At 47.0% G+C, this 69,270-nt stretch overlaps 5 protein-coding genes across 5 annotated transcripts in view; 1 reads left to right on the top strand and 4 right to left on the bottom strand.

Moving 5' to 3' along the window:
• The window catches only part of LOC117051734 (C-X-C chemokine receptor type 3-2-like), a 2,653-nt gene extending 2,436 nt beyond the window's left edge, over positions 1 to 217 (top strand). The window contains exon 2 of the mRNA XM_033158370.1: positions 1 to 217. This exon is cut by the window's left edge and continues 901 nt beyond it. Coding sequence (XP_033014261.1) covers positions 1 to 137 — 137 coding nt within the window. The 3' untranslated portion in view covers positions 138 to 217.
• Positions 218 to 4,584: 4,367 nt separating this feature from the next.
• Positions 4,585 to 12,494, bottom strand: LOC117051735 (trypsin-like). The gene is made up of 5 exons (XM_033158371.1): positions 12,440 to 12,494; positions 11,408 to 11,582; positions 7,842 to 8,101; positions 7,540 to 7,676; positions 4,585 to 4,852 (listed from the first exon to the last, which is right to left on the bottom strand). The coding sequence occupies exons 1-5, from the start codon at positions 12,477 to 12,479 to the stop codon at positions 4,703 to 4,705; spliced, it is 762 nt and encodes a 253-aa protein (XP_033014262.1). The 5' UTR covers positions 12,480 to 12,494; the 3' UTR covers positions 4,585 to 4,702.
• A 5,470-nt stretch (positions 12,495 to 17,964) lies between these two features.
• LOC117051736 (apolipoprotein C-II-like) lies at positions 17,965 to 27,338 on the bottom strand. The gene is made up of 4 exons (XM_033158372.1): positions 27,285 to 27,338; positions 25,206 to 25,272; positions 18,966 to 19,122; positions 17,965 to 18,188 (listed from the first exon to the last, which is right to left on the bottom strand). The coding sequence occupies exons 2-4, from the start codon at positions 25,255 to 25,257 to the stop codon at positions 18,098 to 18,100; spliced, it is 300 nt and encodes a 99-aa protein (XP_033014263.1). The 5' UTR covers positions 25,258 to 25,272; positions 27,285 to 27,338; the 3' UTR covers positions 17,965 to 18,097.
• Positions 27,339 to 32,996: 5,658 nt separating this feature from the next.
• LOC117051737 (apolipoprotein C-I-like) lies at positions 32,997 to 39,191 on the bottom strand. Its single transcript, XM_033158374.1, has 4 exons — positions 39,031 to 39,191; positions 37,195 to 37,272; positions 34,778 to 34,928; positions 32,997 to 33,320 (listed from the first exon to the last, which is right to left on the bottom strand). Exons 2-4 carry the CDS (start codon positions 37,247 to 37,249, stop codon positions 33,245 to 33,247), a joined length of 282 nt encoding a protein of 93 aa, XP_033014265.1. The 5' UTR covers positions 37,250 to 37,272; positions 39,031 to 39,191; the 3' UTR covers positions 32,997 to 33,244.
• A 12,125-nt stretch (positions 39,192 to 51,316) lies between these two features.
• APOE (apolipoprotein E) lies at positions 51,317 to 58,530 on the bottom strand. The gene is made up of 4 exons (XM_033158368.1): positions 58,403 to 58,530; positions 57,954 to 58,019; positions 55,682 to 55,832; positions 51,317 to 52,365 (listed from the first exon to the last, which is right to left on the bottom strand). Exons 2-4 carry the CDS (start codon positions 57,994 to 57,996, stop codon positions 51,738 to 51,740), a joined length of 822 nt encoding a protein of 273 aa, XP_033014259.1. The 5' UTR covers positions 57,997 to 58,019; positions 58,403 to 58,530; the 3' UTR covers positions 51,317 to 51,737.
• Positions 58,531 to 69,270: the final 10,740 nt, after the last annotated feature.

Here is a 69,270-nt window from a genome sequence, read left to right as displayed (position 1 = left end):
TCCGGAGAGAGCTCTCCAGGTTGTTCCATTGTCGGGACAGGGATGTGGAACGTCAGCGCAACAACTCCGACTGGGAATTCAGCCAAGCCACAGAGCACACCATCACCCGACCCATAGACTATTCCATCATGATGTGAGCATTAGGGGCGAGAGGAAGCCTTATTCAGAGCACCAGATCTCTTTCCCAAAGAACTGGAACCCTAGGAGAGAGAGAGAAACATCCCAGTTTGTTAAGTTGTTGTTTTGTCATTTAGTCGTGTCCGACTCTTCGTGACCCCATGGACCAGAGCACACCAGGCACTCCTGTCTACCACTGCCTCCCGCAGTTTGGTCAGACTCATGTTGGTAGCTTTGAGAACATTGTCCAACCATCTCGTCCTCTGTTGTCCCCATTCTCCCTGTGCCTTCCATCTTTCCCAACATCAGGGTCTTTTCCAGGGAGTCTTCTCTTCTCATGAGGTGGCCAAAATTATTGGAGCCTCAGCTTCAGGATCTGTCCTTCCAGTGAGCACTCAGGGCTGATTTCCTTGAGAATGGATAGGTTTGATCTTCTTGCAGTCCATGGGACTCTCAAGAGTCTCCTCCAGCACCATAATTCAAAAGCATCAGTTCTTCAGCGATCAGCGTTCTTTGTGGTCCAGCTCTCACTTCCATACATCACTATTGGGAAAACCATAGCTTTAACTATATGGACCTTTATCGGCAAGGTTTGTTAAGTATAGCAATTTAATTCACTGGAATTGTAAATGCTTGTTGTATACATTTACTTCGCGTCTAAATTGGATTGGTTCATAACGGAATTCTGGTGGTTCTCGTGTGATTGGCTAACGTTGGTCACATGGGAGGTATCCAATGAAGGGGAGACTCTTTTATGCGAAGCACGAGGACTGTGTGTTAGAATCCACTGTGAACACTGCTAAGTGGAATAGAGTGCCGGGGTGCTTCTATTTGAAAGAAAGAGAGCAACGCTGCGGGAGAAAGTAAAAGGGGGAAACTCTCATAGGAGCTGCAAAGCATGGCCCAACTGAGATACTGAAGGCTGGAAGTGTTGGGAAGGGAGGAAAACGCAGTTGTTTGGAAGTTAGAAGAAGACTGTAAGCCCATGCTTGGAGAAGCACGTGGCTGTAAATATTATGTTTTGATTCATCTATAAATTTAAGTTTCTGCAAGTAAAGTTTTTGAATGTTGAAGTCTGGGCATTGGTTTGATTTCCAAATAAGGGTGTCCGTTAGATATACGGTTTGAGCTTCTTAGCTGTGATTTCACTACTCTTGCTTCAACATGGTTATGGTGGAAATCAATATTTTGCATCATTCGTTGGTTTATATATTTATATAATATAGATAGATAGATGATAGATAGATAGATGATAGATAGATGATAGATAGATAGATAGATAGATAGATAGATAGATAGATAGATAGATAGATAGATGATAGAGATAGATAGATAGATAGATAGATAGATAGATAGATAGATAGATAGGTAAATAGATAGATAGATAGATAGATAGATAGATAGATAGATAGATGATAGAGATAGATGATAGATAGATAGATAGATAGATAGATAGATAGATAGATGATAGATAGATAGATAGATAGATAGATAGATAGATAGATAGATAGATTTAGATAGATGATAGATAGATGATATAGATCAGTGTTTTTCAACCTTTTTTGGGCAAAGGCACACTTGTTTCATGAAAAAAATCACGAGGCACACCACCATTAGAAAATGTTAAAAAATTTAACTCTGTGCCTATATTGACTATATATAAAGTAATTTTTCAATTTTTCCCACGGCACACCAGGCAACATCTCGGAACAGTGGTTGAAAAACACTGATATAGATAGATAGATGATAGATAGATAGATAGATAGATAGATGATAGATAGATCCCAGAGACAAAATCTAATTTCTTCAGACTGTCTCTTCCCCTCCTGCTGTGTCTTATCAGAGGTTGGGTGAAGAAAGGGAAAACCTCCCCCAATGTGGAAGGTTCCAGGCTTGCAACAGCTTCGAAGGTGGTTACAAAACACCAAGCATGCAACTGACATCACCCTCACAGGAATTACTGTAAAGATCATCTCCTGTCTTGGTCAGAGGAAGTCAGTTTTGCACACCCTCCTCATCCTGAGAAGCAGGTTTCGTCATCACCCTTCAAGGTGTTTGGTTTGCGGAGATATCTCTGAACCCTTAACTGCTGGTTGCCACTTCCCCCTCTCTCGTTGGCCTGCTCCTGTGCCTTTAAACACCACCCCAGAAACGTAGGGATGCAGCGGGTGAAGAAGCCTCTCCCCACCAGGCTTGTCTTGTAGGAGAAGCTTCAGCTACCAAATGCCATGTGTCTACCGTGACAGCTTGAGCAACAAGGATTGCACACCTGCTACTGTTGGTCTTGCCTTGGTAATGGACTGGATGAGAGCCAACAAACGGAAGCTCAATCCAGATAAGACTCAGGCACTGTTAGTGGGTGGTTCCCTAGACCAGAAAACGGGGAGGTCGTCTGCTCAGTGGCCCAGAGTGCCTTCCATCAGCTTCAGCTGGTGGGCAAGCTGTACCCCTATCTGGACAGGGACAGCCTAACTACTGTTGTCTATGCTTTGGTAACCTTAGGGTTAGATTGCTGCAATGCGTTATACCTAGGGCTGCCTCTGAAGATGGTTTGGAAACTTCAGCTAGTGCAGAATTCAGCGGCCAGGTTGCTCAACGGGGCAAGATGGTTTCAGCATACGACACCGATCCTGGTCCGACTGCACTGTCTGCCAATTAGTTTCCGGGCCCAATTCAAAGTGCTGGTTTTGACCTATAAAGCCTTAAACAGCTCAGGACCACAATACCTCAAGGATTGCCTCTTCCCATATGAACCTACCCAGACCCTGAGATCATCTTCAGAGACCCTCCTTTGTGTGCCTCCTCCTCCTCAAGAGGTCCAGAGGGTGGCAACACGAGAACAGGGCCTTCTCTGCAGTGGCTCCCTGTTTGTTGAATGCTCTCCCCAGGGAAGTTTGCCTGGCACCTTCATTATATACACCTTTAGGCGCCAGGCAAAAACATTCCTTTTTAACCAGGCCTTGGGTTGATATGTTTGATGTCCCACACCCTTTTAAAATGTGGCTCTTTTCAGGTGTGTGTGTGTGTGTGTGTGTGTGTTATTGGGTGATTGTTTTTATTCTGATTGTATATGTTGCGATTTTTTCTGTGAACCGCCCTGAGACCTGCGGGTATAGGGGAGTATATAAACTCAATTAAAAAATAACCTGTCCAGAACCAAACCCAACAGATGGGGTGGCCAATTGCACACCACCCAAAGAGGACACTGATGTGTGTGCAAGTTGCATTTCAGTTATTTATATATATGGATGCAAATTTAGAAATTATAATTGAGGCAGAAATGCATTACAGAACCATAGAATCGTAGAGGGACCCCAATAGTCATCTAGTCTAACCCCCTGCAATGCAGGAACCTCAACTAAAGCATCCATGACTTTAAAACCTCCAGGGAAGGAGAGCCTACCACCTTCCGAGGGAGTCCCCTGACTTTCTCTCCTTTTTGGGGTTCTTTGCCTTTAAACCAGTGTGGTGTGGTGGTTAAGAGGGGTAGACTCGTAATCTGGTGAACCGGGTTCGCGTCTCCACTCCTCCACATGCAGCTGCTGGGTGACCTTGGGCTAGTCACACTTCTCTGAAGTCTCTCAGCCCCACTCACCTCACAGAGTGTTTGTTGTGGGGAAGGAAGGGAAAAGGAGATTGTTAGTCGCTTTGAGACTCCTTCGGGTAGTGATAAAGCGGGATATCAAATCCAAACTCTTCTTCTTCTCTTCTAAACCAGCCATGGGCCATGCAGTCCTTCAAACAGAGGACACCCTCAGATAGAGGATCATGCTCTGTTAAGTGACTACCCTGCCACAAGAAAGTATTGCCTCCTCCCCATTCCCTCCACACCATAGCTGTTTGAATTCTAAAATATGGGACTTTATAATCTTGTTAGGAAAAGCATTATTTCCCACCCACCTGTACTTTTGGTGCGGGGTCAAAAAAGCAAGCCCCAGTGTACAGCCCCCGACAAAATGTCAGTATATATTTTTGCAACGTGGTTTTGTTCTGCCTGTTCCCGATGCATCTGGAACCTCTTAAATTCCTGAGACCAAGGAGCAGGTTTTCATCTACGTGTGGAGAAAACCAGGTGCCCTTTTGAAAGAAGATGGCAGCCCGGAAATCTCAAAACTGCATCGTTCGTTGTGTGTTGTTGTCTCTTAGAATTGACGTGCTGCGCTGGGTTCAAGACTGAGTACCGTAATAAGTAAACCTGACAATGAGGTGGGGTGCCCGTACTATGTTTTATTTTTAAACACAGCGATGTAGTGCCAACTCCTCCTAGTCTTTCCTGCTTTCTGATCTTCTCACCAAGTCCATTTCAGTTTTCTACCTGCTGAAGACTTCTCCCAGCTTTAAATCTTGGGAACTTTAGTTCTGTGATTTGCCTAAGAACTACAGCTCCAAAGAAAGCACACTTTAAGAGATTCTTAGTGCACTCACAAAACTACAATTCCCAATGACTGGGCGCCACAGTTTTGGGGGGGCACCAGCTTTCACACTTTTACGCAGGTGGTTTGTTTTGCTGCGGGGAAGATAATCAGATGTGGCCTTTTTCATAGATGAGGAACCCCCTTTTCCTTGAAGAAAACCCTCAAGTATCTCATTCGTTGGCAAGCACCTCTTGGATCCAGGAGTGGTAGTTGCACACTGTAGTGTACACGCCAGGTTTGTTTTTCTGGGCACATCCGGCACCCCAGGACACAACGCCGGTCAGTTTTCCATTACACACCAGAGGTCCACCAGAGTCCCCCTGCAGCCAACAGCAGACAAACAAAACATGACTGTCTGAACTAGAATAAGGGGAGAAACTGAGCCACACAAGAACATACACCCCCTCTCTCCTTAATCCTTCCCTCCATAGGAATCAATCACATTTCCCCACAAAATATTAGTTATTTGTGTAACCGAAGCTGTTACAAAAAATAAAATACATAAAACGGAATAAAATAATGTTACACGCTTAAGATAATTATTGAAGCTGGACACTATGTCAGATAAGAGTTTGCTCCCCTAAAGGATTTAACTTGTCATCCGTACAAACTTTTGTTCTTAAAATTACTGCTCTGAAGGCAAGGCAGGCCACAAGAATGAGAGATGAATCTGTCGATTTTGGTTTCTCTCACTTTCTCACTTCTCCAATCCTAAATTGAGCTTTCAACGTTTCAGAAGCAATTTGTAATAATAATAATAATAATAATAATAATAATAATAATAATAATAAATCCTCATGAAAATTGGTGAGCATTTTAGCGCAAATTTCTCCTAATGTACGTTTGTTTGCAGCTCTGACAAATATGCACACTTTTTGCAAGCAATTTCCCCATATATAATGCTATTTTCAATGCTGTTTTCACCAAAGCATGCCTATTAATAGATACTTCGTGTGCATTTTTGTTTGGACAAGTGCAGCACAAAATTCAGAGAAGTGCGAACTTCGAAGGATAATTGCATTACGGTTCACGTATTGCTTTGAAAGGCACGGATTAAGTAGTTTCTCATGAAAACGCAATGAAAATCAAATTTCTCCCCCATCCCTAGTAGGAACTGAGGACCTGTCTGAGCTGTTTTACACATTATGCAGCCTGAAAGGGCTAGGCTTGTGGGCCGTACCACTTCAGATTGCAGTGGGGATCGTCATATTTTTGGAACGATCCTCTCCTTGCATATAGAAAGCTGACATGGGTGGGAGAGCAACACTAACCCTTTCTCCCTGATGAGCTAATTTACTACTTTCAAGGAATGGATCAAGAAGTGATTCCCCCCCCCCCAAAAAAAACCATACTCTTTCCACCTTAATTGTGAAGTAATATGAACCCAAATTCTGCCACCCCAGTTTGCATCTCCAGCCTGGTCTACACATACATTTTTGATGCAGCAGACTGAACTGTGCCACTTGTGGCTACAGGAGCACGGTCAGAATTTTTAACCCACAGAGAGGTATCAAATCCTAGCAACAAGAAGATTGGCACTGCAGTGAGCAAATTAAGTCGGGGCATTCCACCCTGACCTGCTTTCCTTTCAAATTGCAAGGAGGAGCACCGTTCCTCATATTTCCAGTCAGGGGCGTTCCTAGCCCCATGGCTGCCCGGGGCGGGAAGCCAAGAGGCACCTCTGGGGGCGGGGCATCGCGTCGCGCGCATGCGTCATGACGTCATGACGCACGCACACGCGGTGACTCCCTACCCCCGGGGGATGCCGGGCGGGGGCTTCGGGAGCCTTTGCGGGCTGCAGATAGTCCCGAAGCCGCTGCTGTAGCACAAAGGGGTGCCAGGCAGCGGCTTCGGGACTATCTGCAGCCTGTAGAGACTCCTGAAGCCGCTGCCCGGACCCCTCGGGGGAGCACAAGTGGGGCAGGGAGAGGGGCAGGTCAGCGAAGATGGGTGTCACCCCTCCTTGCTGGCCCGCCCCTCTCCTTGCCCCGGCTCCGCAAGCCAGCCAGCGGCGCAAAAAGCCGCTGGAGGGCGGGAGCTATATTCGGCGCTGCCGGGGCAGAGCCGCAGGGGCGGCCAGAGAGGGGGGTGACACCCTGCCTCGCTGGCGGCCCCTGCAGCTCCACCCCGGCAGCACCAAAAATAGCCTTTAAAAAAATCCGGGGGGGCAGGGCCACCGCCCAAAGTGTCATCCCTAGCAGGCCGGTGCCCGGGGCGGGCCGTCCCCCGCCCCCCCTTGCTACACCCCTGTTTCCAGTGTTCCGGCATGAGGGCTGTTGTTCAGGAAGTCAAAATGAAATCTGAGATTTGTGGAAATAGGGGGACAGCCCACTAAAAGCCCAGCGAGGACAGAACATGCTCAGCGTCCACAGAGTGCTGACTGGCTATTGACGGGAAAGTGGAAAAACCAGCCAGGAAGGGGATGGAAGGGAGTATCATGATTCAGGGCAAGGCTAGGTGGCTGGCTGGGTTTACCGCAGCACTCTGAGTGGCCCCATTTTTCTGCGGGTCCTGCCTATTTAACAGAAAACAGTACGATTACCTCCACCTTACCCGGCATTCGTATTTGCGGCATTTCTGACAGGCAGTGCCGGATTTACGTATAAGCGAAACAAGCTATAGCTTAGGGCCCCACTCTCTTGGGGCCCTCCCAAAAAAATTAAAGGGGAAAAAAGAGACCTGGATGTACATTTCCAAAATATAAGATAAAAAACAAATAAAATAAAACCTACATCCAGCAACAGTGTTTTGTGTTGTATAGGCTCCTATTTGTGATGGGCAAATGGCTTTAGATACCTGTTAGGTCCATAAATTACCATATAGGATATATTCAACAACAACAAAAAAACAGTGACAATTTGTTGTTGACAGCTGGACATATAAAGGGCCCCATTACCTGATCCAGTAGCTTAGGGCCTCATCAAACCTAAATCCAGCCCTGCTGACAGGGCTTCTCCTTTTCCCTCTTCCAACCCGCCCAGTTCAAGAAATTCAGTTTCGCTCTTACCTGGCAAGAGTCTTTGCCGCCCTCTATGTAGCCAGCACAAAACATGTTGTTAGTGATGCGGCCAGGATAGGAAGTACGGCAGGCAGAGGAGGACAGAATCGGCAACTTCAGGCATTGCAGTTTGTCTGGGTATTTGACTGCGGGAAGAACAAAGGTGCGCCTCAGTTAGGGATGGTGTGAATCTGACCTGTTCGGCTCCCTGGCAGTAAGTTCAGCTCTCCACAATTCCACGCCGGTTTGCCACAGTTATTATTTTGTAAAGAAGGGTTTCGGGGCAACATTGTGAGGGATAAACGCCGTACCTCCGGAAGTCCGAGTGTTCCCCCAGCCTGAGACGAGGCAGTCCTCTCCTGCGCTGGGGCAGCTTGGGGAAATGTCAATGGGCTGGACAAAGGCGTTGAAAGTGACGGGCTGCGAGAGTTTGATCAACATGAAATCGTTGTCCGTGGTGCGCGCATCGTACCCAGGGTAGCGGATAGCTTTCTCCACCTGGATGTGCTGTTCAGTACCTTCCTCCTGGCTGGTGTCATGCTCCCCAAGGTGGGCCATGAGGGTTCGGGGGCTGGAGAGAGAGAGAAAGAGAGAGAGAGAGAGAGAAACCTCAGTGTGAACTCAGAGTGACTCACAGTAAACCTTCTCGAGAGCAAAGAAGGACAAAGCCAGAAGCAGGCAGGCAGGTTGTGATTTTAACCCGGCCTCAACCTGTGCTCCATCCAGAACCTGTCTTTTTAAAATCACGGCTCAAAATCACGCCATCAAAAATATGCAAGAGAGCAAAAACAACAAAGCCTGTGCAGAATGCCTTTCCTGCGCCACTACTTCATACCTGCAAAGTGCTCCAGGGAAAATGGGCACCCTAGTTTTTTTCGTGCAAAATCGCGGCAGCCATTTTGGGGCACATGATCTGGTGCTGTCTTGCCTCCTCAAAAGTGTGGGTCGTGCGACTCACCCAAGAAGACGGGCATCCTGGTTTTGAGTCTCCAAATATTGGATGGTATGCTACTGAACTATGGTCTAAAGATGACAAGAGGCTATTTTGTATGGTTTGTTTATATGCTCCAAATCTTCCACTAACCTTTTTTTGTGACCCCTCAAAGTCTTTACACCAGGGATGTGGAACTTCAAGCCCAGGGGCTGGCTATGGCCTCCAGTCTCTCTATCTGGCCCTCAGAACTCTCCCTCCATCGCCCTGCTTCTCACACTGTGTTTTTGCCTGACCAGGTGTCTTTGAACTCACTTAATGCCTCTTTTATGGATGGAGAACATAGAAGGGTGTTTCAGTGGGTGTGGAAATTAGCCTACTATACAAAGGAAAAAATGTATATCCATGGCTGTGTCCACATTTGCCTCTGGCTCCGCCCACCACTGTCATGTGGCCCTCTGAAGGTTGCGCAGAAAGCAATGTGGCCCTCAGGCTGTAAAAGTTCCTCAGCTTACATATTAGCTGAATCATGATCAGGACAGGCCTACATAGGCCCAATGCTTTTTTCCAGCTGCCATTGTTAATATTTCTGCTCCATCCAGTGCTGTCTCCTCTCACCCTTCCCTCCTGCCTCAGTTTCCTGTGGCAAGAGGGAAGATGTAGTTTCATTTCATTTATTTTTATTTTTCAAAAAGGAGAGCGACAGCTGGAGCAGACCCACAGGTGGCTGCTAGAAATAGGTATTGACTTAATCTGCAACCGTAAACACAAGTCAGATTTGCCCAAGTTCTTTATAACTTGTGAGGGGACCTGTTAAGGGAGAGATTTAAGAGGCCAATGGAACGTATAGATGGATTGATTTTAAAGATCTGCAGCTAAAACTTTCTGCAAGTCCAAATAACCAACCCCCGCCGTTGCAATGAAGACAAGGAGGGTTTGTATAATAATAATAATAATAATAATAATAATAATAATAATAATAATAATAATAATTTGTATTATAAAATTTATAAAATTATAAACGGTGTGCAAAAAGTGGATAGAGAAAGGTTTTCCTCTCTGAACGCAACAGGACTTGTGGATATCCATGAACCTGAATATTGTTAGATTCAGTCAGCAGAGTTAAAATGAAGCGCTTCTTTGCTACGGTGGAACTCTCTGCCACAGGAGGCAGTGAGGCCACCAGCTTGGATGGCAAAGGAGACTGGACCAATTGATGGAGGAGAAGGCTTTCAGGGGCTACTAGCCAGGATGACTCTGCTCCACGTCCACAGACAGAGGCAGTCATGGTTCTGCAACACCAGCTGCTGGAAACTGCAGGAGGGGAAAGTGCTCTTGTGGTTAGGTCCTGCTCGAGGGTTTCTCATGGGCATTTGCACGACCAATGTGAGAACAAGATGCTGGACTAGATGGGCCATTGGCCTGATCCAGCGGGCTCTTCCTGCGTTCTCTTTTTGTGCCAGCTCTGCTCTCAAAACCTTCTCAACTGCAGCCTCGACCTGCAGGCAAAGCTTTTGCCTAGCTAAGCTGAGAGGCAAAGCAGAGTGAGGAACGTGGCCTGCTTAGTTTAAGACACAGGCGCGGAGCTGGTAAGAAAACGTGGCCGCCCAGGTTTCGACGACTGGGTAAACGAGGGAATTTGGACAGTTAAAACGCCGGGAAATAAAATCAAGTCTTTAAAAGACAACCGGGCAACTGATGGCTGTGGCTTTACATAAGGCGTTCCATAGTAAAGGAACAACAGCATAAAATATCTGTTTCGGGGTTACTACCCTATAGGGTGTGGTGCCACAAGTAGAATTTCAGGAGACATAGTCCCAAATTGTTCCAGGCTTGATACATTAGCAACTAAACTGTGAACATGCCCCAATACCTGACCAACAGTCAGTGCTGTTCCTTCAGCACAGGTGGAAGACATGCATGTGTTCAGGTAATACCTGGCCGCAGCAATTTCTCACCACCTGCAGCTTCCAGACTAATCCCAAGGGAAGCCCCAGCCTGAGTGAATTGCAGTAGCTCAGTTTTGAGGTTACCAACACATGAGTAAAGCCATTTCCCGTCCCCGGGGAGATGACGTTGCAGGCTGGGAGCAAGCCCTCCCCACGTGCATGGGGCGGGATAGCCCCTGCGCCATCGGTTGGTCCTCGGCCGCGTCAACCCAAGGCTGTCCAATCAGGACGGTCTGGGGGCATGGCGTGGGTGATTTAAACTGCCCACGGCCGAGGACATGTTCCTTTCCCCCCTGCTCAGACAGTTCTCCCACCCCCCACTCCCTTAGGTTAGGCTCTTTATTTCCTGACCTTGCTATGGATTTCGTTTGGTCGCCTGTTTTTTAACAGGGGCCTTGTAGGAATTTTTTTTTCCACTTGGCAAATTGGTACCGGCCGTTTGGTTTTTTTGCCTACCTCGTAGCAATTCGCCACAACTTTGTAAGGTTTGGCGGTTAGGCATTGGAGTATTTGGTTGAAGGTGAGGGGGGGGGTAGTGGCCATCACCTACCCCTCCTATTTCAAGGATATTCCGTTAAAGGAATCCGAGGGGCATGGTCTTGTCCGAAGCCCCAGACGGGGGGCTAGGGCCATGGCACAACCCCTAGCGGTGACCCTGGGGGAGTCCTAGTTGATGTGCATCAGCAGGGCTCCCCCTTCTGGTGGTTAACCCTTCCAAGACTCCTGCAGACGGGCAGGAGTCAGATATAGTTGTGTGGTTTCCAATGCCTAAGCCAATACCACTCACATTCTGTAACCAATAAAGTTGTGGCCTTTTTACCCATTAACCTAAAACACTTGTTTCATGTGTCTTTATTCCACTTCCTGGGAGGGTTTGGGACCTTGCCACGCGAACAGCAGCTCATCTCCTCCTGCCAAACCCTTCCTGCACCGAGGAGTCTGCAATACAGCCATGCTTGCTCCGTATAAACCCATCGATCCTACACATTGAACTCACGTTTTGTAGCAGTGCGCAGCTGAGATGACCCAGCGGTCATTGATGAGGGAGCCGCCACACCACCGGTAACCAGCACCGTAGGTTAAGAAGACTTGCCAAGGCTGGGAGTGAGCCGGACACTCGTACCCTGCGATGATCTTATCGTCGTCATCGTAGCCGTTCAGCGGTGTAGCTGCTGCAGGAAGACAAACAAGCGTACACCGTCAGTGGAGATTGGGGTTTGCCTGTTCCTCCCCCTGGCAGGGGTTCCTGCGCCTTAACACAAATGGCAGGCCTTTGTGGAGCCCAGCAGGGTCTTGAGAAGCCTTCGGATTTTAGTAGTTGTCTGGGACTGGGAAGGCAGATGGGTTTCTCAAGCAACGGGCAGGTGATAGCACATGGCGAGTGTGCAATGTTTCGCATGCCCCCTGGAAAATCCCGGACGTCCCGTTTGTTATCGCGAGTGAACGGCGGTCATTTTGGTTGCCGTGATCTCGCATGATTTATTGTCGCAATTCCCTCCCTCGCCACATGCACGCTTTTTCGGGGCTGTCTTCTTGCATGGTACCCCAACACACACGTTTGTGAGCACGGTGCCTGAGAAAAACACCACATTTGGGGGTGGGGGTCCATGATGTGAAATTGTGTGAGATTGCAGCGACCAAAATGACCGCCATGCTCTAGCAGTGAAAAAACGGGAAGATGTTGTCTCGGAAGATGAAACAAAATAAAAATAGAAAAAAAATTCCTTCCAGTAGCACCTTAGAGACCAACTAAGCTTGTTCTTGGTATGAGCTTTCGTGTGCATGCACACTTCTTCAGATACACTGAAACAGAAGTCACCAGACCCTTATATATAGTGAGAGGGTGGGGAGGGGTATTACTCAGAAGGGTGGTGGGAATGGATGATTGGCAACATCGCCTCAGATGTTAGGAAGTGGCTTGGACTAGATGACACTTGGGATCCCTTCCAACTCTATGATGCTAAGCTTCAGGAGAGAGAGAGAGAGAGAGAGAGAGAGAGAGAGAGAGAGAGAGAGAGAGAGATCTTACCTGCCGCACCCAGGAGAACCGCCAACAGGAAAATCGCCATTGTGTCACAACGAGACAGAACGGTGGTCACCCTGGATCCTTTATATTTTAGCCCTTGCCTCCCCTTATCTCACAGCTGCTCAGCTGACAGGCCAAAAATAGAAAGAACAGCCCCCACTATCTACGTTTTGAGGGAAATAGTTGTCGGTTCCACCTGACACATTCCCTGGATGGGAATTTGAAAATAACCCAGAACGGCGCACCCTGTTCTAAAAGTGCTCAAGGTAACGTAGCCCTTAAAGCGAAGGGAAGTTTCTTCCTCCTCCTTCCTGACAGTCCGTTCTCAGCATTGAGGCTTCCATGGACTATTTGCCTTCTCTCTCATAAGTCGCTATTCGGATTTTTGAGACATAAGGGTGCAAAATGGCAGCCACAGCTGGGCCGAGCAATCCAAACGATAGGCACCTGAGGCAAATGGAGCTTCGGATCCAGGAGATGTTGGGTTCTCCTGGCTAAACTGGGTCTGTGCTGGTGTAAATTCAGCTGGCTTAAACCCCTCAGATGGGGTTTTGCACCAATTCCAAACCACCCTCACTTCAGCCATGTGGACCTAGTAACGTGTGAAAGAGGGCTGGGAAACTGTGGCGCTCCAGATGTTGATGGACTCAGGAGTGCCAGCTTGGCCCCACAACTGTGGCCTTGGGGCCGGAATCTGTGGGTGCCCAGCCCCTCCTTGGGGAATTTTGTGGGTGCTCAGGCACCCAGGGCCCCAAGGAGCTGGCATCTATGGATGGACTCATCTGTCACCTGGGAGATGGAACAAACTTGTTTTCGCCTGCTCTGGGAGTCCACGTCATCTTTTCTGCCACACACAACACTTCACTCCAATTGTGATGGTGAACAGGCCGGCCGATGTGAGCAAACAAAGCTATTCGCAGTCAGCTGCTGGCCTTGAATGTTGCTCCATGATCAATGAGCCTCGCTCAGCCAAGACACCTCACTTCCCCCCCCCCCCCCGAGGGTTGGACTGCCCTGCCATGACTTTTAATAAGTACAGATTTTTGTCCCCATGCCAAAGAAACGGAAGGGGTCAAGTTTACTCCGACCGCAATTAAATTACTAGCGCTTAATGGGTTGCTAATTTCGCGGAAGGACAGCTTGACTGGCAACCCTGGCGTGGAAACACAAGGACAAGCTTGTTTGCCAGCAGGTGACGGTCTGTGCTTGGCAGGTGAAGTTTCTGCACCTTGCCAAGTTAAACACACTTCAAAGGCAGCTGTCTGGAAAAGATATGTACCCTCAGGGCAGGGGCGAATTTCCGAGGGGGTCAGGGAACAAATAGTATTTGGCTGCAAGCTGTAAGATATCCCAACGGCACTCTCACACACACATGCCATGTTTGAAAAGCTGGTTTAAAATTATTTCTTGAATGCTGGTGCCATAATAGGTAAGAATTAAAAAATATGCACCGGTGTGAAAGTGTTCAGTGCAAATGTGTATGAGTTCACGTGGGTGTGTATTGCTTACAAAAGTGTGTGCTTCTTCACACAGCGCATAACTATGGGAACTCACACCCGCAGGAGGCTGTGAGGGTCACCAGCATGGGTGGCTTTTTTAAAAAAAGGATTGTTGGACAAATTGATGGGGGAGAAAGATATTGATGGCTTCTAGCGGTGATGGATCCGCTCTGCTTCCATGGCTTCTGAATACCAGTACAGGAGGGGAGAAATGCTCCTGCGCTCAGATCCTTTTTGTGGGTTTCCCATGGGCATCTGGTTGGCCGCTGTGAGAACAGGGTGCTGGACTAAATGGGCCACTGTGCTGATCCAGACGGGATCTTCTTCTGTTCTCGTGTTCTTATGAGGTGGTCCCACTCGTCCACACTCAGCACCCCTGTCCACAAGTTCCCTGTGAAGAGGGATTGACTGTTAAACCACTCTGGGAATTGTAGCCAGTGTGGTGTAGTGGTTAAGAGCGGTGGACTCATAATCTGGTGAATCAGGTTCGCTTCCCCGCTCCTCCACATGAAGCTGCTGGGTGACCTTGTGCTAGTCACACTTCTCTGAAGTCTCTCAGCCCCACTCACCTCACAGAGTGTATGTTGTGGGGGAGGAAGAGAAATGAGATTGTTAGCCGCTTTGAGACTCCTTCGGGTAGTGATAAGGCGGGATATCAAATCCAAACTCCTCCTCCTCCTCCTCCTCCTCCTCCTCTTCTTCTTCTTCTTCTTCCTCCTCCTCCTCTGTAACGGGGAATAGCGGCCCCCACAACAACGCTCTGCACCCTTAACAAACTACAGTTCCCAGAATTCCTTCAAGGAAGCAACGACTGCTTAAGGAGGTGTCATATTTTAATGACAAGGGATGCATGTGGCCTTAGGTCCTGGTTGCCTCAAGGACAAGCTGAAGCTTTATTTCCCACCTCAGTCACTGAGATCATCGGCAGGAGTGCCACTGGTTGTTCCCTGAGCTGGCAAGGCTCATTTGACCAAAGAAGAAGAAGAACCTTTATTATCATTGGCTCACTGCTGTGAAATTCTCTGGCAATAGAGAAAGCAGATAACTTCCATTTCCTGAAAAAAATTCTATTCTTCCAGGCCTATGCAGTCAATAAAGAAGGCATCTTTCCACAACAGTTAGCTGATTACCAGTTTTAACTTGGTGTATGTTTATTATTATTATTATTATTATTATTATTATTATTATTATTATGGTTTATGTAAAATTTGTTGTAATCTGCTTTGTCTTTTTTTGGTTTATTTTTTTTACAAATAGTTGTTTATAAATATATTCATTTTGAAAAGAAAAAGAATTAAAGAAGTCTTGGGTGTACCAGATGATGGTTTTATTATTTGCAGGGCTGAGTGACCTGAGGCCAAGCTTTAATAAAAACCATTTTAAGCCGCTCTGACACCAGAGACTAGCAGCTTGTTCATACAGTAATTGGTAAATTTTGAGGGGCAGGAACTTTTCATGAAATCTTCAGAACAGATTATGGGGAACCTCCAGCTCTTGGGCCAAATTAGGCCTGATAGGAATCTTCATATATTTTTCAGGGTGATTGACAAAAGGGCAACCCCACCCGTCTGTCAGCGTGGCCTGTGGAGGAGCTCAGGATTCAGCCCGCCTAGATCCTGCATTGGATTCTTATCTCATTATACATAACAAAGCCATCTTTAGCCATCTCACCCCTTGCCTTTCCCTGCAAGACTAATTGCAGCCGTTTAGAGTCGTCAACAGGTTTTCCACACTTATCAGCCTATCACCCATTCCCACCACCCTTCTGAGTAATACCCCTCCCCACTCCCCCACTATATTTAAGGATCTGGTGACTTCTGTTTCAGTGTATCTGAAGAAGTGTGCATGCACACGAAAGCTCATACCAGGAACAAACTCAGTTGGTCTCTAAGGTGCTACTAGAAAGAATTTTCGATTTTGTTTTGACTATGGCAGACCAACACGGCTACCCACCTGTAACTGGAACTCTGGAAGATATCCTCATTCTTGCTGTGAAAATAGTCCCAGAATTCTGTTTCCTTGTACTCCCCTTGTACTACACCACTGCAAATTTGTCTCCTAAGCAAACAGGGTGGAGATTAAACAGAAAGCCACATGTATTAGTGTATGCCATGCTACTGGACCATCGTAGGATGTTTCAAAGCTCCCCACAATGGCAAAACCAAGAAGCCACACTCTCCAATTTCTTAGGTTTTTAACCACATATTATTTCACTTGTGCGATTTTCTCCAAGCCCTGGAGGTGGCGCTAGGCAGCAGGACATGTTCAACTGAAGCAACGGAAGCCTCATCGGTGATGATGCAAACATACCCACTGTGGTTTTAACCCAGTGTCAGGATCTGGGAAGGTCCCCCAAAGAATCACAGCTAAATATCTGTGACAGATGGCCCTCTAAGCTCTGCTTAAAAACCTCCAGGGAAGGAGAGTCCACCGCCGATCAGCTCTTGCCACCACAAAGTTCTTCCTGATGTTTAGTCGGAATCTCCTTTCTTGTAAACTTGAAGCCATTGGTTCGGGTCCTAGCTTTGGGAGCTGCAGAAAACAAGCATGCTCCATCCTCAGTGTGGCGGCCCTTGAGATGTTTGAAGATGGCTTTGATACCTCCTCCCATTCTCCTCTTCTCCAGGCTAAACACACCCAACTCCCTCAACCGTTCCTCATACGGCTTTGTTTCCAAATGCCTTTACCATCTTGGCCACCCTCCTTTGCACACCTTGCACCTTGTCCGTATCCTCTTTAAATGGTGGCGCCCAGAACTGGACACAGGACTCCAGGTGTGGTTTGACCAAGGCAGAAGAGAGCGGAAGTATTACTTCCCTTGATCCGGACACTAGACTGCAGCCTAGAATAGCATTCGCCTTGTTTGCTGCTGCATCACTCTGTTGACTCATGTTCAGCTTGTGGTCTGCTAAGACCCCTAGATTCTTTTCACATGCAATGCAGGCGAGACAGATCCTCCCCCCCCCCAAAATACTATATTTGTGTGTCTGATGATTTCAAATGTAGAAACTTACATTTGTCCCTGTTGAAATGCATAGTCAGAATGCTGGGAATTCTAGCTCCCTCTGACCTCGTGATATCTGCCCAAAGTTCTTAAGGTGACAGAATGAGTGGCAGGGAGGGGAAGTTGGTGGGTGGCAGAAATTAAAGTCCGCTTGCATTTAAAGGAGAACTTACCTAACTTGTGCTTTCCGAAGCACTGCGCGAATCAAATCGTAACCATCCTTCGCGCACTTTCCTGAATTTTGCAGCGAGTCCTCGAACCAGGTAATGTGTACAAGGATGCAATACGCTGATGTTTGCAAAAAAAAAAAAAAGGAAAAAGCATGTGCTGGTGGAAAATAATGCACGCCAGAGATAGAGTTAGAAATTGTTATATCGTTATATTTTTAAGTAAGTGATAAGAGAAGGTAAGAATATTGTTGTTATTAGAAGTAGATTAGATATTGTTTAATTGGGAAGTTACTTAAGATATTTGCAAGGGACGCAGTAGGAGGAGACAGGAGGAAGTCCTATTAAGATGTGAGGAAAATATAGGTTGTTTAAAATAATAGCTTCTTTTGTTGTTGTTGTTGTAATGTTTTGTATGTTTTCTTTTTTAATGTTGTTTGTTTGAATTGTTTTTGTTGTTTTTTGATGTTTTGTTTAAAAAATTTCTAATAAATATTATTATTTTTTAAAAAAGGAAAATAATGCATGCCAAAATGGCTTCGCAAAAAAGGCGTCATTATTGTTTTGTCGTTGCAATTTATTGCGTGCCCATCGCACAAAATTGCATTCAAGAATGTGTCTGTTGGGATACATTCACAGTGAGAAGCGGGTGAATTTCCACGATGCCCTTTTAACATAAATAAATAGAATGCAAACTGATGTGGAAGTGTGGAGAACTCATCTAGAGACTGGAGAAAAATGAGGAGCTGAGAGAGAGAAAAAAAACCCCTGAAATGCCTCTCCTTGTTTTTTTAGGTCATCGGTTGAAATGTCAACACTTTCCTCCCTCCCAAAGAAAGAATGCGACTCACAAATGAGCACTTCAGCAGGAAAGGAGCTTTATTCATTTCCTAAGCATTGGAGCATCTTTACACGCAAAACGTATGAAAAAACGAAGGCTTCCCCGAGCCTCAGCGACTAGTCTCTGCAGAAGGGAGAAAGCTGGACGACATTAACTCTCACTTTGCATCAGGTGGTAAACTTGGTCGGAGAGTATGTCCGTGTAGGTCCTAATCTTTGACATGCTGCTTTCGTACATATTTCTGGAAAAAGGATAAAGGAAAGAAGGGTTGAAGGTGGGTAGCCAGTGGCCACATCCACACCATATATATATTTAAAGCATAGTGACATCGCTTGAAACACTCACGGGGTCCCCTTTTCCAAAGAACTCTGGGAGATGTAGTTTGTTAAAAGTGCTGGGAGTTGATAGGAGACCCAGCCCCTGTTCCCCTCACAGAGCAATAATTTACAGTGTTCCCTAGGAAGAGGGATTGACTTGCGAAACCACTCTGTGAACTGTAGTTCTGGATGGGGAATAGCGGGCCTCCTAACAACTCTAGGCACCCTTAACAAACTACAGTTCCCAAGATTCTCTGGGGCAAGCCATGACGGTTTAAATTGGTATCATAGTTCTGCAAATACAGTGGTACCTCAAGTTAGAAACGCCTCAGGTTACAAACTCCGCTAACCTGGAAGAGTTACCTCGAGTTGAGATCTTTGCCCCAGGATGAGAACGGAAATCGTGTACCGGCGGTGCAGTGGCAGCAAGAGGCCCCATTAGCGAAAGCATGCCTCTAGTTAAGAAACCGTTTCAGGTTAAGAACGGACCTCCAGAATGAATAAAGTTCGTAACTAGAGGTACCACTGCATAGGTTCTGAACTCGGAGTGGACCCATTGAAATTAATAGATCTGAGTTAGTCATGTCCATCAGTTTCATGGAGTCTACTCTGAGTATGAGTAACACTGGCTACAACCAGAAATTATTGGAAAGCCTCCCTCCGCCCACCTCCTCTCTGGTTGTCCCCTGCCTTATCCTCACATTATTGGCTTTGTGACTTCCAGATTTTGGATTTTCTCTAGCCAGCCCTGGGCTGTGCTGGAAATTTGACTCCAGGCGCCTGTGACTTTCTCCTTAACTTGAGCGAACACTTCCGGCTCCTGGGCTTCTCGTTTCTGAACGCGAAAGCTGGAGACTTCTGCAAAAAAGGCGAACAGAAAAGGAAAAAAAGGTAAACTGCTAAGATTTTGGGGACCAATTGCTTTATTTATGGTTTGCGTTTCTCGGGTGATTGAAACGGTGACTTTTGTTTTGAAGTTATTGTTCAAAGAGAGACGTAAATTCATTAAGGGAAATGAAACCACGGTGTGTTCAGTTTGGGCCTTCCCTTATGACCAGGGCCAGTCCATGGCATTTTGCTGCCTGAGGCAGATGACAAGATGGCGCCTCCACCATTCTGTATACAGAGGGTGACTGGGCTGGCTGTGAAATCTTACTTTAAAGGCGGCATGTGGATAACATCTTCCCGCACACCTGAGGGCAGTACGCTAATTTAGGGGGTACCCTGTCAGAAATACCTCGGATTCACGTGGATTGCGAACTTGTCGTGTCTCCTTTAATTATGTGCCCAGGCGGAGACCACCCCCACCCCCCACCCCAAACCCAAGAGCCACCCGGAAGAAATGGAGGACTCATGCCAACGTGTTATGGGATTCAGTTGGCCACAACTTCATTTAAACTTTCAGATTTAGGACTTCCGGCGAGGTCGCTGCCGCGGGCGGTCGTGGGTCGTCTCGGCTCCGTCTTGGTCCGAGACGAACCAGTCCAGCCCGGGGGTTGGAGCCCCGCTACCGCTAAGCGGGGCTCCGGTGAGGCGCGGGAAGAGCGTCCCGCGCCTCGGGCTCCCCGGCAAGGCCCGCTAAGCTCTGCGCCCTTCCCTCGCTCCCCCTGTAAAGGGGGAGTGGGGGTGAAGGGAATGCGAGCTGGGCCATTAGGGGAAATGCCCCAACCGGGCGGAGAAGCGGCATGCACTGGCCGCGACGAGCGACAACGTTCTCCCTGCAGAAGTTAAAAGGATTTGAAGCCCGGCGATTGTGAGTACTTAATTGCACTAATTTGTGGACTTAACAACTTAATGACCCGGGAGATTACAGGCAAAGGAAGCCTGCCTCTTTCACTTCGGAGATAAGAAAATAACGCTTCACTGATAGACTGTTGCTACAATGATGGATACAAAGTTTTGACTTTTTGCTAAGTGAGACTATTGAGATTTCCCTTTGGGGAAGGAGGATGGAAAATATCTCCCTTTAAAATTGTGGTTCTTACGCCCCGGTTTCGGGAAAAATGGCGATGAAACTTTGAGATGGAGAGGAAAATTACTGGTATTAAGATGGAGGAACACTGAAATAGAAACTGAAATTCGATATCTATGCCCGTCTCCACCATGTTGGGCTTTGTCTTTGAACTTGTTTTGAACTCTGGACTAACAGAGGAGGAAAAGATCATTTTCCTGAATCTGGAACTACTTAATGAGAAATTGAGGGTCTTGAGTGTGGGCATGAAAAAAGATGTGTTGCCTACGGAGGAGACCTTCCAGGTGTTGGACTCTATTGAAGAAAGCCTTGGCAAAGAGCTGAAGGGGATGATAGACGAACTGTCTGAGATGGCATGGCGGCTTCGACAAGAACCGTCCCTTGGGGGTGGCAGACCCGGGACGGAGAAAATTGCTATATCCAACCCCCGAGGTGAGAGCTCGGGAGTGAGGGACCAAAAATTTAGATACCTACAGATGGAAGAAGAATACAATATTAAATTGGAGAAGCTGGAAGAAGATCGATTGTGTACCCGGATGCTCGAGGCAAGGATTGTTATGGACTTTGTTTGGATCTATGGACTTTTGAGAAAAAAGGACACTCTGAGAAGTGGTTCCAGTGCAAGGCGGAGAAAGATAGTGGACAGAGGGGGGATAGGGTGAAATGTATTAAGGGTAAAATATAATTGATTGGTTATGGAACTGAAATCAGGGGGTTAAGATACTAAGATCTTTTTGTTTTAAGAAGTAAGGGGATATTTGGAATTTTTTTTGTTATTAGCAGCAGTTTAATGGGAAAAAGAAGTTAGTTTTGATAAGATATAAGACTAAGATTTTAAGAATGTATTGTTATTAATTACTATGAAGTTCACAATTTGATATGATTTTGCTCAAGAGAAGAGGTAAGATATAATTGCAAATGGAAGACAAGAAGAAGTGAGATATAACCGTAATGTGAAAACAAGATTTTAAGAGATTTGTTTAGATTTTTGCTTTATAGAATTTAATTTTTTTTTTGAGAGATGAAGTTATTAAAATAGTTTTTGTATTTGGAACCGAAGCAGAAAAGGCAGGGGAAGTCACCGTAAAAGATTCGAAATAAGAATTTTTTTTATGAATTTGGATAAGGAAAAGAATCTTGTTATGTATATGTTTGTGTTAGTATTTGTTTTATATTAATGTGGGTGGGTGATGGTTTAGGTTGATGTGGGTGTGGGATTCTTTGTTCTGAAAAATACCAATAAATTCTTCATAAAAAAAAAATAAACTTTCAGATTTAGGAAGACCTTGGCTTAGGCATTGGGCGTGTATTCCTCCCAGTCCCCAGCCAGGGATCTGAAGAAGAAGAGGAGTTTGGACTTGGTATCCCGCCTTTCACTCCCCTTAAGGAGTCTCAAAGCGGCTAACAATCTCCTTTTCCCTTCCTCCCCCACAACAAACACTCTGTGAGGTGAGTGAGGCCGAGAGACTTGAGAGAAGTGTGACTAGCCCAAGGTCACCCAGCAGCTGCATGTGGAGGAGCGGAGACGCGAACCCAGTTCACCAGATTACAAGTCCACCGCTCTTAACCACTACACCATGCTGGCTCCCTGATTTGAGGCACATCAGGGTAATCATATCTGTCTGGGAAGTGGGCTGGCTCTGGAAGACATTTGTTTACGCAGGGTGCCCGCCCCCATTTCACCACAACACTGGGGAGTGCACTGACAACCTTTCAGCGTATGGCCAGTGACTCCCCTCCGACTCAGCCCCTTTAACAGGGAACCCTGGGATCGCCGCTGTGGGGGCGTGCATCACCACTTCAGGGCCAGATTTAGGTTTGATGAGGCCCTAAGCTACTGAAGGTAATGGGGCCCTTTACCAGCTGTCCTTTGTCAACAACAAATTGTCGTTGTTTTTTGTGTTTAATATATGCTATATGGTAATTTATGGACCTGATAGGTATCTCAAGCCATTTGCACATGTTGCCATGCAACCAGTCCATGCAGAATGTAGGCACCCTATATATAGAAATGAGCAAAACAGTGATATTTTAGAGAGCAGGCTAGCAGGCGGGGCCCATTACTTACATCATCGGAGCCTACAACAACACAAAACACTGTTGCTGTATGTAGGTTTTATTCTATTTGTTTTTTATCTTATATTTTGGAAATGTACATCCAGGGGTTTTTTCCCCTTTAATTTTTTTGGGGGGCCCAAGAGAGTGGGGCCCTAAGCTATAGCTTGTTTAGCTTATACGTAAATATGGCACTGCCACACCCACACCCCATTTAGTTGTGCCATCTGCCAAGGGGAAGGCAAAACCTGCCAATGCAGGGAAATTCCTTCCCGGTCCCTTAAGAGCAACCATCCTAAGACCGTAGCAGTGCCCGCAAACCCGTAAAAGAAGTAAACCTGTAATAAAAGAGCATTAAACAAAGGGAGGGGAGGGTGGGCGAAGCTCTGGAGCTGACTGTGCGCTCCCAGGTAGGCTCCGCCCCTTTCAACTGCACGAAGAGCTCCGCCTCCTTCCGCCACAGATAGGTTCACTTGGACTGAGGTTTGGAGGGAACCTCAAAGGGTTGTGACGTGGGGAGACGGACCAGGAACTTCTGCCGTTGTCACAGGGATTGGGGCGCCACGAGCAGCCACGCAAAGGGCTCCCTCCGGTTTTGATGGGACAGCGGTCATTCCACTGTGGCGTTCGCTTCCAGCTGCCGCTGCTGCCCTCTCTTCCGTAAATCTGGAGATTCCCCATGCAATCGGTGTAGTTCTCCGGATTTTCAAAGCCAAAGGAATCTCCGGATTTAAGAAGGAGGAGAAAGTGTGACATGGAGAAGGGGGGAGGAATTCAAGGAGATGCAAGGAATTGGCAATCCATATTAAGTCAAGGTATGGACGGGCCCATATCCCTCAATGGGGAGGAATGGCCAGGGGCCCTGGTAAAAGGTAAAGGGACCCCTGACCATTAGGTCCAGTCGCGGATGACTCTGGGGTTGCGGCGCTCATCTCGCTCTATAGGCCCAGGGAGCCGGCGTTTGTCTGCAGACAGCTTCCAGGCAGGGCCGTCTCGTCATACGGGCAGGGTGGCGTGGCGTGCCAGGGCGCCGGGCCCCCCAGGGGCGCCCCCGCGAGCCCGCCGGCATACTGGACGCCCCCTCCCCAACCCGCCCCCGTCCCCACGGGCGGGCGGGCGGGCGCTCGTGCGCTGGCGGGCGAGCTACAAGTCGGCCGCCCTCTGGAGCCCCAGCTGGAGCACTGGGAAGGGCGCGCAAAGCCCCACGCCGCTCCAGCACCACGCCCCTCATCCCCCGCTCGCCCACCCCCCCCTCCTGAGGGGCAGCCAGCGCGGGAGGGAGGCGGGCGGAGAGGAGGCACGCCGGGGCGCCAAGGGATCGTCGCGCCACGGCGGCCGATCCCTTTAAGACGGCCCTGCTTCCAGGTCATGTGGCCAGCGTGACTAAGCTGCTTCTGGCGAACCAGAGCAGCGCATGGAAACGTCATTTACCTTCCCACCAGAGTGGTACCTATTTATCTACTTGCACTTTGATGTGCTTTCGAACTGCTGGGTGGGCAGAAGCTGGGACCGAACAACGGGAGCTCACCCCATTGTGGGGATTCGAACCACCGACCTTCTGATCGGCAAGCCCTAGGCTCTATGGTTTAGACCACAGCGCCACCCACATCCCTAGGGGCTCTGGAGGAACAGCCAAAGAACTGCCATCATTGTCCCCCCCCCATCACCTGAGCATCTGCAGCCTGAGACAGTTGTCTCAGTATGCCTAATGGCAGCGTTGGTCCTTCTTACAAGAAGTAGCGATGTATGAGGTGCAAGCTTTTTACATTTAGATCGTCGGCAATATATAGTATTTCCATGAGGACTAGTGGCAAATTATAGCTTTACCAAAAGCTTAAAATGCACGTTTTTCACTTCCACGTGTCTCAGTTCAGCATGTCATTAATGCCAAAAGACACGTCTCACTCCAAAAAATGTTAATGTTTTCAAAACGAACCGTTCTCATGGTCAGATTCTGATTAAAGCTGCCACATTATATAGTTCAGAATATATGATAGTACTGTTGCCACCGACTCCTCCCCCCAGGCAACAATTCAACAGGTGCTAGTTGGGTGACCACCTGCAATTGAGGATGGGGCTCCTGTACCCTTAATTAGGGTTGCCATATGTAAGGATTTTGGGGTGCCCTGGTTTTTACTTTTTGAAATATGGCAACCCTCTACCTTAACTGTGCAAAAAATTCAGAAGTGCAGCTTATCCTGCAAAGAGAACCAAAAGGCTGAAGCAGTGACATTTCCACCTTCCACATAAATCTGCATTTTATCAGCTTAATGGGGTTTAAATGCACACAAACGGTAAAAAGTGCAGGGAGCTTTCGGATTCATTGCAACCCTTTGGGATGTACCCTGTTCGAGGGCCCTTTCGCCTGATCCTAGCTGCCTTTTACACTGCACATCGAAACATAAAACCATTCGTGATTTCCACTTTATCGGAGACCGAAACACAGTCGCCAACTGTTGTGCACACCACAAACATTTAACACACACTTTTTCGCCGCCCGCCAAAGCATCCTGGGAACAGCGCATCGTTAAACTATGGAATTCTGTCCCACAGGAAGCAGTGGTGGCTTTAAATGAGGATTGGACCAATTCATGGAGGTGAGAGGCTATCAGCGGCTACTGGCCAAAATAGCTATGCTCTGCCAGCTGCTGGGAGCCACAGGAGGAGAAATGCTCTTTTGTTCAGGTCTTGCTTGTGTGTTTGGCATCCGGATGGCCGCTGTGTGAACAGGATGCTGGACTAGGACGGGCCATTGGCAGCTTCGTATGTTCTTATGATTCACCCCTCACCGAGCTACGGTTCCCAGCAGCCTTAACAAACTACAAATCCCAGCAATTTGGGTGCGTGCGCTTTCAGTGTACAGACACCCACATACAGACATGCCTTCTCAAATCGGCAATCGGAGGAAACTTGCCTGAGCAGAATAGCACCAACAGGATCGACACGGCCACAAGTTTCAGATCCATTTTCACAACCGCTGCCTAGGATGTCAAAACACAAACATTCACTTTGGTAAACCGAGTTAGGAAACAGGCAAAGCTGAGCCCCTCGCGGGATATAGCTGGTTCTGCGGTTTCCCAGCCAAAATAAATCCTCCCCCCTGCAGCTCAGTCGGTTAAGTGCGAGACTCTTGATCTCAGGGTCATGAGTTTGAGCCCCACGTTGGGCAAAATAATCATACATTGCAGGGGGCTGGACTAGATGACCCTTGTGGTCCCTTCCAACTCTATGATTCTATTATTTTTATTTTACTTAAAAAAAGAGAGAGAGAGCCGGTGCTGGAACTAGACTGTGGAGATACATTTCAAATGCTATGAAGTTCACAGAATGACCCGGGGCCAATCACTGTTTCTCGGTGCAACCCACCTCACAGGGTCGTTGTGAGGATAAAGGAGTGGTGGTCGTGGATGAAGGGCAGGGCACAAGATGGCAATCGATATCTTATTCATCCCTATCCACTTACTGCGGAGTCCCTGGCGTTGCCGACCCAACGGCCATGATATGTGTTTGCTGAAACATTTTGAATCTCACAAATAAAACATTGCCAGATAAAACACAGTCCTTTCTCATCCTCTGTGCTAGGAGGGAGGTTTGCACTGTTCGGGGTTTTTAAGTTTAATTCAGCCAAATGAGCAGATTCATCACACACACAAAAACATTTTGCTTTTGTTGATGGAAGGCAAACAACTCTGGCAATAGAACAACACGGTTGGGAGACATTTTTCTACCCTGCAGTATTGATTGATTGATTGATTGATTGATTGACAAGTGGGGACAGCTGCTGTTGCATTCTGGTCCTGCTTGCAGGGTAATGTGCATTCTGCAGTGACCTCCTTTGCAACGTCTTATTTTGAAATCTTTCAGATGGTATTTTAAGCTTACTTGTTGATTTGCATCGTCTTGAATGTATACTTTATATCTGATTTTCTTTTGCAATGCTTTATTCTGGATTGGTTTTTTTTTTAAAAAAAAAATTCTATTGGATTTTACGTTACAAATTTAAATTCAAACATTAAACACCAACAGCCTCATTTAGGATTCCCTGAATGTTTCAAGTTCCCTCCGTTGTTCTGTGGTTACCATTGTCAATCTTTTTTTCTTTTCAACCGCTTCCTTTAATTTTCTCTATTTGTTTTTTTTTTTTTTAAAAAAAGAATCCATTTCTACCATAGTTTTTCGTACTATGCTGGATTGTTTTATTTGACATTCCAGCGGAGGTTGTAAACCGCTTTGAGATTTATTTATTTTTTAAAATATATAAACCAGTGTAGAAAATGAAAACAACAATTTTATTGGTCCTAAAAGAACAGGATGCTGGACTAGAACATTTCGACCTGATCCAATTAATCTTCTTATGTGCTTAATGAAGCTACCATAAATCACATTCACAGTACACATTTCGAGGTATAATGCTGAATGCTGCCATCCAGTAAAGCCGAGGTGGGGAACATCTTCAGATGCTACTGGACTACAACTCCCATCATACCTGACCATTGGCCATGCTGGCTGGGGCTCATGGGGGTTGGAGTCCAACAAGGCATCTGATAGGCCATAAATCCCCCAGCCCTGCAGGAAGGGCTGCAGACTTTTCAATAACCTCTGCCTTTTGTATCTCTGACATCTGTCCGAGATGCAGGGATTAAGCAGGTGAAGCTCTCCCTGGCATTATATATTTAGTGGGAAACGCGGGCCACATGACCCAGAAGCTATACGCCGGCTCCCTCGGCCAGTAACGTGAGATGAGCGCCGCAACCCCAGAGTCGGACACGACTGGACCTAATGGTCAGGGGTACCTTTACTTGCTTTGTTTCTGCATGGAAACACGTTAAAGCCACAAGAGCATGTCCGGTGGAACAGACTCCCACAAGATCTAGGTGAGATTCCTGCACCGCAGGGGGTTGGACTACATGACCCTTGGGGGTGGGGGGTCCCTTCCAGCTCTACAATTCTATGATTCTATGAAATACGGCGGCTAGTAGAAATGGAGACTTACCTCTCAGTTTAAATTGCCGCGTTCCTTCTTCTTTGCTGTTAGGGAGACCTAAAACTAAGCACAGAAGATATACAGGTAAACAGTAAACAGAGCCCATTAGGGACAACGCTTCTTCCCGTTTCGGAATCAGAGGTCAGCCCTTGACCTCCTTAGAACAAGAATTCCAAAAGGCCTGTTTGGTTTCCTCTCGGAGGCCATTGCATCGCACAGTCACATTTCCTATCTTGTTCTCAGATATGCAAAAATGTAAATGGACTGTGGGCAAGGCATCCAAGGATAACAGACAACTTTTTTTTTTTAAAGTTGGGGGAATTATAACACCAGTTCCTAAATTCTGCAACACTCCCCCTCCCCTGGCATTGGTCCCTGGGTCTCAAAGGAGCACATTCTTATTGTGGTGGATCTCCCCGTTGGGTCCTGGCGTGGCCTCAACTTCCTCATCTGTCGCATGGGTGCAAGGGCCAAACACGCCGACGGCTTTTCTCCCCCATTTCCCTTGTCAAACCTGGCACCTGTTGGTCTTTCCAAAGCTACAAGGAAGATGGCCGCAGAGTTAAGCCCCTGAGTAGACAAGCACACTCACTCTCTGCAGCCGCCGTCGTCTGTGTTACCCTTCCCTGTTCCCAGAATTAGCCACCGCACATTTATATGAGGCGGCGCTCTTGCACCCACAGCCCTCTTCCCCCACCTTCTCCCACAATCCTCTGGCCAAACGGCACATCCCCTGACGTGTCCAAAGTTCAAGCAAACAGGTCTGAGCTGCAACACCGATGGATGAGAGTTTCCAGCGAATATTCGCCTTTGTGAGCCAGCAGGCTGGGGGGCTCAGCTGAAGAAGAGTTGATAAAGTTCTCCCATCCATTACCAACTTTGGAGCCCCAAGAGTTTAGGACATGAAGTAGAGCCCTTCTGGATCAGGCCAAAGGTCCATCTAGCCCAGTGTTTCCCAAACTTGGGTCTCCAGCTGTTTTTTGAACTAATAATAATAATAATAATAATAATAATAATAATAATAATAATAATAATTTATTATTTGTACCACTGGCCCTGCTAGCTAGGGATGATGGGAGTTGTAGTCCAAAAACCACTGGAGACCCAAGTTTGGGAAGCACTGATCTAGTCCGACGTCCCGTTCTCACAGTGGTCAGATAGATGCCTTTGGAGGCCCCTCTAGGAGTGCAACAGCGCTCTCCCCATCTTGGGATTCCCAGAAACTGGTACCTAGAGGCATACTGCCCCCAACAGGGGCTATTAGCCACTGGCAGCCACCCAGGGATTGGCTTAATCCGTATGGAACCAGCCCTCCATATTAGCAGCTTAAAATGCAGTGAGGTCACTGGAGGCAGGGATGTCTTCACCTGATACACAGGACCTCCAAGGGTCCCGATTTTCCAGGGACAGTCCTGGAATTACAAAAGCCATCCCTGCTTCTGATTTGATCCCAGAAGGTCCTTATTTCCCCTGCCAGCACTGAGGTCTGGGAGCAGAAAGAGCCGGCGCTTGTCCCAAGTGATGACGATGCCAGTAGCAGCGGCGAGGGAACATCCTGTTGCCTCTCCATGGTTGCTGCTGCCAGCCTTCCCCCTGAGGCCCAGCCCTATGTTGTTGCACCAGCTCTGAGGGGCAGGCAGAGGGCAGGGCTGCCCTGGGTGGGAAGAAAGGGGGAGCGGAGCACAAGGAGTCTTGGTGTGTGTGTGTGTGTGTGTGTGTGTGTGTGTGTGTGTTTTAAAAAAAGATGCCTTGTGTGTCTGCATCTAATTCTGCCCTAATCTTAAATTTATTTATTGGTGTGTGTTTCTCTTTCTATAAATCTGCCAAAGAATAAAATAAAATAAAAACGAGATTAAGGGGTTTTCTAAGGATGGTGGAGAAGGCGTGTGCTGTGTCTTATTGGTGAAGTGGTTGTGGCATTCGCCCTTCTTTGGGTAGGAAATGAACAAAAATTTTCATCAGAGGGAAAAACTCACGTCATTTGAGGGAAAACGTGTCAAAGGGAAAAACTGGGACACTGTATTCGGGGATGCCATATTTCCATTCGTTTCTCATGAGAGCACAGGGGTCCTTTTTGGGCGCTGTGATCTCTTGTGATTTTGTGCCACGGTTCCCCCTGAGATTGTGGGAAGGGGGAACTGTGGCGTGCCCAAAATGGCCACCATGTTCTCTGGAGGAAAATATGGATGACACAGTTTTTCCAGGACAGTTGAGGGGTATTGGGTGTGTTCACATCACTGCTTCTGGTTTTCTAATTGGATTGAAGCTGGTCTGAGGGGAAAGCCTGCATCGAGCAACAGGATTTGTCAAGAAACTACAGGATTGCCATGCATTGTGACTAATTGTGGGATATGTCAGTCACATCCAACATCCTAAGAGAGGACTAACTGCCTCTATGTGACAGTCAGTTTGGTCCGTTGGTCGGTTAGGCTGCTGCTGATAGAATTGTTAAGTAGTAAATGCTCTGATGGAGTCTATTTAGGACTCACTAATATCTAATATTAGAAGACGCCTGCTTCTTGGGAGGAAAGCAATGACAAACCTAGACAGCATCTTAAAAAGCAAAGACATCACCTTGCCGACAAAGGTCCGTATAGTTAAAGCTATGGTTTTCCCAGTAGTAATGTACGGAAGTGAGAGCTGGACCATCAAGAAGGCTGATCGCCGAAGAATTGATGCTTTTGAATTATGGTGCTGGAGGAGACTCTTGAGAGTCCCATGGACTGCAAGAAGATCAAACCTATCCATTCTCAAGGAAATCGGCCCTGAGTGCTCACTAGAAGGACAAATCCTGAAGTTGAGGCTCCAGTACTTTGGCCACCTCATGAGAAGAGAAGACTCCCTGGAAAAGACCCTGATGTTTGGAAAGATGGAGGGCACAAGGAGAAGGGGACGACAGAGGATGAGATGGTTGGACAGTGTTCTCGAAGCAACTAACATGAGTTTGGCGAAACTGTGGGAGGCAGTGGGAGACAGGAGTGCCTGGCGTGCTCTGGTCCATGGGGTCACGAAGAGTCGGACACGACTGAACAACTGAACAACAACAACAAATATCTAATATATAGTTTATATCTTTGTAACCTAAGTATGTATTCAATGAACCCTGCATATTTTACATAAACTAAACCATTCACTATTCCATTATTACATCCATCAAAACTTACTTACACTGTTGAATTTATCTTAATGCTGCCAATGTTTTCAAGCGTACACAATTTCCCCTCATATATTCAATAAACATTTTCCAGTCTTCTTTCAGCGTATGTTTTTCTTGTTCTCTTATTCTATAATTTAGGTCTGCAAGCTGCACATATTCCATCAGTTTAAGTTGCCATTCTTCTTTAAGTGGGACCTCGCTTGTGGGCTGGTCCACAACAATTTGTAGTGATTTCAGATGGAACAGCGAAGGCTCTGATGGGCACTTTTCTAGGAGGAGATAGGCCTCGCTGAACATGGCTGCCTTGGTGTTGAGATAAGATGCATAAATCCAGTGGGATTATTCTGAATGAGGAATTGGGCTCACGTACCATCTTGCCCTGGTGGATATCTCAGTCAGTAGAGCATGAGATGCTTAATCTCAGGGCTGTGGGTTCAAGTCTCACATTGGACAAATGCAGTACAGAAGGTTGAACTAGTTGACCCTTGAGGTCCCTTGTAACTCTACGGTTCCATGATTCTATCCCATAGCTGTCAACTTTTCCCTTTTTTAAGGGAAATTCCCTTATTCCGAATAGGATTCCTCGCAAGAAAAGGGAAAAGTTGAAAGCTATGTTCTATCCGCAGCAGCAAAGTGTTAACTATGCCTGAATACAACACAGGAGCCTCCCTGGAGAAATTCCACGAAGATGTAGGTTGGGCATAACTTTTCTCTCTCTGTGTATACACAACGTGGAAAGTAGTTGTGTGAATGCACTGGCTGAACCAGAAGCAGTGGAACAAGGCCTTCCCCCCTAACCCGCCACACCCGGCGATCGCCTCCCCCAACAGTGGGCAAGGCCTGGTAGGGCTGCAAGTCCAAAGGGCTGTTTATTCAAGGATGCAAAGTGATGAGCAGGCAGAGCTTGGGGTGACAAGGACAGTTTGCTTAGGCCTTGTGCAATGTTTGTCCCCGGTCACTGATCAACCAACTTTATTCTGGGGGAGCTTAAAAAAACAACCACCCCCACACCTCTCATAAGCAGAGGAAATCTCTGGGCTCCAGCCAGGGGACTTGGTTGTGGGGAGGAGAAGACAATGCTAGTTTATAACTAAGATCCATCAGTGTGGCTTCCTCTGAGTCTCAGGATAAATACTCCTTTCTGAGCACTATCAATCAACCCCGGAACATGTGATGGGAGTATAACAACAGGGGCTGCTTGTGAGCACCCAGTATGTCAGGCTTTGTCAACCTGGTGACTTCCAGATGTTTTGGACTACAACTCCCATCAGCTGGAGCTGATGGGAGTTGTAGTCCAAAAACATCTGGAAGGCACCAGGTTGACAAAGGCCATAATATGCTTCCCTCGGGAGAAACACATTTCAGGGATTGGGGGCAAAACTTTCTCCTCCAAGCAATGTGGCTTCCAGGCAGCCCAGACACATTTATTTTTCAGATATTAACAACCATTCTCAGATTTTATTACTATTATTATTATAATGTTGCCAGCTGACCAGGGAAAAAAAATAAAGCTATTTAAGCCTCCTCCTTTACACAGCAGTTTGATCTCAAGACATGAGCAAATGTAGCTTTTCACCCAGCGTTACGGGAAGTATGAACTTCCCCTGATTCCTGTAGCTGCAACGTTTGTTTCAGAAAAGAAAAGAAGTTGGCAACCTTCCAATTGTGGGCGATCACTTGTCTGTGTTATTTACTCATTTCCCCTTTTCTGAATCTCACCTTTCCACCCAGAAGGAGAGCAAGACACACAGTAGTTCAGGAAATGTTGCCCTGATTCCACGTGGGCTTGAAGAGCGTTGAAAAGACACTTATTCCAGGATCGAGGTGACAGCCCCATAAACTTTGCAATGCAAAGGAGAGCGAGAAACCAGTTTGGTTTGGTACTGATGGTGCTCATCAGTAAAACACACACACACACACACACACACACACACACAAACACACACTGCACCCACCAGTCCCCTCAAACACCCTCCCCTTTCTCCTGCTTATTGGGATCAAAATTTGTGTCTTCCTTTCTACAGCGGAGAGGAGATACTTTGGGATGTCCAATGCGGCGACAGCACAAAATAACTTGAGATGAAACCTCTCCTGCAATCTCAGCACCTTTAAAAAGGTCTATGCCTTGGGTAGGGAACTCGAAATGTCCAGCAGGGCCATATATCTATGTTGGATATTCTCTCTGTGCGTGAGAGAGAATCATTTGTTCTAGAAACAGAGAAGAGCAGAGGAGAAGATTCAAGGAGCTGCAGAAGGCTGAGATGGTGCAATTTTCTTTGAGAATTCACTCCTGCGACTTGCAAAGTTGTTTTGTGAGATGGGGGTGGGTCCTCTGAAGCTCAAAACAACTTCCGAGTCTGACCGTGTGAAAATCTGAACACACATGAAATGTCCTGCAAGGGGGGGGGGGGAAATAGTTTTGCTGGGGGGGGGGCAGCTTCAGGAAATTGCTTGAGAACTCGGAAGGGGAAGGAACCCAAATCACAATTCTTCCTGCCCCGTGATGAAACCTTTGGAAGAAAACCTAACCAATAAACAGATAACAATTGCAATAATAATTGAGATTACAGAGTGAGGAATCTTCTGTTTATTTGAGGGTAATAAATGATTTCAATAAATGCGTAACAAAAAAATAGAAAATGAAGGAGCCGAGGGAGAGGTGTGGCCATGCAGCCCTGCGTCCTCCTCCTTCCAGATTTTCCTGCACCTGGAGAGAAATAGATGTTCCTCCACTGCAACCTGCTGGCGGTGGAGAGTCATATGCAGAACATCCTTCCAATCAGAGGTGTGCGATGGTGGGGAAGGGATGGATTCAGTCAGATCCCTCGCTGGAAAACGTCGCCTTGACTTTGTCCTTCACCTGCTGGAATCTTTCAGAGAGCCAGTTCCTGCCAACAGGAAAAGGCAACAGTGAAGAAGCCCTGCCGCCCTCTCCAGGGTCTTTGCAAGACACGGCACTTGCTCGAGGGGGGGGGCACCATCCCCCCTCCCATCCCCCACGCTACCCCTCCTCCCCCCCAATTTGCTGTTAAACAGTTCTGCTGCCTCTAATGCAGTGCCTCCTGAAATCTGCCTTGCCCCCTTCTCTACCTTATTCTGAGGTGAGCGGGGTCCTTCTTCAGAGGGAGGCATTCTGGGGGCAGGGGGCCCCAGCGGGGAGCATCTGTATCGTCACCAGTCCCCCAAGGGTTTATAAAACAAATTTCTAGCTGACATAGGAAAGTGGCAGTGACTGGGGAGAGTGCCTTTTTGCCCTCCCGCGTTCTGTCCCGCTCTGCTTTCTCCACCTGCTGGTGGCTGGGAGAAACTGATGTTTCTCTTGAATACCCGTCAAGATTGGGGAAAGATGTTGCTCTCTGCAGACCCTTCACTTCCACAGTAGTAGCCCCCTTTCCTTTGTAAACCACCCCACCACCCCCAGAAATGCAGGGCCTGGTGCCTTCTAGCCAATCTAGCCGGAATCCAGTTGGAGACCAACTTTGCACTCTGAGAGAGGAAAGACCGGTATAAGAGCCCGCCTTATATTTAGCCTGAATCTCGGTCCATCTTCTAGTTCAATATGGTCTACTCTGACTGGGAGAGGTTCTCCGGGGCTTCAGATAGTGGGCATTCCTAGCCTTTCTCTGGAAATGCCAGGTATCGAACCTTCTGCATGCAGGGCCACTAAGCTACAACCCACAGGAGCTTTCGGGTTCCTTCTGGGCCTTAATGGGAATTGCTGAAAAGTCATAACTCAGATTCATCGAGGAGAATGACTTCTGGTTGTTGGAGCTTCTCACCCTGCTTTCTAAGTAGTTTAGGCAAGACATTTTGCCAGGCTAGGGGGCTCAGGGCAGGCTCTGCGGCACGCAAAACTCTGTCTGCTCCACGCTTCTCAGAAGTTGCCAAGGTAGGTGGCTTCCCCTCCCTGAATTTTTGCCCACCCTATGGGCACTGGGAGGACAGATCCTGAAGTTGAGGCTCCAGCACTTTGGCCACCTCATGAGAAGACTCCCTAGAAAAGACCCTGATGTTGGGAAAGATGGAGGGCACAAGGAGAAGGGGACGACAGAGGATGAGATGGTTGGACAGTGTTCTCGAAGCTACTGGCATGAGTTTGGCCAAACTGTGGGAGGCAGTGGATGATAGGCGTGCCTGGCGTGCTCTGGTCCATGGGGTCATGGAGAGTCGGACACGACTGAACAACAACATGGGCACTGTAGTTTACCCCCTCACAGAGTTAGAATTCCCAGCAACCATTAACAAACTGCAGTGCTCAGAAATCTTTTTTTTGGGGGGGGGGGAGAATTCTGTGTGCACACAGCCCTGGGTTTCAGGCCTCTCAAGGAAGCCGCCAGATATTCACCTGGCTTTGGTGATTGGCTCACTGTTGTGGATGTCCTGGAGAACTGTTTTGGTCTTCTCTCCAGCGTTGCCAATAAAAGTCTGAACATTACGCTGGAAGTTCTCGAATTTTTGAGACAGGGTCGGCTCTGTCGGCCCAACCTCAGTGGAGGCTTGGAGAAAGCAAAGAGAACAGCGAAGACAGTGAGAAATGGATTGCACAGCTTGGAAACTAAACATATCTGGTTTTGCAGTATGCCCCGACTGCCCTCCTTGCACGGTTGAACCAAGTTTCAATTGAACCAGGGTATGCAAAACTGTTAAAAAACTAACCTCGGTTAGTTAGGGCTGCCATATTTTGAAGAGCAAAAAAGAGGACACATCTGCCAACTTCTACTTTTAACTACGGATTCCCGTGACGACTCTCGTTTTTAATACCCCTACTATACGTAGGCTACAGAAGCTGTGATATATTGCTAGTATTCCTGTTCTTAACTTTCAACAATTTCCATATAAATTTTGATTCTCGCCAGTTTGAAGGCATCTCAAACCTTCCTAATGGCTGAAAAGGTGATAACGGAGAGATTGAACTCTCTCATGCCACTTTACACAGTCAGCTATCAGACAAAATATTCATATATTTCCAATTATATGGCTCCAACCTATTATGAAGAAGTCTGACGTAAAATACAAATTACAGCCAATTGAACCCCATTTTTTTGCATGATAACGAAAAGCAGATTTCTCCCCCCCCCCCCCCGCACAACAAAAGGATGCATAAAGTTACCTAAATTAAAAAGTAAGGGAGAACGTATCCTGCCCACATAGTAAAAGAAACCCACACTTTTTTAATTTCCATGCCCTAGTTTAAAATCAACGACTGTTGGGAACAATAAGCAAAGGGAGAGGGGAATGTAAAGGACAAAACAGAAATATAAAAAGGGCAACCTGCACTGTAGGGGCGAAGCAATTGCTTCTGTACTGGCAAAACACACATGTGCACCTACAACTCTGAGCCACCGTAGCATTAAAGAGAGATGCCTCCTCTATTTCTTTTTAAGATGCACAGATTGGGGGATGAACACCTGCATTTGGTGTGGGCAAATATGGAAAATAACCACAAGGAAAGGGGGGGTGGGGAGAGAGGAGAGGCAGAACATGCAATCGACTGAGACAACACGTAGCACCAGGAAGCCCCAACCTAGGTTACAGTTGGTGCAGATGTAAAGCTGAGCCATGGTTAAGGCTGACAAGGGAAGGGAGGCTGAGAAGGAGACAAGAGGCAGTGCCTGACCTCTCCCAAACTCTTAACCAGGGTTAAGGTATCAACCATTAAGCCTTTGGCATTGGGCCATGGGGCTGCTGCATTACCCCAAGGGAAGCAAAGTGGTGTGCTATGGCTGCTACCTCTATGGTCTAGTTTTCTCCCCTGGAAGAGAGAGAGAGAGAGCATGGGACCCCTCTGCTCTTTCTAAACCCATGACAGTCGAGCATAAGGGGGAGGTTGGATTGCAGCCTATGTGTTTTGATTCATGAAACAAACAGGATTCCTCTCATAAAGCTCACACCACAAAACTTCAAAACGGGAAGTGATCTTGATTTTTATTTCTTTAAACCTGCGATCTCTGAGGTTCCTCTTGCTATCTGTTAGAGACATGCAACAGCAGGGATCGTTCAGTTTGCAACTTAAGGGTTAATTCTGATGTTAGCAAGCAAGCCAAAGTGGAGGTGTTGCTTAGCAACTAAACATAGTGGCATGCTCTTTGCTGAGACAGCACATGCTTTGATTGGCTGCGAAGTTCTGAAGGAGCTTTCCTCTGTATGTTCATCTGAAGGTCTTCCTGCCCTGCACAAGGCCTGAACTAAGAAAGACCCCACTGCCACAAAAAACACCCTCTCTCTAGTTCTTTCTCCTCAAATTACACAGTGTTTTGTTCTGTTTTCCTCAGTAAAGTTTTACCAAGCCTTTTCTCATTATTTAAGTGACTTTGCTAAAACTCTCCAGATCACGTCCAGCCCACCTCCCCCTCTTATTTTTAAGACTCTGTTGCTTCCAAGACTCACACCCACTGAACATCAGTGCCTAACGCAGATCCTGCCCACAAACTTGGCCAGCTGCACTGATGGGAAGCCAAATGTTCTCTGGCCAGGAAAAAAAAAGTGTTGGTGCTTTCATATGAGGAAAAACATATATGTTGCCCGGCTGCAGTGATAGGATCTGCACAGACATGTCAAATGGGAACAGCTGTCAGAGGGAGGGGCTTATTTTGGGCCCTGGGAAAGGTCCAGGAGCAGGAAGGTGTGGCAAGGATCCTTTGCCAAACCTGCGTAACTAGAGTTTCCAAATTAGCCCGTGGAAGAGAATAGATGCAGTCTAGCCTGTTCCAGTCGCATTGGTGGCGCTGCATAATGAGCTAAGAAAAGGGTTTCGGCTCCTACCTGTCACAACAAACAAAGCCATGAGGACCACTGCAACAGAAACCGCAAGCTGCATGGTGTTGGATGATCTTAGAGTTCCTGGAGGAAAAAAGGAAGGAAGAAAACAAGGACATATATAGGTGGAGCTGGTTAATAACTGTGACAATGATGTCGAAATGCTCACGTGCTGCCTGATGACTGTGCCTAAGGTTGCCCCCACATGACTAAGTAATCCTGACCTGTTCCCACAAAATTTGTGTGGAGCTTCGATGCCCTCAGCTGTTCATTGAGCATTCATTCTGATTTGCCTGCAGGGAGGTCAGATGACATTGCATCCAGCCAGCTATATCACTTCACACTTCCCAGGGCTTTCCCCATTACTTTCCTTCCAGCAAGAAGTCCAGTTTTGAGAAGTCAGTTTGTTGCACAAGATTAACTTCAGTCGTGCAGCCTGAGTTTGCTGGTATGTTATCAAACCCCACCCAGAACTAGCAACAGTCTGGAAGCACCGTAAGAGGCATAGGGGCAGGGACTGGTTTAAAAGAAGAGAGAGTTGGCAACCCTTGCAGCAGAAATCTTCGGCACCTTTACCAGGTTCAATACACATTTAAAATTCTCAACAACGCTGCAAATGGCTTCTTTTTCTTTCTCATGTGCTTCTTCACCCCCCCTCTCGTCCCGCCTCTGATTCCCCGCCTCCACCCAGAAATGGAATGATGTTCTGCCTCCTCTCTTGAAGGACAGAGAAAGACAATTGCCACCTGTCACCTGACGAGGCACCTGTGCGTTTCACAGCTTGCCAGCTGACAGGCAAAGCTTCCCCCCAGCATAGCAACGCAGTTATGGAAGGATCCATCACCGGTTGAATTTCTGCCTGGTATGAAACTCATGATGGCGTGAAGTCTCCATTAAGGAAGGAGGAAAGGCAGGAGTCAATGCAGCCAAGCTAGATGACTCACGATAAATTTGAGTCGCTTGCATGGCTGTCTGCTCTTGGTTTAGAAGAGCTTCCGACCGCGATTTTGGGGAGGGGGCATGTCAAAGCTTCACCTGCTTCATGCAGCTGTTAAAGGCATAAAAACACAGGTATGTCCTTTTATACCAGTGGTTCAGTATTGTATACACTGGCTAGCAGCTGCTTCGCAGGGTTGCAGGCTGGAGACGTTCCCAGACTCACCTGGAGAGGCCGTGGATCGAACCTGGGATTTTATGCATGCAAATCAGGTGTTCTGCCACGGCTAGGAAATTGCAACCCTCTGTTAGTGGCAAAGGCTAAATCAACCACTTGGAAAAATGAGGCAAAAAGCTCTCTTAGGGCCGTACTTCATTGCCACCTCCCTCTGCCCACTAAACTTTCTGAACCTTGCTCCCGTCTTCTGAGTCTCTAGTCCCATCTGTTTGCCCCCACACACAATCCTGTACTTTTGCTCGGTCTCATATTCTTAGGTTTGCTTCATAAAAAAAGTGTAAAGCTGTTTTTTTTTTTTTTTAAAGCAATGCAGCATTTAACAGGTGACGCTCTTGCTGGCATGGAGATGCAGCGAAAGCAACAGCTTTCCCTGCTAAATTTCCGTGCGGTAAATTCCCGCTGTTAAAGACGCAGGAGTGAGGCCACTCGGAGAGAGAGAGAGAGAGAGAGAGAGAGAGGGAGAGAGAAAGTGCTCCATCTTCACACACTTCTCATTTAAGATGCCACCGCCAGGGGCTCTGCATGAACTTGCCACGTCTAGATTTTGAAATATAATAATAATAATAATAATAATAATAATAATAATAATAATACTCTAATTTAGTCACTCTATTTGAATTCCCCTTTCCCCACATGCCAACTGAATCCATTTCTAGATTTCCACTTACTTGCAGCTGGGAGTGGAGACGAGAATCCAAGGTGAAATCGGAATTCCTTCCCAAGCTGCTGCAGCTGCTCCCTATAAACCTACCACCCTGCCTCCGACATCCGCCCCTCGGAGGGCAGCAACCTGAGCCTTTCTGCTCTTTCTCCTCCCCTCTGCAATGAGAAGGTTGCTCCATCCCCTCCAGGAATTTAAACTGCTGCCAGGGATGCTGTAAGAAAATAAGGAGTAGGAGTGTGTGTGTGTGTGTGTGTGTGTGTGTGTGTGTGTGTGTTTGTGTGATTCCATTTCCTCAAACTTTAAAGTCATTGGGAAGTTGGGGGTAGGGGAGAGAGAAGGAACCACCTTCCATGCAACCCAATTTCCTTGTACTCTTGGGCTGCCTGAGCAGTTTGCAAAAAAGGCTGGGGAAAAGAAGAGACCAGCCTCCCTTCTTGAGGCTTCCCGGATAGGGTTTTGCCTCTAAGAGGCTTTCGTGATCTGGAAGGATAATTAGCCCTGAAACACAGTTAAAGGATAGCTCAGCTGGTTAGAGCATGGTGCTGATGACATCAAGGTCGCAGGTTCGATCCCCCTGTGGAGTAGCTGCATATTCCTGTGTTTCATGGGGTTGGGCTAAATGATCCTAAAGGGTCCCTCCCGGCTCTACGATTCTATGAATGAAGAGATTGTGGTCTCTCAAGTCATATTCCCCCCCACTTTTTAAGTTCACACGTGGAAGCATTTGTGTCTGATTTTCAAAACGCTTAGTCTGTGGGGCTGCCTAAAGGTGTCAGATTTGGAATGTCAAGAGTTTACATTTTCAAAGGTTGCAATCTGTCTAACCTGTAAGGAAGGAAAGAGAGTCCAAAACCTTCTGAGGTAGCCCCAAGGCCACCAATTTGGAAGGCTTTAAGAGAGGACTGGACAAATTCGAGGAAGATAAGGCCTCCGCAGTAGGAGACAGTAATCTTTCTGGAAACTGCCGGAGGGGAGAGGGCTCTTGTGCTCGGGTCCTGCTTGCAACTTTCCCACAGGTATCTGAGTGGCCGCCGTGATATGCTATCCATTGGCCTGTTCCTGCAGGCTCTTCTCATGTTCTTTGGGTCAGCAACATGCATATGATGTGAGCGGTGAGACTTAAAAAGGAGGCACCTTTGCTCAGTCAGAGAGCTCATGTTTTGCAAGCAGAACGTCCTGGGTCTAATCCCTGCTACCTTCAATTTTAAAAGAGACGATCAGATAGATAGTGATGATCTTTGATGTGCTACTGAGATTTGTTAACGACCTTGAAGACCTTCCAAAAGACAGAGAGCAAGCAGATAGGCAGATGAAGCAAGCGAGAATACATAGCCCTGAACACAAAGAGTTGGTTTCTATACTTCAGGGGCATATTCTCACATTGTGTGTTTTCAGGTGCAACACAGGAAGCTGTCTCCTACTGAGTCAGGCCATTGGTCCATCTTGCTCAATATTGCCTACTCTGACTGGCAGTGACCATCCATGATTTGTGGAAAGGAAGGCATTAGGGAGTTTTGTACATTTTTACCCATCCCTCCTCTCCCATCCCACAACACATTTAAATGTGTATTTTCTCATGCATTTTTTTTTTTAAAAATGGGCATTCTGATGCCTTCAAACAGCCAAGAATTGCATTGCAGTACAGGAGAAGTGTGAAGACCAGTGGATCGCTAAAATACGTGCCACACATTAGTCCGAGAGGTGCAGGTCAGAAAATATTGTGCAGGAATTCACAAACACCATCTTCCTCAGGCTTCTCTGCTCATAACAAATTGGTTTATACCAGGGGTCAGCAAACTTTTTCTGCAGGGGGCCAGTCCACTGTCCCTCAGACAGTGGGGGGCCGGACTATATTTTTTGGGGGGGAACCCTACCAACTCCCCCCCCTTCTCCACAGCACTGGACGAGCCCCGGTGGCTGCTTACCTGTGCCTTGTGAGTGGCAGGGGCTGGTGGCAGAAGTGGTGGAGGGATGATGAGCGGTGCAAAAGGGCTGGCTCCGGAGAGGGGCTACTTAAAATGGCACTCAGCCAACCGTGGCTCAACAAAGCCCAGCCCGCTTCCTCCTGTAGGCAGGGCGGGGGGAATCCAGGAGGAGGGAGGGAGGAAGTGCTGCCAAAGGGGAGGAAATAGTGCAGCCCGAACAATCAGAATCCCCATGCCGATCCACGCAGCGATTCCTGGACCGTCCACAGGCCAGATCCAGAAGGCAATTGGGCCGGATCTGGCCCCCGGGCCTTAGTTTGCTGACCCATGGTTTATACAGCATATTTTTCTGAATCAGCAGCTCCCTTCTTGCTCTTCTTCCTTGGCCTGCTCCGAAAGTCGGCAGAACAGGGCAGGTGTCAAGGTGCAGAGCTGTTCTCAGTCCCATTCTTCCAAGACTCAGAGCCACCGTCCTAGTCCTCATGCGGCAGGGGGATGCAACAAATCTGTAGGCTACACAGGATGTCATCCCCTTCCCTGGGCAGGGGTGGGGGAGAAACCCGATTCGATTTAAAGTTGAACTTGTCTTAATTTGCGATTTCCGAAACAACACGTGAACTAGAACACAGCCGCCTCTCAAAATTCGAATTTTTCTGAATTTGTTCATGCTGCTCTCCCACCAGGCAGTGACAACAGAAATGCATCTGTCTGGTTTAAGTGTGCATATGGACGCATATATTCGTGAGAGTGACATGCAAACATGCATTGCGTTAGGCAAAACTGCTCCCCCAAAGCGTGTCAACAGTACTTGTCAAAACAGCACGCAAATATGTGTCGATTGGGCGAAATCCGCACTAAAACGCTGGAGGCTTTTTAAAAACAAAACAAAACTTGCAGATTGCTGCAGAGCTGTGGAATTAAAGAATTTGGGGGGGGGTGTGTGAGAGAATCTTTAATTTGTGAATTAAAGATTTGGAAGGTTGAGAAGCTGAGGGGAAACCAAAAGCTCCCAGAATCTGTGGGGCAATCTTGGGATGTTTTCTGAAAACTTTCATCTCTCACTTCCCTTCTCTCTCTCTCTCTTTCCCTGTGCCTCCATCTGTTTCCCCAGAACAGATATTGGGGGTCTTACACAGGCCATAATGCCTGAGGAGTCTCAAGCCTTCCTCACAGATGTCAGTGGTTGTAGAAGCTTCTAGCATGTACCTCCAGAAGTTTCCCGTTATTTTAAAGCATGCCCTTATTTGTGTGTCTCTCTAACAGCCCTTTTGTCTCTAACCTATACAGCTCTGTGGAACAAACAGTCCCTTTCCACAATGTCCCCTTTCTACCCAGTTTTTGACCTGGCAACCCCACTCATCCGGCCCGGGGAGGAAAGGAGGAGCCTGGAGGGGTTATTTGCGTTCATTGCAAAATGTTTGTTCGGAGATCCAAGCCTCCTTCCTTTCCCCCTTCCCGGTAACAAAATGCTGAACGACAGTAACCCCCCTCCTGGGATCTTTTAGGATTTATTTTATCTCGAGGTCCACATTTTTAGATAAACAGCCCTGCTTAAGAAATCCTTTGTTTTTGTTGAGAAACTCAACTCTCCCACACCCTTTCCTCTTGTGGATTTTTTCTCCTTCTTTCTTGCACTGCAGTCTTTAGTCTACACACACACACACACACACACACACACACCGTTTTATTCAAGCTAGAATCAATGCAGGCTTGCATATTTGTACACACAGTCTAGATCTATTGCCTAATTTTTGCCCTTGGAAAGTGCTTCTCGGGTCCTATCTCTAGAAATAACAGCCTGACCTTTGGGTGGGGTGGGGTGGGGAGTTTGGGGGCAAGTAGACTTCTTGAGAGTCCCATGGACTGCAAGAAGATCAAACCTATCCATTCTCAAAGAAATCAGCCCTGAGTACTCACTAGAAGGACAGATCCTGAAGTTGAGGCTCCAGTACTTTGGCCACCTCATGAGAAGAGAAGAATCCCTAGAAAAGACCCTGATGCTGGGAAAGATGGAGGGCACAAGGAGAAGGGGACGACAGAGGATGAGATGGGTGGACAGTGTTCTTGAAGCTACTAACATGAGTTTGGCCAAACTGCGGGAGGCAGTGAAGGATAGGCGTGCCTGGCGTGCTCTGGTCCATGGGGTCACGAAGAGTCGGACACGACTGAACGACTGAACAACAACAACAAGACTTCTGGGGTCAAGACAGGAAAACAACCCCGGAGAAAGAGAAATCTGTGAAGGTTTTTAAGGCAGCTTCAGCAAAGGAGTGAGCAGAGTTGAATTGGGGGAAAGACCCACTTCGTAGAGCACAGCAGCCTTCCAAGCGATCAGCAGAATATTTCTGAACTATTTTGGAGCTCTAGGGCTCGCAGGCAAAATACCACAACGACATATAACAAGGGGGGTTATTTAGCTGTGATTCCTGCGTTGCGTAGGGTTGGACTGGATGGCACCTGGAGATCCCTTCCAACTCTACAATTCTGTGATAGAAACTGGCTTCATTCTGAAAATAAAAGCTTATTGCGGATTGATTCTGCATCACCACATAGCGCAGTCCATTCAAAAGGAGATTAAAACAGTTAAGAGTATCAGAAGAGTCCTGCTAGATAATGCTGATAGCCCCCCCTGTCTGGCATCCTGTTCTCAAAGCAGCGACGCGGATGCCTGGGGGGAACCCTCAAGAGCCCTCTCCCCTTCTGGGATTTCCAGCAACTGCACCACTACTGCCTACGACCACCTGTAATAATAATAATAATAATAATTCCAGTTACAGGTGGGTAGCCGTGTTGGTCTGCCATAGTCAAAACAAAATCGAAAGTTCTTTCTAGTAGCACCTTAGAGACCAACTGAGTTTGTTCCTGGTATGAGCTTTCGTGTGCATGCACGAAAGCTCATACCAGGAACAAACTCAGTTGGTCTCTAAGGTGCTACTAGAAAGAACTTTCGATTTTGTTTTGACTATGGCAGACCAACACGGCTACCCACCTGTAACTGGAACTATGGAAGGCACCACATTGAGCCGCATGAAATGGAAGTCCATAAATCTCACAAAGAAACTGGCACAGAATTTTTGGTATCTGAAGAAGTGTGCATGCACACGAAAGCTCATACCAGGAACAAACTCAGTTGGTCTCTAAGGTGCTACTAGAAAGAACTTTCGATTTTGTTTTAATAATAATAATATTTATTATTTGTACCCCGCCCATCTGGCTGGATTTCCCCAGCCACTCTGGGCGGCTTCCAACAGAAACCAAATACAACAATATCAAACATTAAAAACTTCCCTAAAAAGTAGCTTTCTCCTCCGTGAAGCTGGTGGTCATCACTGCTTCCTGTGGCGGTGAGTTCCATAGTTTAACTATGCACTGAGTGGGCGGTCCCAGAAATGGGGCGTCCGTCCACCCCAATGACCCTGTGAGTAGTCATATGCCAAGATCACAGTCACCCCTTCCTTCTTCCTTCAGCTTGGGCATGTGCAGGGAGGAAGGGGCAAGAATGACTTAATCAAAGGGAGGGTTTTCAAATGCGTTTCCAGTAACCACACCCATCTGGGTGGGTGGCAAGATCTAGAACCTTATGAGGAACGGCTTAGGGAGCTGGGTATGTTTAGCCTGGAGAAGAGAAGGTTAAGGGGTGATATGATAGCCATGTTCAAATATATAAAAGGATGTCATATAGAGGAGGGAGAACGGTTGTTTTCTGCTGCTCCAGAGAAGCGGACATGGGGCAATGGATTCAAACTACAAGAAAGAAGATTCCACCTAAACATTAGGAAGAACTTCCTGACAGTGAGAGCTGTTGGACAGTGGAATTTGCTGCCAAGGAGTGTGGTGGAGTCTCCTTCTTTGGAGGTCTTTAAGCAGAGGCTTGACAGCCACCTGTCAGGAATGCTTGGATGGTGTTTCCTGCTTGGCAGGGGGTTGGACTGGATGGCCCTTGTGGTCTCTTCCAACTCTATGATTCTATGATTCTAGATTGACAGCAGCATACTGAAGATGTGCAAGGACAATTGCGGATTGAGGGGGGAAACTACATTTTGTGCTACAAACGAGTTAGTGTATACAGAGCCTTATGCACGCTATAATATTTTGGAAATGTGGGCTATCCGCAAATTATATGGCTCTTTCCTGTTCATACCACTTAGTGGTAAAACACTGACTAGTATTGCACATGTATCCAACCACCCAGAACCCTCTCATCAAGGTAGGATGCTCAAAGCAATAGATGGACCATTATATTATTTGCAAATCAGGCCTTATTGAAGACCCTCCAAGTGTCTCCATTTTCCAGGGGCGTCCCTGATTTACAGAAGCTGTCCCAGTTTCTGATTGCATCCCATAATGTCCCACTTTTCCTTAGGATGTCCCTATTTTCATTGGAGAAATGTTGGGGGGGGGGGTACAGAGATATCCAATACCTGAACTGTCAGCAGGCAATCCTGTATAGGGAAGGCTTTTTAAAATGTTTCATGTTTCATTATGTTTTTTATATATGTTGCAAGCTGCCCAGAGTGGCCGGGGCAGCCCAGTGAGATGTGTGGGGGTATAAATAGTAAAATTATCCTTATGGAATGGGACGTCCCTATTTTCATCGGGGAAATGTTGGAGGGTATGTCACCGTTTGCAAGTAAACATACCGAGGGCCAGGTTGCTAATCTAAAATGCATAACGTACCAGAACTGGTCATGAGATTCTCCGTTCATTTCAATCAATCAATCAATTAATTAATGATTAATGCATTTATCAAGGTAAACAAAATAGGAAATAGGAAATTCTTTCCAGTAGCACCTTAGAGACCAACTGAGTTTGTTCTTGGTATGAGCTTTCGTGTGCATGCACACTTCTTAAGATACGAAAGCTCATACCAAGAACAAACTCAGTTGGTCTCTAAGGTGCTACTGGAAAGAATTTCCTATTTCCTATTTTGTTTCGACTATGGCAGACTAACACGGCTACCCACCTGTAATTTTATCAAGGTAGTTTACAAAATAAAAAAAAGTCACAAAGCCCATTTAAACAACAACAGAACTAAAACGGAGCATTAAAGCCCAACATGAACAGAAGTTTAAAACCATCCACCTCGAAGCAAAGCAGGATAACAGTGTTTTTCTGTCAAAAAACGAAGAAGTCGTCATCAGTTGATTAAATGCAGATGATGAATTGAAGGTTTTGTATTGGAACTGTACAGGCTACTTTCCTTCTTTTTAATTTTTTTTGTGTGTGTTTTAAATGATCATCACCATTACTGTGGTACCTCGGGTTACAGACACTTCAGGTTACAGACGCTTCGGTTACAGACGCTTCAGGTTACAGACTCCTCTAACCTAGAAATAGTACCTCGGGTTAAAAACTTTACCTCAGGATGAGAATAGAAATCGTTCAGTGGCCGTAGCGGGAGGCCCCATTAGCTAAAGTGGTACCTCAGGTTAAGAACGGTTTCAGGTTAAGAACGGACCTCCAGAACGAATTAAGTTCTTAACCCGAGGTACCAATGTATTATTTTTAAATAAGCCATTTATTTTCCTTTGGACCTTTTTTTTTTAAAAAAATACATCTCCCCCCCCCCTTCCTAGCTCAGGTTTTCTGCCCGTGTTGCGCAAGCTCCCTGAAACACCAGCTGCATCAGTAACCAGCCAACCCCAAGCAAAACACAAAGTCTCTTTTCGAAAGTGCGTCCTCATCGCTTTCCAAGAGAGTCAGCCTGGCGGGGCCCCCGCAGTTTGGAGAGAGCATGGAAGAAAAAGTTGCCACAACCTTCGAGGTCTGGATTTGCTCAGGGAACAAAGTCCCACAGGCATGCCTCAGCATCAGAAGAACGTGGCGGGACAGTGATGTCATGTTGCCCTGCGGCAATTCTCACGCACAGGTGCCTTTAGGCCCCTACTATTTCCTCCTTGTTCCTTTGCTTATCGCAGGGATTATTTTATCAGGGGGTGCTTTTTCAAGCTTCCATTTTTCTCCGTGCCAGGAAAAGCTGCCTGTTGAATAAAGCGACTTGTTAGAATGCGCTTAAAGAGGGGCGAGTCTCTCGGTTTTGGAGACCGACACTGCGCAAGGAAAATTCCACTCGCGCCGTGAGAGTTCCCCCACTTCTCCTCCACCCCAAATCCTCAACTGTCTGGAGCAGATTTCGAGGGAGGAAAGGAGAGGTTCCACCGCACAAGCAGAAAAGTCTGTGCGAGTTTAGCGCCGTTTCAGAATTATAAAATGATGCGTGTCCTGCGGAAAGTGGCTAGGGGGAAGCTTTTTTCTCGCTCTCTCATCACGCGGGAACTTGTCGGGCCCCCCAGTGAAGCCGAATGCTGGAAGATTCGGGACAGATAGAAGAAAATGAGCCCTCACACAGCGCACAGTTAAACTGTGGAACTCACTGCCACAAGAGGCAGTGCTGGCCATCAATTTAAGAGAGGATTGGACAGATTCATGGAGGAGAGGGTGAGGAGAGGAGAGGTGCAGGTTTCTCACAGGCACCCGGAAGGCCACTGGGAGATCAGGATGCTGAACCAGATGTCCTGTCAGCTTGATCAGGCAGGGCTCTTGTTATGTTCAGCATTGGGTATGACCCTGAATTGCCATTCCCACCCCCCCAGTTTAAGTACAGTTCCCCAGATTTCGGAATGTTTGCAATTTCTTTAAAATCACCAAGATTTTATTGTACGGTTCTTCTATTATCCACATTATCTGCAAGCAACTTTGCCTGATACAATGGTTTCTTGTATGCTATTTTCAATAATAATAATGTGCATTTTTATGCCCCCCAAATATGCATGCTTTTTTTTGCATTATTTGGTTGGAGAACTACCGGTATGTTGCAAAATGTGGAGAAGCGCAGATTTCCAGAGATATTATTTATTTATTATTAAATTCCTGCGGGAATTCCTTCCTTCCTTCCTTTACTGTTCTATGAAAGAGCGAGAAAAACCCTCCCTCTATCCACTCGTTTTCTGTGCATAGTTTTTGTAAACTTCTAGCATGTCGCCTCTGACTCGCCTTTTCTCCAAGCTAAAAATGCTGCAGCCTTTCCCTCATGGGGAGTCGCTTGATCCCTTTGAACATTTTCTTGAACATAACTAAGCCAAACACATGTCACCAGCCAGGCCTGATACCTCCCCGGCGCCTCTTGAGGGCTGTCACACATCATCCGGCCAATGAGCCGCATTCGTGTCTGGCTTGATATTCTCACGTCATGCAGGCTGTATTCGTATTCTTCTATGTTCTCAGTCATGCTTTGGCGGCTTCTTGTCCCAACTTGTTCCTCTTCTTTGGCCCAAGCTGCATGGGTAGCTTCCCTAAAAAGGACTTGTTTTTCCACCCCGTCCTCCACAAAGAAATGTTCATTAAAATAAAACACGGGTGCTTTCTAAATACTGATACTCTGGCTGATCTGGTGCCACGGAGCTCCCCAAAGCAAGCTCTGCTCTCGAAGGACATGTCTCTGCTTGACTCTGAAAGTCTTATTACCATCTCTTTGTATCATATGTGTGCATAGCAGCCACTCTAGAGACACGCAGGGTGAAATCCCAGTTTCTGGTACCTGTTCCTAGTAAACCATTGCCCCTGCACGCTCTCCCTCTCGCTCCCTCCCTTTCTATCTCTCTCTTTTGATGTGAATTTGAAAAGTTGTCATCGTTCAGAGTGCATGCATGCATGTCTGCTGTTGTTGCCATCTGTCTGTCTCGAGAGACGATGGAGTGCGTCTCCTGGGATGAAGTCAAACTCTGCTGTGTTAGCAGCATCGAAGTGACCTCCCTGGGGCAAAATCCTGGGCAGTGTGGATGGGAGTCTGGGGCTGCCCAGATGACAGGACTCGCTGTTGTGGTCTAAAGCAGTGTTCCTCAACCTTGGGTCCCCAGATGTTTTTGGCCTACAACTCCCATCATCCATGACCACTGGTCCTGCTAGCTATGGATGATGGGAGTTGTAGGCCAAAAACATCTGGGGACCAAAGGTCGAGGAACACTGGTCTGAAGAAAAGCGTAGCAAGATGTTTGGCACCAGCTTGGCTGCAGGAATTGCCGGAAGGAGGCGCACAAGGCACCATCCAACCGCCTTAGGGACTGCACCCCAGGTTTTTGTAGGGTTTACTCCTTAGCCATTTCTTCTCCCAAAGACGTTCTGCAAGGCAGCAGAGATTTAGGATCTGAGTTTTCCTTCTCCTAGATGATGAGTGACCTTCTTAGGTGGACAAGCCGCATCTGCCCCTCTCTTCTTTCTACAGCCTGTGCAGTAACTGCCTTCTTGACCGTTGGACCCTCTCTTGGTCTCGTCTGCTCAATTTGCATGCAGGGAAGTCCCTGACTCACTGAGGGTTTGAGACCTGTTGTAACACGGGGATCCTGATTCAGCAAGTGATTTCAGCTCTGACATAGCAGGCAGGAGACAGCTTCTTCATGTAACACTCCTTATTCAGACAAACAAGACTGGGGAACTGAGGAGAGGGGTGCTACATTTATAGGGACAGAAAGACTGGCTAGAAAGGATAAATTTTGGAGGGAACAATCTCAAGCAATCACAAAGCTGCCTTTTGGTGGGAACCAATAAGACTGAGGATCCAAATGCAGCAACTTGAATGAACCAATAGTAGCTGTTCCTTCTGGAACAGGAAGGCAGTTACTTTTCCCTAATGTGAATACAGACAATAGCAATACAGATATTATAACCCTTGAATCAATACACAACAAGACCCATCAGGTACCCTCACCTGGTTTAGCAGGCCAGTCAAATCTGTTCCTCGGTTGTGGCTGCTGTCGCCTGCTGACAGCTTCTAGGAGCCACAGGTGAGAGCTGAATGCAGGGTGGGGACCAAAGGGGGACAAACTACCCCAGAAGGAGCATGATAGGTCCCCCACCAGAGGTGCTACCCCTCCCCTTAACACCCCATACGCATAATATGTCATCACTCATAGCCTTTGATGCTGCAGTGAGAGAAGGACAATTCCCCAAAGGGATCGCAGGGGCAGCCATCTTGGATTGCCACACTGTAAGTAGCCAAGGGATTACTGTGCTATCCTTGTTGTGAACAGCTAGTTCAAAGCCAAAGGGCAGCCAATGAACCAGAAATAAGAGAGTCCGATTGCTTTTACTCTGGGCCAGTTGCCAGAATTCATTGTGCAAGTGCCAGAAATTGGCAGGGTGGGCATTATATTTTTCATTGAAGCTGGGCTTTTCAAAAAGAAAAGAAATACAGTCATACTTTGGGTTACATCCGCTTCAGGTTGCGTTTTTTCATGTTAAGAATGCGGCAACCCCAGAAGTGTTTACTTCTGGGTTTCGCTGCGCATGCATGCGCAGAAGCAGCACACACACTTTGCGCATGCGCAGAAGCAGCCTATGCGCAGAAGCGCTCTATTGTGCTTTCACACATGCACAAAAGCATCACTCTGGTTGCGGACTTTTCGGGGTGCGAATGGCACCCCGGAACGGATTGTGTCTGCAACCAGAGGTACCACTGTACATTAGACAACATCTCTGGTCAACTGTAGAGTCTCAAATAGGTTGACCAACACACGCAAAGGTACATGTGGAGGATACCTTCACAGTTGCACGTCACATGCTGTGCCGAGCTCAGGCAGGCAGGCGGGTGAGGGCAGTGGCAGAGCAACTTGCTGACATGGCGGCTGTGGGGATTGTTATCACACCTGCCTTCCCATGCGACCCGAGTAGTGATCTGCCTTGGACTCTGCCCCACGGCTCCATCAGGTGATCAAAGTTGGCATCTTTACGGAAAGCTATGGGCCATCACACAGGAACAAGGGAAGCTTCCTCATATTGGTCCATCAAACTCCATACTGTCTACACTGACTGGCAGCAGCAGCTCTCCAGGGTTTCAGGCGGGAGTCTCTTCCAGCCCTATTTGAAGATACCAAGGATTGAAACTGGCACCTTCTCCCTGCAAATCAGATCTATGCCCCTTCTCCAATTCAGATAGCCCCTTCTTCCAGGCCCAGAAAACAATAGACTTAAGTTCTTCTTCTTTAACCTCCATCCTATCTAATTCCGTGAAGGCCTACAATCCAGTAAGTTCCCGTTTTATAGCATTCATTTTTGCCTGGGCCTGTGTGTGGCAGGACAGGCAAAAAGAAAGAAACCACTTGAATATACCTGGCAAAGCAGAAACAACCCCGGGTTTTTGCACCTGGGTGTTCAGAAACATCCTGCATTGCAGGGGGTTGGACTAGATGGTCCTCAGGGGTCCTTTCTATGATTCCATGCTCCCTGTGGAGCTGCAAAGGTATGCTGATGATTCGGGGTAACCAATGCCGTTTCAATTAGTTTACCTGTTCCTCTGCTCAGTGTGTATATCGGTTGCCGTGCAATGCAAAACGAAACATGAAACTCTATCACAAGAAAGGGAGACCCCTGTATCCAAAGTACATTTTATTCAGTTAACAGGTCAAAATGGGAAAGAAAGGGGAAAAAAACACCAGGAAAGCCAAGAAATTGTGGTGACAGGAATGACACAAGTGTCTTGGGTGTGAGGTGTTACAACGGGGAAACAGGGCAGAGCGCCCTTTTCTTGTCAGTGGTTCACAGGTGCAACAGCGGTTACTAATGGAGGACTTAGAAAGTGCTGGTCACCAGAGAAAAGTGTGTGGAATGTTAATTGGCCAAAATGGCAGCACTCTGGCCAAGTAGAGCTGGACAGGGAGAGGGACCTGCCGTGCGGTGTGAGGTTAGTATACAGCAAGGACCATCAATGCCCGTCCAGCCAAAGAGAGCCATCTTGGTTCCCATAGAAACGGATGTCGGCCATGTTGCTCTTCCTGGGAGCACAGACCAGACCTTAGGCCTCTGCCTGTGCCTGTGCCTGCACCTGTGCCTGAGCCTCCTTGACTTTCTCCACAAGGGCCTGGATCCGGGCAGTGAGGTCCTCCACCAAGGGGGCGAACCACTCGCGCACCTTTTCGGCCGTCTGGTCAAAGGAGTCCTTCAACTCCTGAGCTCGGCTGTTGAGTTGCTCGTGGACCATCTTCCCTTGCTCTCCGACGGCCTGCACCAGGGCCTGGAAACGCTGCTGCCCCTTATCGCGGATTTTGGAGAAATAGGGCTCCAGGCTCTGGCGCACAGCTTCCACCTTTTCGTCTGTGCTGGTCTGCACCTCCGCCCTGTAGGCGTCGAGCTTCCTCTGCAGGTCGTCGACGTCCTTCGTGAGGCGCTTCTTCATCTTGCGCATGTAGAGGTTGAACTGGGACCGCAGCACCTCCATGTTGTGGTTGAGCATCAGGCGTGCATCGTTGGTGTACTGGACCACCTTGCCCTTGGTCTCCTCCATGTCGGTCCGCAGCTTCTCGGACAAGGCCGACATTTCGGTCGTCAGGCGCTGCTGCGCATCCTGGGCGTAGGGGCCTATCTTGGAGCGCAGGTTCTCTGTGTAGAGGTCCAACTCCGCCATGGTGTCTGTGATAAAGCCGCTGGGGAGAAGGAGGAGGTAGCAGGGAAGGGTCAGAATCATGTTATTCTCTAGCAATAGGCCCTGCTGCCATAATTCTCACAGGCTTCAGATCTCTCCAGAAGGAGAAGCCATACAGACAACCAATCTATCCTGAGGTGAGCTTGCCCACCTTGGAGGAACATGGGTGTCTGTACCCCCTGATAAGTGGCAAGGAGAATTTGGCCACCCTGGCGCCACATTCACACCATACATTTAAATCCCTCGTATACTAGCAAAGACTCCTGGAAACCCCAAACAAACCCAGCAACTGCGGGTTATCTGGTTATCTCCCGCTTGGGCTACTGCAATGCGCTCTACGTGGGGCTACCTTTGAAGGTGACTTGGAAACTACCAACTAATCCAGAACACGGCTGCCAGACTAGTAACTGGGAGTGGTGGCTGAGAACGTATATCACCAGACTTAAGAGGATTTACATCGTCTCCCAGTACGTTTCCAAGCTCAATTCAAAGTGCTGGTGCTAACCTTTAAAGCCCTAAACAGCCTCATTGACCTTATATACCTGAAGGAGCGTCTCCATCCCCATCGTTCAGCCCAGACACTGAGGTCCAGCTCCGAGGGCCTTCTGGCGGTTCCCTCCCTGTGAGAAGTGAGGTTACAGGGAACCAGGCAGAGGGCCTTCTCGGGAGTGGCACCTGCCCTGTAGAACGCCCTCCCACCAGATGTCAAGGAAATAAACAACTATCTGACTTTCAGAAGACATCTGACGGCACCCCTGCATAGGGAAGTTTTTAATGTTTGGTGTCGTATTGTGTTTTAATTTTTTGGAAGCCACCAGAGTGGCTGGGGTAGCCCAGTCAGGTGGATGGCATATAAATAGGGAATTATTATTATGGGTGCATTGAAGTCACAGCTCTACAATTCCTAGCACTTTTACGAACTACAGTTTCCAGGATTCTCCATGGTTGTTAAAGTGGTATAAGAGAACATTAAAAAGATGGCATAGATGGGGCTCCAAGTCAGATTTGACTTACATGTGAGATAAAATGGTCGCCTGCCACCAGACTCGGTTTGAGCCATGAACAAAAAGCTATCAGCCACTCAGCCAGTCTCAACTCCAGCCCCTATGACTGCCAAGGGCCAGCCAAGTGTTTGTGGTTGGAAAATCTAGCTATTAGAGCTTCCAGGAAACAACAAAGCAACACATTTAAATCACCGGCCATTTGCTTCCCCCTTTAATGTCTCCCATCTGTGAGGGTGGCTGCCTGACGCCTCCTCTAGCCTCAGGGCTGGATTCAGACCTTTGGAGACCCTAAGCGCTTAAAAGATTTTGGTATCCCCAAAGATATCTATTTCAAAATATAAGCAGTAATAAAGTGTGAAATAAAACTTTTTATTTTTTTGAAATGAAATGAAACCTACAGTAAGATGGAAAATAATGTTTATTTTCCTATATTCGTATGAATAATGTTTCTTTTTGTTCAGCTGCACCGTATGGTCTATAGGGTAAATCTGGCAATGGGTGCCCCCCCCTTTCCCTTGATGCCCTAAGAATGTGCTTATTTTGCTTATCCAGCCCTGCCTATCCTGGCTACACTGTCACATCGGCTTGTGACTTACCCGGTACATCTTCCACAGTCAGCACCACAGAGAAAGTGGACATGTACTGGGATTTATGATACTCTTCTTCCAAACAACTATTACTCAGGGAAAAGGTCACCAAATTAAGCTGACTAATGCTGGCTACACACTCTTGTTTACTCTGCATCCAGTGTGACCCCAGTGCTGGTTTAAAAAGCAGTGTTTACATGATGATTATCCACAATCCATATCTATCCTGTTGTTTCTTATGGAATACTGTGTCTCAGTGCATTTCCCCCCTGCAAACCAGCACAATTCAAAGTGTTGGTGCTGACCTTTAAAGCCCTAAATGGCCTCAGCCATTTATATACCTGAAGGAGCGTCTCCACCCCCATCGTTCTGCCTGGACACTGAGGTCCAGCTTCAAGAAGAAGAAGAAGAGTTTGGATTTGATATCCCGCTTTATCACTACCCTAAGGAGTCTCAAAGCGGCTAACATTCTCCTTTCCCTTCCTCCCCCACAACAAACACTCTGTGAGGTGAGTGGGGCTGAGAGACTTCAAAGATAGCCCAAGGTCACCCAGCAGCTGCATGTGGAGGAGTGGAGACGCGAACCCGGTTCCCCAGATTATGAGTCTTCCACTCTTAACCACTGCACCACACTGGCTCCTTCTGGCAGTTCCCTCACTGCAAGAAGTGAAGTTACAGGGAACCAGGCAGAGGGCCTTCTCAGTAGTGGCACCTGCCCTGTGGAGCACCCTCCCACCAGATGTCAAAGAAATAAACAACTATCTGACTTTTAGAAGACATCTGAAGGCATCCCTGTTTAGGGAATCCACCAAGAGTGGTTGGGAAAACCCAGCCAGATGGACGGGGTATGTATAAATAAATAAATGACAAAAAGAACATCCAACTGTGTTTCAAGCTGGCAATGTGTGCATAGCCTAAATCATCCTTCAGCAGGAGCCTGGCAGTAATGAGGGACCACTCTGGAAGATATTGTGGCCCTATCAGGGTGTGAGCCAATCTGACAACGCCAGTCTCTTAACACCAGGCCCCAGTAAATTTCAAAGCTCTGTTGGTTCCAGAACAAATTAGGGATGCAAGAACCGAAGCGACATTTTGCAAAGGACCTGACAAATTTGAAAATTCTAAGGGCTGATGTCCAAACAAACAAAAAGATTATAAGATTATAAAATCCAGGTTTTTGAAATTGTACAATTCCGATTGGGATTCCTGCCATGTAAGTGTGATATGGGCTGTGTACATACTATACCTTTAAAGCACATTCGAAATGCATTCTTTCCCTCAGAGAATTATGGGAACAGTAGTTTACCCCTCACAGAGTTACAGTTCCCAGGAGCCCTTATCAAACTACAGTGCCCAGAATTCTTTGAGGGGTGTGTGTGTGAGGAAACATGCTTTGAATGTGCTGTAAAGGTACACAGCCTTCATACACAACTGTGTTTCAATTCTAATAATCAGATATCACCCATCTTAAGATCTATGTATGTCATTCTATGAGATTTAAGCATAGCTGTCAACTTTTCCCCCTTTTTAAGGGAAATCCCCTTATTCTGAACAGGATTCCTCGGAAGAAAAGGGAAAAGTTGACAGCTATGGTTAAGAGCAATGTGAGCTTGGACTCTTTGGAGCATACACTGGGGCTGTGAAAACTCCAGTTGAGCACGTGTCATAAATAAAAACCTCACCTAGCGCCTGTACCCACTTAAAAGGAAGTAGCAAAATCACTCACTCCAGTTCCTTGCTGAGCTGCGAACTCTTGATCTGAGCGGTGACATCATCAGCCGCATCCCCAATCCTGGTCACTACGTCCCTGAAGACATCCACCGTCTCCTCCCATTTGGATTTTGCCTCTTCTTCGGGGACAGGGTTGGCCCAGGAGCCTGCGTGGATTAGGAAAAGGAGGGAAACATTCAAGGATCTAGAAAACAGGCCAAACTCACGTCCCACCAAACTGAATGAGGGGTGCCTGTCAATATGGGGCATCCCACCAGGTGGGGCCCTTGGAATCAGCGAAGCCACACTCCTGCGAGTGATGGCAAGGGGGAAACAGGAGGCAAAACATGAAGGGATTTATGCAGTGTAGTCCTGCTCAGAGGAGACCCACTAAAAACAATAGGCATGTGTCCGTTGATTTCAATGGGCCTCCTCTGAATATAACTTTGCTGGAGACACGTCCCCAATTAAAAAGGCACTTCCTGTTGCAGGGGGGAAGTGCCGCCATCTTGTCGCCTCTTCCCATCGCTAGCTAGTGTCTCAGCGACTGGAATGGGATGGAACAGCTTGAGCGTGTAGTTTGTGACTGTCCAGTGCTTTGGTTTTCAAAATGCCGGTCGTTTTCCAAGCCCAGGTGGAAGTGCCATGCACCTCCTTCCCTTGTGTTATCAATCGATGGCACAAACGTCCTTACCTAATCCCAGCAGCTCTTAGGGCCGATGTTACTTTCACAACTCAGCATTCCTAGATAGGGCGACCCATCTATGGGGCCAAAGGTTGCGGTTGTTAAACACAAGTCCTAAACTAACCTTGACAAGGCACCTGCATGCCGGAATAGGCAAACAGCGACCTACTTCAGCCTAGCGTGGTCAGTCCAGCCCCACACGGAGCCTTCCCTTCTGGTGAAAGGGCAGCCCGCCCACCCCAACCTTTCCCCTTAGGATGCATTTTCTTCCAATTTGTTTGCAGGTTTATCCTGCCCTACCCTCCGGAAACTCCCCACTTTATCCTCAAATCAATCCTGCGAGGTAGGTGAAGCCGGATGACTCAAGGCCAACCATGTCTCTCCCCCCAATCCTAGTCTCATGCTCCAACTACTGCACCGCACTGGCAAGCTATGAGAGGGGGCTCCCTCCTTCAGCAATAGGTCACTTCCCTGATTTCATATTACACATTACACAGTTGCACAACTGAAGCGCCCTGTGCCCCTGAGAGATGCCACCAGCCAGGGCCAGATTTAGGTTTGATGAGGCCCTAAGCTACTGAAGGCAATGGGGCCCTTTATATGTCCAGCTGTCCTTTGTAAACAACAAACTGTCCCTGTTTTTTCTGTTGAATATATGCTACAGTATATGGTAATTTATGGACCTAATAGGTATCTAAAGCCGTTTGCACATGTTGCCATGCGACCAGTCCCGGTCCATGCAGAATGTAGGCACCCTATATATAGAAATGAGCAAACCAGTGATATTTTAGGGAGCAAGCTAGCAGGCGGGGCCCATGACTTACATCATAGGAGCCTACACAATGCAAAACACTGTTGCTGTATGTAGGTTTTATTTTATTTGTTTTTTTATCTTATATTTTGGAAATGTACATCCAGGTTTGTTTTTTTCTTTAATTTTTTTGGGGGCCTCCAAGAGAGTGGGGCCCTAAGCTATAGCTTGTTTATAAGTAAATCTGGCATTGCTACCAGCCAGTCCAGACAGCACTGAGCTAGATGGACAAGTGTCCAATTTTTTTTTTTATAAAGCAGCATCCAATACACAGTGAGCAGGACAGTTTTTTAAAGTCCATGTAGCCAGCATCCCCATAGTTTTAAAGCACAAAAATTAAGTTAGCTCAGATTTCTGGCCGCTCCCAACAACGCAACCCTGATGTTCTGATGTGTCTAGTCTACCTTCATCCCTCCTTCCCTCTTTACATTTGCTCACGCCACGCACAACTTGTGGAGAAGCGATATTCTCCTAACAAACCATGGCATAAGACTAAGAGCTGATTTGCTGGATCGGACCAAATGTCCCTCTGGTCTTAGTTGCTTCTGAGGAGCTGACAAGCACAGCATCAAGCATATGGTCATTCCCCTGTGGTCTGTCCCCAGCATCTGCTTCACCGAGGTATACTGCCACCGTTTGTGGAAGTTCCACACCCACGGAAGAAAGAAGTCTGTGCTGCATTTGAACTAGCCTTTAAGGAGCATTGGGAAAGAGGGGACAAAGTGTGTTTAGCCTGTTCTGTGTGTCCGATTTTATTTAAGACAAACCACGTCTTCCAATTCCGTCACTCACCTCCCAGCAGGAATGCTGTGAAAAACAGGGCGAGGAATTTCATGATCACCGACTTTCTGGACCCTTCTGAGAAACGGAGACATTAAAAAATGGGACAAAATTAGGTAATGGAGTGACTCGAGGAGGGTGGGTGCTGGTATTTTCCTCCACCAGCAGGAATCTTTAAGAGAGACACACACAGGATTAATCGCAGCCCAGCCAACGATGAGACTATAACTGCTCAGTCCTGAAAGGGAGACCCCACTGAATGCCACACCATTAAAAAACAAAAACAAACAAACCCTACATTAAATATTTTTCTCCAAATGTCCTTAAATCGAAAACAGCTTTTTCCCTTTTGGTCGCACAGTCCCAGTCCACAATGCACATTAGAACCCACAAACCCCACACACCTTTTTAAAACAAGAAAAGTTTGTTCAAGGTTGCCAGTTATCCAGCTTTGCTCTCACCTTCCTTTACCTTCTCTTCCTCTGGAGTCTGGAAAGTGTTCAGCCAGACCCTCTGTGCAGACTTAAATACCCAGCTCAGCTGGTAAGAATGAGAGGGGGGGGGGGAGAGGCGGGACTGGCAGAGTCAGCAGCAGCAGCAGCAGTAGTCACAAAGTTTTGCCAAAGTGGCATCGGGGACAAAGTTTAACACACACACACACACACACACACACACACACACTTTGCACACACACTGCTAGGGAAAGTCTTAACCCTGAACTCAACAGAGAGAGAGAGAGAGAAAGGAAAACAAAATAGTTAAAGCAATATTTTTTTTTATTGCATTGAGTATGTGAACTTTTGACTGACACAAGTCTCCCCCATCAAGCAGAACAGAAGTTGTTAAATAATTCTTTTTCCTCTCTGCCTGGAGAACGTGGAGAGGGGCTCCCACACATTTCCCATGGCCATCTTTCTCCCGTTTTTTTGCAGCTATTTGCGCAAGCTTCACTGAAAATTGTTTTCTTGCATGAAATGAATTGTGTTCTTGGGTGGGGTGGGGTGGGGGAAAGGATGGCATTGATTAAAATGTGTTTATGCTACAGTGAGGCCCGAAATGGGCGGTCGAAGTCGGACTGAGTTAACATAAAACAGTGGGACAAAGTTGGGGAAAGGGTGATTCATTGGGGAGAAGCAGCAGTGGGAGACCATGCAAAGAAAGCTCTTATCCAACAATCTTTTCTCCCTTATGCTTCTGTTCCCAGTGGTGACAAACACATATTGGAGTACCCCAGCAGAGGTAACAGGGAAGAAGGTGAGGGAGACAGAAGCCCCCACTTCTCCATTTGCGCCTTTTCTCCTCCAAACTATATCCTCCCCTCTACTGCCTTTCAACTGTTTTGCTGTTGAGACTTATCCGTTCAAGCCTGTTGCTGAATGTGTCACTTATGAGTGTCCGAAAACAAATGTACACATTTCTACCACGTTTTCAGGCGCAACACAAGTGAATCCTGACAGTAAGAGATGCAGTCAACTGTACACAGTGTTTTTGTGAGTTTCTGGACCCTTGGAAAATCCATCTGGGATTGTCCACACCCCTACTTGGCAGGTAGCAAATGCCAGATCTGTCAATAGGCAGACACCTCAAGTTATACCAAGGTATATCGAGTCAACTCATAGGAACAGACCCTGTTAGACCCTTGGTCCAGCTAGCTCATTAATAGCAACACTGAATGGCAGTGGCTGCTCAAGATTTCAGGCAGAAGTTGCTCTCAGCTGTATGCCAGGTGCTGAACTTGGGAACTCCTGAATGCAGTGCTGGTACTCTGCCAATGCTTGTCTACTCAGGCGTAAGTCTCATTGAGTTCAATGGGGCTTACTCCCAGAAGTGCGCATAGGGTTGTAAACCAAAGTGGTTTATCCATGTCATTTATTGAGACATCGTTGGGTTGCAAACCCCCCAAACTACCTAATTCATATTAGTGGGCAGCAAAAATAATATTTCATGTTATGGGAAAGGAAACAGGAGGTGTATGTTGATCTGGCTTAATCCCATATGAAACAGAAAAGGGTATGATATTGCACACCTGACAAAACTAGAAAGGGGTTGAAATTTATCAATTAATGCACTCTTATGCCACTTTAACAGGAATCCTGGGATCCTCCAGAGCATCCTGGGAACTGTTGTTTGTTAAAGGTGCTGAGAGTTGTTGTTGTTGTTGTTGTTGTTGTTGTTGTTGTTGTTGTTCAGTCGTTCAGTCGTGTCCGACTCTTCGTGACCCCATGGACCAGAGCACGCCAGGCACACCTATCCTTCACTGCCTCTCACAGTTTGGCCAAACTCATGTAGTAGCTTCGAGAACACTGTCCAACCATCTCATCCTCTGTCGTCCCCTTCTCCTTGTGCCCTCCATCTTTCCCAACATCAGGGTCTTTTCTAGGGAGTCTTCCCTTCTCATGAGGTGGCCAAAGTACTGGAGCCTCAACTTCAGGATCTGTCCTTCTAGTGAGCACTCAGGGCTGATTTCTTTAAGAATGGATAGGTTTGATCTTCTTGCAGTCCATGGGACTCTCAAGAGTCTCCTCCAGCACCATACTGTAATTCAAAAGCATCAATTCTTCGGCGATCAGCGTTCTTTATGGTCCAGCTCTCACTTCCGTACATTACTACTGGGAAAACCATAGCTTTAACTATACAGACCTTTGTCGGCAAGGTGATGTCTTTGCTTTTTAATATGCAGTCTAGGTTTGTCATTTTTTCTGCCAAGAAGAAAGTTGTTAGTCAACCACTATTCCACTCCCAGAGCTGCCATTCCCAGAGTTCTCTGGGAAGAGGGATTGCTTGTTAAGCTACTTTGGGAATTGTAGCTCTCGGGCGAGGATAGGGATCGCCTAACAACTCTCAGTACCCTTAAAAAACTACAGTTCCCAGTATGCTTTGGGGGGAAGCCATGAGACTTAAACTTGTATAAGAGATCTTTAGATGTATGGTGTGAATGTAACCTTGGTTGCTTTGGGTGAACAGCAAGACAGTGTCTGGCTCATTGAAGCCTTTCATTCAATGTAGTGATGACCAGACGTTGCCCTGAATCTTGTTTCACCATTGTCAACGGGACAGTGCCTTCCAGGGCACCTGAGCTTAGGAGCCTGCAGACCACACGATGCCGTCCACTATCATCTGGCCACCGCTCCCAACCCCCTGCAATTGCCGCCTGAGGCAGCCAACTCAATCTGCCCAACGGTAGGGCTGGCTGTGAATGTTTCTCCCCACGGTTTATCTGCCCACAAATAACAGTACAGAATTTTGAGATGCCATTTGTGCACCACTCTAGACAGAACTTCTAGAGGCGAGGTGGGGTTTTACTGGGGGAAACGTCATTCTTTGCAACTAGGATGCAGGAAGCAGGAAATCGTGGGTGTCCTGTTGCAAACGTCTGGGTTGCTGGGACGGAGGAGACTTCTCTTCTTGTGACTCTGTTGACAGGAGGGATTTCGTAAGGGTGCTTTGAGAGAGAAGGGTTAGCAGGGTTTTGAGCCAAAGAGGCTAATTCACCCTGCCAGGCACATGCTGAACTGAACAAGAAACCGAGGCCTAACAAAATGAGCACATGCAAGGCACAAACTCTTGCAGACACCCACAACCCGTGACAGTCTGAGGTTCTTCCTTGTGCCACCAGCTGTTTTCTTGACAAGTGCTAACAGGCCTCTTGCTGCCTTAGCAGCAGAGCAAACCGGCACACATACAACCTGCGTGACCCACCAAGACAAATGGAGCCCACAATCCATTCAGCTTGGCGGGTCGCGGAGTTGCCTGGACGGATCTGAGGTAAAGCGAGGCGGCTGTTTCAGGCAGCAAATTCGGGGCGCCATCGAAAGGCAGCAGATGGAATAACAACCACCAGCAAGGGGAACGACATCACAGGGATGTGCCTTTTCAGGAGTCAAATGTATTGGGCTCAGGGTAACATTTTGGTTGTAAGTTGCTTTGGGTTGCTCTGGGCGAGATAAAGAGGATGGCAAATTTAATTAATTAATTAATTAATTAATGATTTACCTACCACTTCCCCCTCACCGCCCACTGATGTCGGCCACATGAATACCATACGTTTAAAACACAACAATACAATTTTAAACGGTCATGGGTCATGGCTCCCCCCCCCCGAGAATTCTGGGACCTGCAGTTTGTTGAGGGTGCCGCAAGTTGCAAGGAAATGCTAGTTCCCCATCCCAGACCTACAATTCCCAGAGTGGTTTGGCATTAAATCTTTCTCCATGGGGAAGTCTGGGAATTGCAGCTCTGGGAGAAGAGTTTGAATTTGGATTTGATACCCCACTTTATCACTACCCTAAGGAGTCTCAAAGCGGCTAACAATCTCCTTTTCCCTTCCTCCCCCCACAAAAAACACTCTGTGAGGTGAGTGGGGCTGAGAGACTTCAAAGAAGTGTGACTAGCCCAAGGTCACCCAGCAGCTGCATGTGGAGGAGTGGGGAATCAAACCCGGTTCACCAGATTATGAGTCCACCGCTCTTAACCACTACACCACACTGGCTCCACACTGGGAGAGGGAGTAGGCGCCTCCTAACAACTCTCAGCATCCCAGAAATCTTTAAATACGTGGTGTGAATGTGGCCTTTATCGCCTCGCTGTCACCGCTGTCCTTGTTTGGCCTTACTGCTTTTCCTGAGCCGCAGGAGTTTACTGGTAATTGCCGCGTCTACCACTGAAGCCTCTTTCACTGTGAATTTCCTGTGGTGTATCGGGAACAGGACTCCAAGCCCCCAAATTTCCTCCCACCCCGGATAGCTCAAACTACACAGCCTGTCCGTTTTTAAGGAAGTAAGTCAACAAGAGAGGTGGAATTCCCCACCACAGACTGTATTTGGGGCTTTTGTATGCTTGGCTGAGGTGCTGTGATGAATACTACAGTAGGGTCTTTGAGGTGCTCTAAAAACACCTCGGTGTCTAAAAACACATGGGTAGGAAGTTCTATGAAACAGTGTTGTTGTTTTTTTTAACATCAGCGCCATTTCACACACCCTTCTAAGCACAAGCACACACACAAACAAGTTCCTTTCTCGAGCTTCTAGTTAGGAATTAAGCTGAGGCACAATGGGAGTTTTATTTTCCCAGCAGAGCCCTTTCTTGCTTTACTCACAACAGGTAAAAAATAAATAAATATTTGAATAGGTGACTTTCCCCCCAGTCTGGAGATATGGCGATGGGGAAGCGATCACCTGTTGGGACGTCTGCCTACTGTATTGCAGCTCTTAAAGAAGCCGCTTGCTTCTGGAGGCCAAAGTCTTCAGCTGGGGCAATTGCTACCTACAAAACAATATTTCTCCCACCACCACACCATTGTTTCTTGTAACAATTGGGCCTTGAGCTTAATTGGCTGTGTTTGCAAGACTTATTAATACACAGTAGTTGCTGGTTAGTACCATGTTGCCAATGGATCAGAACAGCACGCTCTGTTCTTCTGCAGCTCTGGGTGGTTTTTACCTCTGCAGCTTGGAGGTAAAACTCTGTCATCTTCTAAGTAGCTAAGAACAGGCTGCTGTTAAAGGCACAGCTGCAGTGGCTGCCTGAAAAGTTGGCAACCCTGACTACTGTTTACCACCTCCTCTCCCGCACCCCTCCTGTTGTTGCTGTTGGCGAAATGTCGAAAATAAGGAGGTGAAGTTCTTCCTCTAGGTCTTCATCTTTACCCCAGGAAAAGCTCCGGCTGCTTGATTTATCTGTGAAATACCCCTCCCCACTCTTTCACTATATATAAGGGTCTGGTGACTTCTGTTTCAGTGTATCTGAAGAAGTGTGCATGCACACGAAAGCTCATACCAAGAACAAATTTAGTTGGTCTCTAAGGTGCTACTGGAAGGAATTTTTTTAAAATTTTTATTTTGTTTTGACTATGGCAGACCAACACGGCTACCTACCTGTAACTGATTTATCTGCGTTAGGCTTTATCAAAGGACACAGGTGCAGGGCTGGTTTTAAAAGCTGGCAACCCAAGGGCTAGACAGCTCATCAGAAGCCCCTTCTAATCCCACAATTTGGCGGTAATTAATTCAGAATAAAAGAATGGGATCCTGGGAACGTCCGCTCAGAAAAGGAACTAGCACACAGCTACCCTTTTGAGCGGCTGCAATGCAAAGCGTGCTTCTCATTTAAAATCTGACCTAGAGTAACCCTCCTTAGCTCTTGCTGAGACCAGAGGTCAGGGTGACCGTATCTGAGGTTCACGGAGACACGCAGAAAACATCTTGAGGGTTTATTTTTCTAGCAGATAAGCAAACAGCTGGGGCTTCGTCACCACGTGGTGGAAACTGCCTGCAGCTAGTATTTTCTTCCTGACAGAGATCCCTGCGTGCCTTTAGGACAGCCTGCCTCAACCTGCTTCTTCTCCGGGCCTTTTGGGCTCTGATTCCCACCAGCCCTGTCTGAGTGGCAGTCCAAAACATCTGGAGAAGAAACAGGTCGGGGAAGCCTGCTTGCAGGTAGAAATGCTACAGGTCCAGCTTTTGGGGGGGGGCATAATAACATGCCTTTATATTACACTCTGTTGTTCACAGTATCATAGAATCATAGAGTTGGAAGGGACCCCCAGGGGCCATCAGGTCCAACCCCCTGCAATGCAGGAATCTCAACAGAAGAAGAAGAAGAGTTTGGATTTGATATCCCGCTTTATCACTACCCGAAGGAGTCTCAAAGCGGCTAACAATCTCCTTTCCCTTCCTCCCCCACAAAAAACACTCTGTGAGGTGAGTGGGGCTGAGAGACATCAAAGAAGTGTGACTAGCCCAAGGTCACCCAGCAGCTGCATGTGGAGGAGCGGAGAAGCGAACCCGGTTCACCGGATTATGAGTCTACTGCTCTTAACCACTACACCACATTGGCAGATGGTCATCAAACCTCTGCTTAAAAACCTCAAAGGAAAGAGAGTCCGCCACATCCTGAAGGAGACCGTTCCACTGCCGAACAGCTCTCACTTGTTCCAGGGTCAGTTTATGGCACCAACTTTAACCGCCGTATGATAAACTAACACATTCAAACAAGAGGCATTCCCTTTCCATTCATCTGGGTCCCACTCTTTTGTGTGTGGAGCATCAATGCGCGCAAAACAGCATGAGATTTTTCTTTCCACAGCCTTAAAGGGCAAGATCTTGACCTTTCCCCCCCCCCCCCCCATTAAGAAATGAGCGTATTCAACACTGCAGATCAGAAATACAAAGCATCGAACCGCATTTTTGAATTTGTTTAAAATTACATTCAAAAAAACCCCCAGAGATTTTCCTGTTAGGGATTTTACCCCCAGAAATTAAAAAAAGAAATGAGAACGCTATTTATGTATGCTGTCACAGCAGCTAGAATTCTTGTGGCTCAAAAGTGGAAAAACGAATCAGTACCGACAACCTTAGAGTGGCAGATGCTTATGTTAGATTATTTGCAGCTGGCGAAATTGACAGGAGGAGTTAGAGGAGAAATGACGCAGAAAACCTTTGGTGAATGGAAAATATTTAAAGAATACATAAGACTATATTGCAATAATAAGGCCATATTAGCAGAACTAGAGTGATACTTGTAATTAAACAAATATTGAATACTATTGAAGATAAAGGAATGAGAAATGAAGATCAAAACTGTGCAGACAATGATGTAATGAAAGCACATTAAGAAAGATCGGACGATTTGTATGTATGTGAGAAGTGTGGTTATGTAAACCAATTTTAACCTTTTTCATGTTTTCCTTTTCCTTTTTCTTTTTCTATTTCTTCTTTTTTTATTTGTATTGATGAGACTAAATATTTTTAATGTGTGTAAATAAAACCAATAAAGATTACTTTAAAAAAAGAAAGAAATGAAAACGAAAGACTTAAAACTTGCTGTTGTTTTCTCATCAACTTGCCAGCTTATTCCCCCCCCCCCAAAAAAGATCTGGCTCATTAATTTTAAACTCTTGCACTGAAATTGCTGGCACACCGTCCCTCTTGACGCGACGTGCCCAAGGGTCAGAAATCAAGTGTTATCTCCTTGCCACCCCGACGTGGCATTCTCATGCAGTCATACGGGAGGGAAACAGAGTCCAAGAGTGCTCTGAATACCTCATTTTGCCAACGGTGGAAGGGAAGGTGCAACAGCGCTGGCATCACTGCTATCAGAGATCAAAGCAGTAAGCGAGGTTGGATCTGCAAGTTGTCAAAGATCAGCTACCTTCCTTTCTGACCTCTCCCCACTTGGCCTGCTTTCACTATCTCAGCCACTAGGGACAAGCAAATCTGTCCGTTCTCATTTTTTCCTGCATTGTTTCAGTAAGTGCCTGCGAGATAGGTTCGCCTTTAAATGCAAAATGAATCAGATTTCCTCTCCCGTCTCTATGAGAGCAGCATAAACCTTTGCTCTGCAGCGTTCAGGTGTGCCGGAGGTGCGCGGAATTTTTGGGAGGGGGGGTGGGTCTTCCCAACTTTCCCTACTGCAAAGTTAATTCAGCAGCCTCTGACCCTCCTCTGGGGCTGTTGAGAGGCTGGTGACCCTTTCAGCACAAGTATGTTTCTGCTGAATTCAATGGGATTTACTCCCAAGCAATGCATGTGCAGGCTCTGGCTCAAACTGCAGGGAGTTCTGTGTCCCCGCCTCCCCGCTGTGCTTTCTAACAAATAAAAAAATAAAACAGCTCCTCGCCACGTCTAGAACATGTACCTGTATGGTTAAGACTGCTTCCCCTTCCTCTCTCCAGTCCTTTTTCAGTTCCGGATCACGCTTCACCAAGTGGCTTTGAAAGAAAACATAACAAGGCCCCTAAAGTTTCCCTCGAAGTACAGTGACACCCTGGTTCTCAAACGCCATTGTTCTCAAACGCTTTGGTTCTCAAACTCCGAAAACCCAGAACTGTTCCGGTTTTCGAATATTTTTCGGAAGCAGAAAATCCAGTTGGGGCACCTGCACCAACCAGAAGCTGTGCCTTGGTTTTTGAACATTTCAGATGTCAAATGGACTTCCGGAACTGATCAAGTATGGCGCTTTTGTTTTTGAGGTTTTTTCGATTAATTTGTTTTTGTGACTGTGTGGAACCCAGTTCAGCTATTGATTGATTGATTGTGTGACTGCGAAAATGGATAAAAGCCCCCCCCCATCCAAACAATGACTATCTTCAGTGCAATGACTATCTTCAATGACTATCTTCAGATTTTAATTTTTATCATCTACAATACTGTCTTATTTATTTTATAGTACAGTACATTGATTATTGCCTTCATTTTACGGATCAATGGTCTCGTTAGATAGCAAAATTCATGCTAAACTGCTGTTCCAAGGGTTGTTTTTAAAAGCCAGACACGAATTAATTCATTTTGCATTACTTTCTATGGGAAAGCGCGCCTTGGTTTTGGAACGCTTTGGTTTTGGAACAGACTTCCGGAATGGATTAAGTTTGAGAACCAAGGCACCACTGTATGAAAAATAAGCTGGGGGGGGGGGTATTTGAAAAATGACCAGAGAGAAAAGGAGCCTCACGTCACCCACTTTGCTTCTGCTCAGGTGCATCCTGCCCTGACTCCAGAGGAAAGAACTGTGCAACTTTCCACAACACCCTTTGTCTGTGTGGGCCAGCAGCACCATTACCCAAATAGTTTTGCAAGAATTTTTTAAAAGCACTCTGGGTATCCTCCAGCAATGTTTGCTCAGCAAGAGACTCCAGATTCACTTCAAAATGTTGTTTTAGGTGACATTTGCTGGCAACTCCAGGCCTGAGGTACAAAATGCTGAATAGCAAAACAGAAAACTCCTAATAACAGGCAGCCAAGCGTTTCAACAGAGGCAATTTAGGCAGTGTTTCTCTCTATACATTTTCTAGCAAGTGCTGCTAGAAGTAGGCATGTACAGGATTGCATTTGTGAATTTATTTAATGTAGTTGGTTGCGGTAAAACCGTACTTTAATCAGATTTAACCTTGCCCAAATCCAGGGAACAAGAGGGAACTAGACTTGTCATTGCTAGTCTTATGTAATGAGCACATGGCACAGTACCTAGTTTTTTCTAAGTGCTTATGAAATGTTGTTGTTGTGGCTGTTGTCATAAGAAGTCTTCCCACCACTTCCTGCCAATGTGCATCTGGGTTGCACATTTTCTCCATATGCCTCATTCAAAGTACCGCTGAAACAGGCTGGATTTATCTTTTTATGTGAATGAGGGTCAAAAGACAGGGCCAGAAGTTGCAACTACAGCATGTTTGGGGGGGCTGGGGGCGAGGGGGAAATTTAGTTCAGTTCACATGGAATTTGCACTTTCGGGGGGGGGGAAATAACCCCAAAACCAACGAGAACCGAAACACAGAAGCATCCTTCGAAATTTGCACGTATCCGAATTTTGTGGTGTGGTTCTCCAACAAAACAAAAAATGCATGTACCAGCGGAACTAATAATATATTAGTGAAAATAACGTACAGAATGCATTCTATTGAGGGAACTGCTTGCAAAACTATGGACATTAATTAAAATTGCAAACAAAGACTGTTTGCTAGGAGAAATTCTCAGTGAAACGCTGGTGAATTCCCATGATTTATTCTTAAAAGATACGATTCAAAAATTGCTACAGAAATGTGGAGAACTGAATTTCAGGATTGGAAAAATCGGGAAATGGGCTAAACCTAACTCGACAGATCTTTCTGTCAGTAGTGGAAGCCCATTGCCTTTAAAACGGTAGCGCTGTGTCTCTGAGGAAACAACCACAATGGGATCTGTGGGAAGGAACAGTTTCCCGGGGACCACAAGCACCCCCAGAATACTGCAGCCCGCTCTGTGTGTCTTTCATTTCATGACAACATAAGTAAACTTTTAAAATATATATATTCCATTCCTCTGGAAACCTCATCCCTAGAGATACATTGGATTCCAAAGTCCTTTTTCTGCCTGTCCTTCTGGCCTGCTGCTTGACCCCCACCCCCAGACCCCGTGTCATGCTCCTCTGGCGCCAACGTCTCCTCCTCTTCCTCTATCCCAGCAGTGCTGCAAATCCCTCAAACAACAGAACTTTTTTAAATTAAAAGAATAGATAATCAGAAAGAAAAGAATCTCTACATCTTCCCTCTGACTTTGATCTTGTGGAGTCTGATCCACTCACAGATCTAGGAGGGTTACTGGAAGAACAAGGCAACATTGTTTGGGGCAATTTACTGACGGGAAATCAGAGGGTGTAATGAATGACTCAGCCAGAGCCACACAAAGTAACTCATTGGCGAAATCTGGAACAAAGCGCCCAGGATCTATGCCTCTCCCCCATGCACCCAAGACTTAAGCAATTGGTCCCATCCACGCTATACATTCAAAAGCACACGGCTTCCTCCAGAGAATCCCGGGAACTGCAGTTTACTGCTCGTGGAGCTACAGTTCCCAGCACC

Source organism: Lacerta agilis, chromosome 8 (assembly GCF_009819535.1).
Source record: "Lacerta agilis isolate rLacAgi1 chromosome 8, rLacAgi1.pri, whole genome shotgun sequence".
Classification (NCBI taxonomy): Eukaryota; Metazoa; Chordata; class Lepidosauria; order Squamata; family Lacertidae; genus Lacerta; species Lacerta agilis.
The sequence above is the reverse complement of the archived record's forward strand: the minus strand, read 5'-3'. Positions and strand labels throughout refer to the sequence as shown.

What these genes read in the sequence shown, in the direction of transcription:
- LOC117051735 (XM_033158371.1), bottom strand. Translation starts at nt 12,479, where the DNA reads ATGGCGATTTTCCTGTTGGCGGTTCTCCTGGGTGCGGCAG. An exon ending in GGTTCTCCTGGGTGCGGCAG is followed by an intron (nt 11,583 to 12,439) that starts GTAAGATCTCTC and finishes GTCTTCCTGCAG; the next exon opens with CAGCTACACCGCTGAACGGC. An exon ending in GCTGCGCACTGCTACAAAAC is followed by an intron (nt 8,102 to 11,407) that starts GTGAGTTCAATG and finishes CTCTCTCTCCAG; the next exon opens with CCCCCGAACCCTCATGGCCC.
- LOC117051736 (XM_033158372.1), bottom strand. Translation starts at nt 25,257, where the DNA reads ATGGATCTGAAACTTGTGGCCGTGTCGATCCTGTTGGTGCTATTCTGC. An exon ending in GTTGGTGCTATTCTGCTCAG is followed by an intron (nt 19,123 to 25,205) that starts GCAAGTTTCCTC and finishes CCTTTTTTGCAG; the next exon opens with AAGTCTCCAGCTTTCGCGTT. An exon ending in GAAGTCACAAAGCCAATAAT is followed by an intron (nt 18,189 to 18,965) that starts GTGAGGATAAGG and finishes TCCTTTTTCCAG; the next exon opens with AAATATGTACGAAAGCAGCA.
- LOC117051737 (XM_033158374.1), bottom strand. Translation starts at nt 37,249, where the DNA reads ATGCAGCTTGCGGTTTCTGTTGCAGTGGTCCTCATGGCTTTGTTTGTT. An exon ending in GGCTTTGTTTGTTGTGACAG is followed by an intron (nt 34,929 to 37,194) that starts GTAGGAGCCGAA and finishes GCTTTCTCCAAG; the next exon opens with CCTCCACTGAGGTTGGGCCG. An exon ending in GAGCCAATCACCAAAGCCAG is followed by an intron (nt 33,321 to 34,777) that starts GTGAATATCTGG and finishes TCCTGTTGGCAG; the next exon opens with GAACTGGCTCTCTGAAAGAT.
- APOE (XM_033158368.1), bottom strand. Translation starts at nt 57,996, where the DNA reads ATGAAATTCCTCGCCCTGTTTTTCACAGCATTCCTGCTGGGAG. An exon ending in CACAGCATTCCTGCTGGGAG is followed by an intron (nt 55,833 to 57,953) that starts GTGAGTGACGGA and finishes TAATCCACGCAG; the next exon opens with GCTCCTGGGCCAACCCTGTC. An exon ending in CAGCTCAGCAAGGAACTGGA is followed by an intron (nt 52,366 to 55,681) that starts GTGAGTGATTTT and finishes CCTTCTCCCCAG; the next exon opens with CGGCTTTATCACAGACACCA.